At 39.7% G+C, this 54868-nt stretch overlaps 1 protein-coding gene and 1 long non-coding RNA gene across 5 annotated transcripts; both read left to right on the top strand.

Annotated features, from left to right (window-relative positions):
* The first annotated feature begins 3198 nt into the window (after positions 1 to 3198).
* On the top strand, positions 3199 to 53521 carry mapk14b (mitogen-activated protein kinase 14b). Of its 4 annotated transcripts, none has more exons than XM_010866355.5 (12): positions 3199 to 3613; positions 29040 to 29169; positions 35474 to 35532; positions 35908 to 36019; positions 36107 to 36136; positions 36258 to 36305; positions 36555 to 36669; positions 43510 to 43581; positions 46226 to 46305; positions 50135 to 50213; positions 50305 to 50478; positions 50689 to 53521. In XM_010866355.5, exons 1-12 carry the CDS (start codon positions 3495 to 3497, stop codon positions 50754 to 50756), a joined length of 1086 nt encoding a protein of 361 aa, XP_010864657.1. In that variant the 5' UTR covers positions 3199 to 3494; the 3' UTR covers positions 50757 to 53521. The 4 variants fall into 4 exon arrangements, with proteins under 4 accessions (XP_010864657.1, XP_010864659.1, XP_034143179.1 ...); XM_010866357.5 differs by lacking the exon at positions 46226 to 46305 and adding an exon at positions 44047 to 44126; XM_029113997.2 differs by having other exon boundaries at positions 3593 to 3657.
* On the top strand, positions 15221 to 18775 carry LOC117592914. Its single transcript, XR_004574648.1, has 3 exons — positions 15221 to 15458; positions 18224 to 18226; positions 18708 to 18775. It is a non-coding gene; the product is annotated as an uncharacterized LOC117592914 (long non-coding RNA).
* Positions 53522 to 54868: the final 1347 nt, after the last annotated feature.

Genomic DNA, 54868 nt, shown 5'->3' with positions numbered 1-54868 from the left:
CTGTACGTGCTCATACTTTTCACTTTTCAGTTGGCAAACATTTCTAAAAATCCTTTTTTGTATTGGTCTTAAGTAATATTCAAATTTTCTGAGATACTGAATTTGGGATTTTCATTAGTTGTCAGTTATAATCATCACAATTAAATGAAATAAACATGTGAAATATATCAGTCTGTGTTGTTATGGAACTTTTTAACTAAGGTGCATTTGAGAAATGTCTGTCTTTCCATTTGCTGGTATGTAAATCTTTACTTTGATTGTGACACACATGTCTGTATAATATCAGAGGATTATTAGGTATTTGGGCCATGTCCTCCTACCTAGATAAAGAAGGGTGTCAGTCTTTTGTTCCTCAAGAATGTGGTCCTTTGGGGAAGTAAGACCAGTTGGCCCCTTTAGGTAAATACTACAGTAAACATTATGGCAGGAAGGATAAAGTGGGGGGACAGCCCTCCCTTTGGGTAAAACTTATGTGACACAAGACAGATGGCTAACAACTTACCACACCCCTTTTTGTATGTGATATATACTGTTGAATGAGTTATATTGAGTTAGAGACTTCTCGGACGATTATGTTTGTAAGCGGTTGATGCGTCTCTCTTCTTTGCAAATAAATAATTAATAAACTGCTAATTGTGCCTAGAGAACTTCGTCTCTGTACTTACCATCACAATGTGCAATGAATGAATATAATATACAAGTTTCACTTTTTGAATGAAATTACTGAAATAGATCAACTTTTTGATGATATTCTAATTATATGACCAGCACCTGTAGTGCTACTTGTTTAGGTTTATACTTGTAGGCTAAAAGACTGATAGACAGATCTGTAGACTATTTGAAATGATGATTACTTATACTGTATCCTCATCCTTTCAAAAAGACTTCATTAAAATATTGTATGGTTTTGTTATATAAAAAACCCAAAAACAGGACATACATAATGATAAAATTGACAGATTTGACCAAATAAAAATGGAATGGAGTGAATTTGTAGTGGCAATTATTTTTCCTGAGGTTTTCAGCAGAGCGAAGGGAAAGACGTGGAGCGGTGAAGCGAGCATAACCTTCACATGAGAGTGATGAGTGGGATTTCTATCAGCTCTCTGCTCACATACTCTGACAGGTATCACTTAATATAATATTTCTTACAATCTTCAAACATGAATTGCATTTGTATTCAACATGTGCCTTGCACAAACATGTGTGTTTGTATTCAGTGTGTGACTGTCAAACCTCTGATGGACAAAAAAAAACGGTGGGCAGGGTCAGATGTGGGCGGATTCAAACGTTTGACTCCACCCACATTGATCCTCACCCCGAATAGCACACTGCAGTCAGGGGTACTTGGATAAAACGCAGTAATCTAACCCGAGCTACCCCATACGCACTTCTAAGAGTCACCCTCAACAGCTGTATCGCATTTGACCGAGTCCGAAATACCATCTGGAGGCGATCAGTCCTCGAAGTCCATTCTGCTCATGACTTCCGAAGGAATTCGGTTGACTCCCACTCCCGCGAAGACCTGCCGAAGGTAGCGCATCCCCAAAGGACTCCCAGGCTCTCCTCCACTCAAAGCCCACATGACAATTGCTCCGCGTTTTCTTCACTAAACCCACAACTCTGGAAAACAAAAGTGTTGATCAACGCTGCCCTCTCAAGATTCTAACCATGGTCATCCACGTGAAAGGCTGTCTTTAACCACAACCCCACAGAGCTGACAATTTGCCGGTTGTCAGTATAGCATATTGACATTATATAATGTTGTCATGAGTTAACATCACGTCAAGTTTGAATATTTCGTTAGACACCATTAATCATCGTGTTAAACTGAGTAACGTTTCTTATGAATTTTGGCCAGCGAAGTGAGACTATCCTGAAGAAATGCAAAGACATAATTGAAAATCTACCAGAAATACTCGCAATATAAAAGTAATCTAGTGATGGTCGTTCTTCTAGCAGCAAGATATTATGCTAGCAGCGCTAACTCAGATTTTCTTTTTCAAAATAAAAGCCATCATTGAACTATATAAGTTAATATAGTTAACAGTCCATCCAAGTATTTGGGCAATGCCCAGTGACATTGATCAACCAATGGTGTGTTAGTTACCCATCCAAAAAGTTTTGTTTGGCAGGCCTTCCTTATCATGTTGGAGATAGAAATCCAGAAATAAATGAATGAAGAAATACATCCTAAAATAAAAGTGTAAGTATTAGATAATTGATATGTAATTAAATAAATACTTTTTTAAATGAATTACCTTTTAATTAATTTTAGCATTCGTGTATTTCTTGGCACATTTATGTATTTAAAGGTTTTGAATTCATCTATCTATATAATTATTTTTAAATATCTGTGTGCATATATTTAGTATTTATTTATTTCTGATTATGTCAGGTTTTGTCTTCCATAAATTGTTACAGAAGAACTGAATAATGCAAATTCACCTATTTACTAACTGGCTTGCTTTAGATTAACAAGTTATGTTCAAAGCATCAAACACAACCGAACACGCTGACAAATGAATACGCTTCCATACAATTACTATACAATTTGTGGTGGAATATTGCAGGTACGTAAAAATAAAAACATTTCTGGGGCCTTTCCCTTCCGAGCGGCACGCCTGGCTTCAATTTTAGGCTCGTAGATATACTAATGGACTTCAGAGGGCTTTACGGCTACAGTGTATGCACATAACTTTTACCTATCCATAAATGGTAATACCTTGACAGACAATTTTCTAGCTGCTGGTGTCCCTGCAACCGGGACGAACTTTGGCGACTTTCTACCGTTCATACTGTATAGAACCTCACTGGTTATAGCTAATTATAGTAGCAAGTCTTTCCAACAGAGATGGTAAAGAAACCTAGACTTATCCAGACAGGTTCTCAATGGTCTGATTATTACCCCCGCATCATCCTCGGTCACCCATCCGTGAAGAGTAACCAAGCATGGATCAAAAGGTTATATCTGCATGATTAGTGTTGTTTCGGTTCCTCTACTGTCTCCGGGAAACCTCAATATATAAAGTTACAATAACGTCTGTGATATATTAAACATATTGCGGCAACACCCAAATCAATTGGTTAGTTTGCCCAAAAGAACGCCCATGTATTTAGCGGGTTTTCCCCGTCGTCGAAACCCATGTCACGCGAGATGTGTGAAAGGGAACGTGAACTATGAGGCGGAGACAAGAGTTGAGTTTAGTTCACGTTCTCTCTCAGTAGAAAGTAGAGCGAGATTAGCATATTCGTTAAACTAAATCCACCGTTGCTCGCTGACCGACAATGCTCTGACCCTGTTATCCTAAAACGTGCTCATATATGTAGGGCACGGGATAGAGTTTGCGCGGTTACACACTGGAATGCAATATACCCAATTCAATATTGGTGGGGTAAACAGTAGTTGATGTATTGATTTTTAGTTTCCAGAGCCACCACAATCACGCTAAGGAGACGAGTTACGATTAGTTAAGTCTCTGCATTTTGCAGATATGTCTCACAAGGAGAGACCCACTTTCTACAGACAGGAGCTTAACAAGACGATATGGGAGGTCCCGGAGCGGTACCAGAGCCTATCCCCGGTTGGATCGGGAGCCTACGGATCTGTCTGGTAAATACCGTGGCAGCATAAGAACAAGGTTTTCAATAATTGCGGTAATTAGTGCTGAACAAATGTTAGAAGATCTTGAAATATTACGTGTAGGTTCTGGGACGATGTAACTATTGCTCAGTTTACTGTTATGATAGCCTGTGCATGCTGGGAAGTAATCTGCAATGTTTCTCGACTGTTCACGCTACCTAGCTAGCTAGGTTTCTGTTAATGAGAATGTAACCAGGTTTGGTGTGTATGCACAGTTGGAGTCGTTTAACAATGTAGTAGACGTTAGATGATCCTTTATAGTGTAGAGAATAAACATTTTTGTTTGCCCTGGATGCTTTTCCGTTTGGACCACATGTCGCAAACAAAAATAGATTCGCTACTGCCTCTTCCTCGAGTAAACAAAAAGGCACCATCCAAATTGTTTTCAAGGAAGTGTTTACGTTCCAGACTATAGTGAATTATTGGTGAGAACGCTGTGCCCGGTTCTGTCAGTGAGTGCACGCACGTACGTGCTTTTTCGTCGCCTACGCTACCATCACATAATAAACAACGCTTCATTACTTGATTGTAAGATTGTAGAATCATAAGGTGTAATTCTGGCGACTGTCTGTAATCAAAATATTGCATTAAATATTGTGGTCCAAACGGCGTGCGATATATTTCCTGTTGCTGTCGATTAAAATGCAAGCAATTTAATAATATGCAATCCGATGTGACCCAGTTGCACCATATGATGTGTCTTAAACGTGATTAAATAACGTGTACTCTAAATGTGACTGAAACAGAACCTATAGTTACACCCGATCCCCGACTCCTTCCCTGTTAGTAGCCCATCCGTGCCAGGAGGCAGCGTGACAGATGGAAAGTCACGTGGTTCCAGGGCAAAAGTGGCCCAGCAACCCCACTCCGTAGTGTAGTGAGTGTTTGTATTCTATAGGCATTTGATGCCCTGCGGGTGGTGAGTCGAGAATGATGTCATCCTTTCCTGTGGTTACACAGATGAGTCATAGCCGCGAGGTTAGGTAGCCTAGTGTCCTCAGCTCTGATTTGGTATAGTCATTCTGCTGTAGCCTACTGAATGTCCTTTTGATAGGTCGTCATTATATTGTAATTACACTGAACAAAAATATACACCCAACATTTAAAGGGTTGCTCCGGTATTTCAAGAGCTGAATAAAGATCCCATGTTATCCACAAATTAGTTTACATTGCTGTTAGTAAGCATCTCGTCATTGGCAAGATTATCCACCCAGCAGGTGGATATTAACAATCTGATAAAATAGCACAATCTTTAAAAAAAAGCGTACTTTGTGCTGGGACAATAATATGCCTTTCTAAAATAACAGTGCAATGCCCCATATGCTACCATTCAAATGCATATTTTTTTGTCCATTTATCAAATTAATCAGAGATACAGTGTAGACATTATTAAGGTTGAAAATGACTATTGTAGCTGGAAAGAGGTCAAATACATAAGGACAAATACATTATGGCGCTTTTCCACTGTATGGTACAGACTCAACTCTACTCGCTTTGGGAGCTTTTCCAACGCATAGTACCAGCTCAACTCGGCTCTACACGCCTTGCTTCGGTTTGTTTTCCACTGAAGATAGTACCCTGTACCCGCCCATAGTGACATCACAGGAAAACTCAAAATTCACCCAAAATAGTCTTGTTTGTGCTCCGTTTGTACCATTAAAAGTTTGTTTAATATCTTAAACATTAAATTTTGGGTGATGACATCACTCATTCCCCCAACATACTCAAAATAGGCTAAATCGACTCAAAATAGGCTAAATCGTTTGTGCTCCAATTGTGCTGGTTTGTTCTTTGAAAATGTTTGTTTGTGCTGCTATAATTTTTCCCGACTGTGTAAGAGGAGCCAGCCAAGAAGAGCGAATGTCTCTTACTGAGTGAGTGACTAACTGACTTGTTAAATAGCGTAGTGGTTAGAGGCACGGACTTCCAAGCAAAAGGAGCCGAGTTTGAGCCTCGTCACAGTCTAAACAAATTATGCATTAGGATTTGTTCAGGATAGACAAAAACTTTGCTGACAACAACCTGCAGTAGCTATGTTATTGTAAGCCTAGTATAAAACTGTTTACGGTTATATTGTGACTATTTCTGGTGGATTTTCGAAGCAAGCACCCGTGTATGCTTTTTGGGGTGATATAGGCTAGATCACAACCCCTAGGACAGTAAAAGGGGAGGGGTTTCCATGATTCCCTCATCTTTTCACTTCACGAAAAAGTAAGTTATCATCACTTATATTGATAGTTATTGTATCAATGTCATTCACAAATGAAAGAAAAATGAGCGTTGTTGTGGCATGAAATGAAGTAGCTTTGGCAGTGTAAAATTCGTCTTCAGTCTCGCTAGTCTCGCAATTACTCAATTCCTATGATTATTCTAAGTAGTGAGTTAGTAGATACTAGTAGGCCTATTACTGGGCAATAAGCTGTTAAAACGGCCAGTGGCAAAAGCCACATAGATGTTATTTGTGGTGGACGTAAACTTAATAAGTTACGTCAGTCAGTTTAACACAATGCTTAATGGTGTCTAGTGAAATATTCAAACTTGGCGGGTTGTTAATGTGTGACAAAATGATTTAATGTCAAACCGCTATACCAACACTCAACATACATTTAGCTTTGTAGCATAGTAGTTAAATAAATAGCCTTTCACCTGGGAGACCCAGGTTCGAATCCAGTGAGGGCAACAACATTTATCCCTTCTAATAGCAGGCTGGCCGAACTAGGCTTTTCTTGTTTAGATATTAAACAATATTTTCTAGGTCATTCTGAGGACACTCAGCCCCCCAACATGCTCCAAATTCACTCAAAGTAGTCTCTTTTGTGTTTAATAAAGCTGCCAGTTGAGGACTGTGTCTGTTTCTCTAACTAGTCACTCTAATGTATTTGTCCTATTGCTCAGTTGTGCACCCATGCCTCCCACTCCTCTCTATTCTGGTTAGAGCCAATTTGCGCAATTTGTGGCAACAATTGTAAGGCACTCTCGACAAAGTACCTGTTTTTGGTCAACATCAGCCTGTCTGTAGCTGAAATATTTCCATGTAATTGACGATGCATTTCTTTTTGCAACCAAATTCTCAATTTCGGTCTTTTTTGCCTGTTCCTCGCTCATCATTTCGGTCACACGCAAGCGGAGCCTGCATGGCAACGAAGTGCAGAAACGAACCTTGTTTAAAATAATAATAATAAACTGTGTATCCAATAACCCATAAATCTGAGTAAATTACCTTATATCATACAGTTATAATGCTGGTTTTCCATTTGAAAAAAATTAATATTGTAGACTGGTATATGTTTACCTTATTAAATCGCACGTTCTGCGATGTGACTGTTGCAGATGAGTACATCGCAATGTCGATGCTGAAATGATATATCGTGCAGCCCTAGTTAGCATCTAACCAGAAGTGCAAATAGAAGAGGGTAGGAAATATACAAGTATTAGGTATAGTGTATGTTACAAATGGAATGTGTAGATGTGTAATGAAGGAAAATACAGTTGTTGCTGTTAATGGGCCACTGTACGTCTATGTAGAGTGGAGAGAACAGGTATTTGATACACTGCCGATTTTGTAGGTTTTCCTACTTACAAAGCATGTAGAGGTCTGTAATTTTTATCATAGGTACACTTCAACTGTGAGAGACGGAATCTAAAACAAAAATCCAGAAAATCACATTGTATGATTTTTAAATGATTAATTAGCATTTTATTGCATGATATAAGTATTTGATCACCAACCAACCAGTAAGAATTCCGGCTCTCACAGACCTGTTAGTTTTTCTTTAAGAAGCACTCCTGTTCTCCACTCATTACCTGTATTAACTGCACCTGTTTGAATTTGTTACCTGTATAAAAGACACCTGTCCACACACTCAATCAAACAGACTCCAACCTCTCCACAATGGCCAAGACCAGAGAGCTGTGTAAGGATATCAGGGATAAAATTGTAAACCTGCACAAGGCTGGGATGGGCTACAGGACAATAGACAAGCAGCTTGGTGAGAAGGCAACAACTGTTGGCGCAATTATTAGAAAATGGAAGAAGTTCAAGATGACAGTCAACTCCCTCGGTCTGGGGCTCCATGCAAGATCTCACCTTGTGGGGCATCAATGATCATGAGGAAGGTGAGGGATCAGCCCAGAACTACACGGCAGGACCTGGTCAATGACCTAAAGAGAGCTGGGACCACAGTCTCAAAGAAAACCATTAGTAACACACTATGCCGTCATGGATTAAAATCCTGCAGCGCACGCAAGGTCCCCCTGCCCAAGCCAGCGCATGTCCAGGCCCATCTGAAGTTTGCCAATGACCATCTGGATGATCCAGAGGAGAATGGGAGAAGGTCATTTGGTCTGATTAGACAAAAATAGAGCTTTTTGGTCTAAACTCCACTCGCCATGTTTGGAGGAAGAAGAAGGATGAGTACAACCCCAAGAACACCATCACAACTTTGAAGCATGGAGGTGGAAACATCATTCTTTGGGTAGGCTTTTCTGCAAAGGGGACAGGACGACTGCACTATATTGAGGGGAGGATGGATGGGGCCATGTATCGTGAGATCTTGGCCAACAACCTCCTTCCCTCAGTAAGAGCATTGAAGATGGGTAGTGGCTTGGTCTTCCAGCATGACAACGACCCGAAACACACAGCCAGTGCAACCAAGGAGTGGCTCCGTAAGAAGCATCTCAAAGTCCTGGAGTGGCCTAGCCAGTCTGTCAGACCTTAACCCAATAGAAAATATTTGGAGGGAGCTGTAAGTCCTTATTGCCCAGCGACAGCCCTGAAGGTCTTTATGGAGGAGTGGGCCAAAATCCCTGCTGCAGTGTGTGCAAACCTGGTCAAGAACTACAGGATGTATGTTCTCTGTAATTGCAAACAAAGGTTTCTGTACCAAATATTAATTTCTGCTTTTCTGATGTATCAAATAATTACGTCATGCAATAAAATGCAAATGAATTACTTAAAAATCATACAATGTGATTTTCTGGATTTTTGTTTTACACAGTTGAAGAGTACCTATGATAAAAATTACAGGCTTCTACCTGTTTTGTAAGTGGGAAAATCGGCAGTGTATCAAATACTTGTTCTCCCCAGTGTATATATTCCATTAAAAAAACATCTGATTCCTGGTACAATAGTCATTTACAATGCTAACAATGTCTACACTATTTTGCTGTTATGTTAATGGACAAAAAAACCTGCTTTACTTTCGAAAATAAGAACATTTAAATTTGAGCCCAAGCTTTTGAACAGTAGTGTATTTCTCAAGTTTTGAGTGAGCAAGCAATTGGCATCCTGACTGAACTAATGTCCACCAGAGCTGTTGTCAGATATTTACATGTTCATTTCTGTAGCATGAGCCACCTCCAACATTGTTTCAAAGAATTTGGCAGTGCATTCAACCAGTCTCAAAACTGCAGACCACATGTAACCACTCCAGCTAAGGAGATCCACACCTTTGGAAAGCTTTTGGCTAACCACTCAGCTGATGAAACTGTGGGTTTGCTCAACCAAAGAATTTCAGAGGCTGTCTCAGGAAAACGTATGTGTTTGTGTTGTACATGAGGGTTTGCGATTGCAAACAATCAGTGGTCAAATGCTCATCTTCGATGGCCAGTGGCATGCTGCAGAAGTGTGCTCTTCATGGATGAATCCATTCTCCCAAATCATTTTTTTTAATCAATGGCTGATGCACATTTTATTTTGTGAATTGAAATAACCCTGTTCCTCACCTAGCTGAAGAAGTGTACTGTCAGTTGTTTCTGTGTCTTTCTTGCAACTCGATCTAGCTTAGAGGAGCTAGTCTGCTAACTTCCTGTTCTGTTGACAAACTCTAGCTGTGCTGAAGATGATGGAAGAAAACCTGTTGAAGACTGCCAGAGACTAGGGAATTGTAAGAAGAAACTAATCCAAATAGACTCAAGGCTGTAATTGCTGCCAAAGGGGCCTCTACCAAATATGCAATCACTTATTTTCTATAATATAATTTATTTATTTTTCTCGTTGTCATGACGGGACATTGTGTTCAGATCAGTGGCAGACACTTCCAATTAGGCCTAAATCCTTTTTGATTTCATTCTGTATGACTGTAAACTGTGGGAATGTCCAGGGGGTTGAATACTTTTAATAGCCATTTTAGGTAATATCAGCTACCTGTATGGAGCACTGAAACCTACTTGTATGATGGGAGAGTAGCAAGCTATTAATATACTAGACAGACCAGTGTTCCAAATGACTTTGTATTCCCTAGGTGATGGAATAGGGTGCTAGTTGGAAGCTACCAGTTGCATTGGCTATTGATTCATTAGTCCGTTTTTGTGTAGCTGGTTGAAGTCAGTCAGTCACTTAGGCTTGTGGCTGCACATTCTGTGCTGTTATGCTACTCCGAATAGCAGATCTAACATCACCTGGAACATCTTTTGACATATCAGGAGCCACTTCAACATGATAAGGCACAATCAATCTTGTCATACTGTGCCAACATCTCTCAAATTCTCCAGTGCTTGAATGTTTCATTTGTGTCTGTACAGCATGCAATTGCATGAGTTGCTGATAATGTATTTCATGACATTGTTGGATTTCACCTGCTGTGTTGTTACCTGTCTTGTATAAACCAGTTACCGCACATGAAGTTCCCCCTCAGTAATTGTTTTTTTTATATGGGATTTAAATCGTATGTCAGTACAAAGAAAAACAACCAGTTACGCCAGCCTTCCAACCAGTCAGAGTTTACAGTTCCTTCTGCCAAGCTGTTCCTCTCTTTCCAGGCCTCAGTGTGAACTCTGCCTGATAAAGAACTGTAAAAACACCTCAATTTGTACCTCATTGTTTACTGTTTGTGAGAGTCCTTCTCGCATCAGGGAACTGTTCCTAGAATGGCTCCTTAGAATGTGGAAGCCACCTAAGAGTTCCATGCTAGTGAATGCAAAGACATTGTAGAAACTTGCTTTCTTTTTCTTTGGAATTTGAAGGGAAAACAGGACCTAGCTCAGCACCTAGGTCAGCGTTAGGTTGGTTGTATCAGAACTGATGTATAGGAAAATGTTTGGCTGGAAATATCTGAATAGCAGTCATTGCAACAAATAGCTAATTCACTGATACACAGCAGATCTGAGTGTTTGCATGCCTGCCCGTGCGTGTGGTGACTCAGATGGGGCCAGTCAGAGGTTCAAAACACTCACTCAACCTCTGCTCTCAAATCTTCATGCTCTTTGTTCTGCAACAGGGTGTGGACGTGATATGCTGAGAAATCACTAGAGTGGAGCAGAGCCTTTGTGTGAGTGGCTGAGTTTACTATGTGTTGTTGTGATGTACTGTATGTGGGCTCAGAGCTCCAGTGCCATCACATGACAAAGCTGAGTCACTGTTTGACACATCCTCCCTGTTACTTAATACCATAAATTTAGAGGTGAAGTAAAAGTCATGCATTTAATTTTGATGCCACATCAAGATTAATGAAGTAAGAGCTGCCTTCTAGGTACTCTTGACTATTGTGCCTTTTTACATATTTTCCCTTTAAAATGCATGTCAAACGAGTGGCCTTGGGCAATTTATACTCTGACCCCAGCGTACATGTAGGAGTTGGCATTGGATAAAATCTGTCCATTGACCTTTGACTCACCAAACTAATCAAAGAAATAAAGTTGCCCACCCCCCAAAAGAAAAAAACAACAACAATGATGACAACTTTGAAACAAATAATACAACTCTGCAGAAGATCTACTCCACAGAAAATGTAAAAAAACACATCAGCTTTTGTCTTTCTTACTCAATTGTTATGATTCTTAAGGTTGCTGGTAGTGTAGTGGTTATCAGATTCTTAATCCAAGGAGATGAACCTCTATAGTAACAACTGATCTATTATGTGGTAGGGTTAAAGTTGCCTCAGATATCTCACCAACAGATATTTCTTTGAGACAACATGAACAAATCTGAAATTCTCTCAACATGAGCACACTGTCTTTTGGTGTACAGTGGGGTGTTGTCTTTGGCAAGTTTCAGAGCTGTCAATGAGACTGCCGAATGGACCCAATATGGAAAAGTGTTCATGTTGTCATAAATTGCATTAATTTATGTTCTAGCGATAGATACAGTTTAGTTCGTAACATTTTACTGTGCATCGCCATGTTTTAGAACTACCATTTAAACTATGACTTGCCTAGTAAGTATCCCCTAGTTCTTTTCAAACTGAAGGGGACGGGGGTGTTTTGCTGCAGTTTTAACATTGTTGCTAAAAAGGCACTGTAATCCACACAAATTCTGTTTAATATTTCTTTGTGACAAATTAATAAAAATTGTTTGTTTTTTTTACTTTTCCCAATGTTGTGTACTACAGCAATTACAGTTTGATTTTACAATATATCCTTAGTACAACGATTGCACGATATTGGAAATAACTGACATTGCGATATTTGGTTTTCCGCGATATATATTGCGATTTGAAAAAAATACAGGATGTCTTCAGAAATAGCTTTGGCTATCAACCTGATGGTATTTGGAAAAATATATATTGTAGACTGATATGTTTACCTTACTAAATCGCACGTTCTGCGTACATCGCAATGTTGATACTGAGACAATATATCGTGCAGCCCTACAGTTAGTACATAATAGACCTCAATTATTAATTCAATACCATTTATTCAACATCTTTGGCCTACATTATTGTTCTTAATTTCAATGCAAAAGTCACATGCACATTATGTTTCTGACATTTTGAGACAGTGTAAACAGTTTGTGAGGAAAACACAAAGAAATTGTTACTAAAGAGTCTGTTTCAATTAAAAACAATTGTAAATCCTTTATAACATATAAAAACATCAAAAAAGGCACTCTAAATATAGCCTCAGGTCTACTCACCAACATGTCTAATATCATATATTATAATAGGTCTAATGAAATAGTCATTATTAATCTTAGTGTACTTATATTGGTCAGACTGATTTGAATAATGAAGCACAACACAAACAGTAGGCCTAATCGAATTACGTTTCTTTGTATTACTTTTGTGATAGAGGTCAATTATGCATTGCATTTTTTGGTGCAGTCCAGTTAGTTTCAGTTTCTACTGAAAATATTGTTTTGCAATATGCCTAAATCATGGAGCACACTCTATGTCCGGACTGCCTCTGCAAGTACTCGTTTATTATGTATTTAAGTGCCATTTTGGATGGAAGCAGTCATAGTCATGGAGGTAAACATCTCAGACACAGTTGTCAACATAATCATTTGCGAAATGTTTTTTTTTTAGTTTGGCCTGTAAATTTGAGCCAGGTCCAAAAAGTCCTATTACATCACATGCCTCGATTTTAAAAATCAATAAAACAAAGGACCTTTCCATAGATCTTGTTTCTGTTTTATAACACAGCAGAGACTACAGCTTGCGAATTGTGGGGGGTGAGACTGAGTGAACCATGCCTTGTACGAGTGAAGAGGGGAAAAGGAACCTAATATAATCAACAACTGGTGATTTGGGGAATATAAAACATCCATAGCCAGTATATCTTTAGAAATCTTATAAATGCTGAATGAAAATGTGTTTGTTGTGTGTGTTGTTTGATTCAGTCAGGTTCCATCTCCAAAAACTTTAGGCTACCATGAGATTACTGTCGGAAAAGCGATTTCACAAATTCCTTTAATTTAAAAAAATTATAATTTGGTAATAAAGACTGTAATAGTAATTTTATATAGTAGTTTTAATTAGAACAGGTTATCCATGATTTCTGATAATGTATTCTGCTTTGTTTGCACTGTTTAAAATAATCTGGAAAGTATATAATTTGGGCTACACCAGCATGTATTTGTCACAGAGTGCTCTCCCATTCCTCCTCTACCTGATTTATTTTCATTGATTATTATTATTATTAGAAATATTTTTTGGGGAAAGCGTAGATTATATCAATAATGATGATTGTGTTAACATTATATTGCAGATAATTACTTACTCAGAAATTACATTTAAATTGACGCAACTGTTCTGCACAAATAGTCATACTTTTAATAAATTGTATTGTGAATGAAAATTATATTGACCTATTGTATTTTGTAGCAACATGTGATAGGCAATATTATAGACATCTGTTCTTTCAACAATACATTTAAAGTAATACAAAATTACTCTCCCTTCCACAATTCTTAAAAAATATATATTTTAAATAATGTACAGCATGCTGCAGTAGTAGGGTTGGGTATAATTTCAATTTCATCGATTCTGAATCCAGTTCTTATCGATTCCCAGTTCCAATTCCAAAATGTTTGGGAGAGAAGAAATATAACATATTTCAGTAAGGGAAATGTGCACATTTAGGCTATAATCAGTCAACTGTCAACAGTGACAGGATTCAGAAAGGTTTATTTTTCCCTTCATTTATAAAACATAAATATTATTTCTTATAAGGAATGATCACGACTGTGATAAGTAGGCTTTCTACTTTTAAAGAAAGAAATTACAAGCAAGCTGGGTAGATTACATTAATTTCCCCACAGACCAGTTGGTAGGTTATATATAATAATAATTATGATATATATTATAGAAAACTAGCTAGCTTAGTGTCCATGTACATTAGTATAGTATGCTCACGTTAGCTAGCTAGCTAGCTAGCTAACGTTAGCTTGCCAACAGTCAGTACCCTCCACGTTGGCTAGCTCGCTGTGGTTGCTATTGATGTCTAAGTGACAATAAGTTTGTGTTAAATTTGAGGATTACTATTTAAATATAATCAGGAATCAGGAAAATAATAAGGAATGATATTCTAATAGTATTATTGAGGAAGATTGACAGCCCTACTCTGTTTTGTGTACCTGAGCGAGACGTTAGCTGCAGTGATGGACGAAGTACACAGACTGTGTACTTGAGTAAAAGTTGAGATACCAAGTGTAAAATATTACTCCAGTAAAAGTGAAAGTGCTCCCTTTAAACGTCGACTTGAGTAAAAGTATAAAAGTACTTGGCTTCAAATGTAGTATCAAAAGTAAAAGTAATTTGGTGTGATGTAGTTCCAATGTCTTTTGTCCTTTATACACTCAATCAAGTCATTTAAGGTAACTAACACACTAACACCACTCTGAAAATACAACGTTTTCTATTTGTGATATCTGGTACTGACATCTTTAGAAATTATCATAAGCACATCATACTACATGGAAAGCACATGATTAGGAATAAATAGGGTGGGGAGAAACCACATTAAACTGTATTTCTTTAACAATTTATTGTTTGAAGTAATGTAGAAATCTTACTCCTTTATCACATGGCACATTGCTCCTTTACTATATCACAGTTGTGCAATAACTTGCAAAAACTTATCTACTCAAGTTTACAAAGGATGTCTTTTTTTCAATTTACTAAACATGACTCCTTACAACAACATGCTGTGTGTCCACTCTAAAAACAAATGTTAGTGTTTGCATAAATCACACAAAAAACTGAAACTAACACACCACCAGATTTCCCTGATGACTTACGTAGTATGTAGAACTACTAACTAGTAGTGATGTGCTATAACAGAAGAATAACAGAAATAGTACTGTTAACTGTATGACCTATCTAAAGCTAAAATATGTTTTGTTTAGTTTGAGAAGGAGCTGATTTTAAAAATTTCTGGCATTCAATCTTGCCCTTCTTGGGCTGAAAATCAGTCCAGCAGTGCTAAAGAGACGTTCGCATGCAGCAGAAGCTGGTAAGGCAGTGTTGATTTTAAGAGACAATTTGCAAACCGCAGGATAAGATTGCAGTATCTCTTTGTTGTCTACTTTAGAGGCAAGGTACCCTTCTAGCTGTTTAACACTTTCCTGCCCATGAGTTGTCTTCATGCTTGAAAAGAAGTCATCGTTGTCTGAGGCACTTGATCCATTGGGTGACTGATGTGAATGTTCTTCTTCCAGATTGTCCTTGATGTAGGCAAGTCCTAATATACAACATATATTGGGACAGATGCCAGAAATCATGTTATATAAACGATTAAAGCGCTTCTGTAGTCCCTCTAGGACTGCATCCACCAAAGGTTTGCAGTACCTGGAATTAGAGGTGGGGGAGAGAAACTGATACAGTACAATTTCACAACATTTACAGCGTGCATTTACACTCACCTAAAGGATTATTAGGAACACCATACTAATACTGTGTTTGACCCCCTTTCGCCTTCAGAACTGCCTTTATTCTACGTAGCATTGATTCAACAAGGTGCTGAAAGCATTCTTTAGAAATGTTGGCCCATATTGATAGGATAGCATCTTGCAGTTGATGGAGATTTGTGGGATGCACATCCAGGGCACGAAGCTCCCGTTCCACCACATCCCAAAGATGCTCTATTGGGTTGAGATCTGGTGACTGTGGGGGCCATTTCAGTACAGTGAACTCATTGTCATGTTCAAGAAATCAATTTGAAATGATTCGAGCTTTGTGACATGGCGCATTATCATGCTGGAAGTAGCCATCAGAGGATGGGTACATGGTGGTCATAAAGGGATGGACATGGTCAGAAACACTGCTCAGGTAGGCCGTGGCATTTAAACGATGACCAATTGGCACTAAGGGCCCTAAAGTGTGCCAAGAAAACATCCCCCACACCATTACACCACCACCACCAGCCTGCACAGTGGTAACAAGGCATGATGGATCCATGTTCTCATTCTGTTTAGGCCAAATTCTGACTCTACCATCTGAATGTCTCAACAGAAATCGAGACTCATCAGACCAGGCAACATTCTTCCAGTCTTCAACTGTCCAATTTTGGTGAAGTCTTGCAAATTGTAGCCTCTTCTTCCTATTTGTAGTGGAGATGAGTGGTACCCGGTGGGGTCTTCTGCTGTTGTAGCCCATCCGCCTCAAGGTTGTGCGTGTTGTGGCTTTACAAATGCTTTGCTGCATACCTCGGTTGTAACGACTGGTTATTTCAGTCAAAGTTGCTCTTCTATCAGCTTGAATCAGTCGGCCCATTCTCCTCTGACCTCTAGCATCAACAAGGCATTTTCGCCCACAGGAATGCTGCATAATGGATGTTTTTCCCTTTTCACACCATTCTTTGTAAACCCTAGAAATGGTTGTGTGTGTGAACATCCCAGTAACTGAGCAGATTGTGAAATACTCAGACCGGCCCGCCTGGCACCAACAACCATGCCATAATCAAAATTGCTTCAATCACCTTTCTTTCCCATTCTGACATTCAGTTTGGAGTTCAGGAGATTGTCTTGACCAGGACCACACCCCTAAATGCATTGAAGCAACTGCCATGGGATTGGTTGATTAGATAATTGCATTAATGAGAAATTGAACAGGTGTTCCTATTAATCCTTTAGGTGAGTGTATACTGAGACAATGACAATAACAACAAGCATCCCAATACTTAATTGTTAAATATTATTTGACGGTCTATTGTGTTCTTGGTCAATATGTGTTCATAAAGGCCTCTTTTTAATCATTTTACTAATGGCACACATTAACTTCCTACACGTATGCTATATGAAGTTTTAATGGAGTTAAATTGTGTATGATAAGGAATACACCTTAATAACATGGGGGGTGGGGTAATCTCTACCTGGAATTTATGTGGATTCGTTCAAGCTTATTGATGAGGAGCGTCAGAGTTGGCAGAAGCCATCCCATCTGAACATCCGTCTCAGCCTGAAGAATGTTGAGGGCTTTGGTGAGAGGACCCATGGTTCTGGCAAATTCCTCCAGAAAGGAAATTTCAACTGAACTCAACCTAACAAACATAAAGAACACTTAAGTCTTGTTTGTGTGTGTGTGTGTGTCTGTCTGTCTGTCTGTGAGAGAGAGAGAGTGTGTGTGTGTGTCTGTGTGTGTGTCTGTGAGAGAGAGAGTGAGTGATTGTGTGTGTGTGTGTGTGTGTGTTGATTGGTGACGCTGCTCGGACTATAATTGTCCTCCATTTCCCCTTACTTAAAGCAACTGAATTGTTAAACAAAATTACATATTGGAATGAAAGGTATATTAAAAAAAAGTTACACTTACATTGGCAACTTCAGTGCAGTGCATACAGTTCTCAGGGCCCCTTCTCCTTCATCTTTGATTATTCTCACGATTCTTTCAACAGAGAGAAACAATGAGTTCCATCGTGTGTCATTTGGCCGGATCAGTTGTATTTTGCATGTTTCTTCTATGATGTCTGAAGCAGTGGAGGATCGAGATGTCTTGTTCCATAAGCCACTGCATTTCGCAAAAGCTGATCGTGACAGTCTTTTATAGGTGTCATTGGAATTGGCCTTGGCTGCATCAACTGTGGCAACAAGGTTTAATAGGTGACATGCACAGCGATGATGCTTTGGAAGCTGAAACTGTAAGCCATCATCTTCCATTAAGATCGGTGTTACCTCAATGAAGTCAACATCAACACCTTCCTCTTCCTGTTCACCATCACTGCAAGCATCTTCTTCAGTCTCACTGGAGGCACAGCTATTGTTCTCATCTTGTTGTTGTTCTCCATATTCTCTAAATGCCTTTATGAAATTGGACCCATTGTCTGTGGTGGTTATAACAATTTTTTTCTCTATGCCAAATTCGGAATGGATGTCATTCAATGCACTGCCCAACACATCAAAAGTGTGTGGCCCTTTAATCCGCCGGCAAGCAAGTGCCACAGAGCACCTCTTCAATGAATCTGGATCCACCCAGTGGGCAGTGACCCCGAGAAATCCTCTCCTTGCACTCCAACAGTCAGTCGTTGTGGCAATGAATTCAATGGAGGACATTGCTTGTTTAAGATTTCTCTTCATTTCTTGGGCACTCTCTTCTATTTTCCAGCGCAATGTAGTTCTGGACATCACACGTGAATTAGGCTGTAGCTCTTGCACTAAAGCATGAAACGCAGGCTGTTCTACCACAGTAAATGGTTGAAGACTCTGAACTACAAAATGTATGACTACATTGTCTATCTTTGTTTGATTCACAATCTTCGTTTCTCCTAATTTCAGTTGTCTGGAAGTGGAGGGAACCGGGTTTTCAGCTTTTCTTTTTCGAGGGGCTGTCAGGGCATTGTATCTTTCCAAGTGACTTGAATGCTTTCTCTGGTAAGAAAGGGGGAAAAACACATCATGAACATCATATCTTCACAGCAATATATCTCAATTTCATAAATGAAGTGCACATTTCATGTTTTTTTGCATGTACCAAGTAGGCTGCTAAAAAGACTGAGTAACTAGCTAGCCTACATCAATCGCAGCCTACTATTCAAGTATCAATCATACTTGCATGTAAACCTTGTCAAATAGAAGCCTAAATGTCAGAAAAATGCATCGGCCTAAATGCATTTTCATCATTTTACATTACATTTATTTTCTATTATTTCTTTAGACACACTACACATTCTATGAACGAGCTTGACAAGTAAATGGCATTTTTAAGGGGTAACGTTACGCTATTTCTAGCCAAGTGCCTTGGTGTTAATGAGGTTTGCTAACGTTACTAGCTGCAGTTTCCTAGCTTAACCTTGCACAATGCAACTGATGCCCACGTTTATTATTTACACAATGTATGAGCGTATTATATCCAGTTTGGGTAAAACGACAGGTAACTGTTATATTAGCCTTTAATTAATTTCAATTTCAATAAAAAATTACTTACCTCTATGTGTTTCTTTAGATTGGACGGCGAATTCTTGAAAGAAGAAATTGTATGCTTCTGAGGCAGACAGAGAAGGCACTTAAAAATGAACGATTCGTTCTTACTTTCCACTACTTCAAATAGTTCGCTTAAATATGGCCATGGATGCGCAATTTCAATGTCTGGCGCTTTTTCCATTATTGCGTTGGCTATGAACGTGACAGGTAGGCAGCAGCCATAGACCGTAAAGCGCAGTCGCAGCCAGCAGCAGCGCGCGCCCAAACTGCACGAAAAATGATGTGTTCTGATTGGTATACGTGCGGAGCACGTGCACTTATTTGGACCTGTCACGGGTCACGCATGTATGTTGTGGAAAGGAACGTAGAAAGAAACGACAGGTCTTAGGAAAGTAGTGGAGTAAAAAGTAAGGTTTTCCACTTCGAAATGTAGTTGAGTCAAAGTAAAAAGTCTCACAAAACAATGATACTCAAGTAAAGTACAGATACGCTAAAAAGTTACTTAAGTACGGTAACGAATTACTTGTACTTCGTTACTGTCCACCACTGGTTAGCTGTATCTGGAAGTTATTGTGGATGGAATTGGGAGACAGCAACACATCGAACGCATTCCTTCAAATTCTCGCCGCGTTGAAGTAAATGCTTCATTATATTGGAAGTGCTTCCTCCCTTGCACTAAATATTTTTAATACAGGTCTTACATTTTGCTGTGTCATTAACATGTTTATGAAGCTAAGCCAAACTTTCAAGTGTTTGCTGTTTTCAGCCATGGTCCAGGAGGTAAACAAAAGGGTCTCTTCTCAGTTCTCACGTGTTTGCTTTGTTGACATACTTCGTTAAATTATGTTACATTAGGTCCGCCGTCCATGTAGCAGGTGCTGGCAAATGAGTGCAACTTCTATAGACTGTAAAATGCGTGACTGAAATGCAAACGGTTGGAACCGAAGCAGAATCAAAATGCGTGCCTCTTGGAATCAAGGTTTTTGGAAATTTGGAGCTGGTTCTTGATACCCAAACCTACACAGTAGGTTACTATAATCTGTAACAAAAATGTAAAGATTCACTTTTTAGTGTTATCTTACCATGTTGTTCTATAAATGAATAATATTTCTGAATAAAATATCTACTCTTTATAAATGTTCCTCTCTATTTCTACCTAACTATCCATAAACAGCTTTCCATAAAAACATTTTAATCTCATTAAAAAAATATATGCGGCAGGCTACAATTTTTCAGCAGAGGATTACGTCACTGTAAGGCAGGGTTGGACTGGGGCCGAAACGCAGACCGACCTGTGTACAGTTGCTTAATACAAATAGGCTACATAATAATAATAAAGTGCAGTGCTATCGATGACTGTTAACAAAAATTAATCTAATACAGTATTTAAACATGAATATGGCACCAGAAGCCCGTCCTACCTTAGACAATCAGCAGGTTGCGTTCTGTGTGCTTTGCTCTGCAACTCTGTCAATTACACCATCACCATCAAGGGCCATCAGAATCTCCTTTTCTGTAGCCATCATCATTAAGCTCTCCAGGTGATCTTGGGACATGGTGCTTTTCAGTCTGTGCTTGATCAGTTTCAAGGTTGAGAAACCTCTCATGCCACTTGTGTGATATAGAGTGAGGAGGAATTTAAATGCCAAGCCAATCACACTGTAGGCACCTGTGAAAAGGTTGTACTTTGTCAGGATTGCATAACAACAGAAAGTACAGTTTTTGCAGGATTTGCAGATTCTGCTTAACAGGCTCATCTCTTCCTCAGTTTGTTCACCACTGTCAACCTCTTCACCATATTCAGATATTTGAGTAAATCTTACACTGTATTAATCTAGAGATGACATCTTCAGTCTTTTCCACTGCGTTGCTTAGGTCTTTAATTCAGATTGAAGTATTTCAGCTGTGGCTCGTTCATCAAATCTGACGAGGCATTTACTGACTTTCCCAGTGCTGTTGTTGGTAGCCCTTTTTGCCTTATTTCATGGACGCTTTTTGGATCCATACAGGCGAAGTCTTTCCAAAGGTTTTCATTAGCCTCACAGCGGCGGTGGATGCTCTCTACCATTATTACATTACGTACTTTGATTTTGTAATCAGTGGCAGGAACTGGTCAAATATCATCCATTGAGATCTCACCCTGCATGTTTGTTTTCTTCCTGACGCGTTTTTCAGGGAGAAAATCATGGACCTCAGGCTCAGAGTCAGCCTGTTTTTGAAGCTCTGCAATGGCCCACTCCACAAAGCTGTCAGCCGCTTGCTTTACACCCTCAAAGTCCCTATCACACTCCTGTCTTGGGTACCTAGAACCAGCGAATGGGTAGTTAGGATGTCCATGCCATTGGTTTGCAGGTACTTAAAGAGGGATGTTGTCAGCTGAAATATTCTCAGGAAAACCTGGACAGTGAGAATGTTTCCTCAAGTACGAGACCAATCTGTAAAACCTTTTGATTTAACTCGCACAGTGGGCTTAACCTCTTTGTCATTTCCAATCTTCTCGAGTTAAAATTAGGTCTAGAAACAATGCATTCCCAAATGACCCAAACACTTTTTGCAGGGCCACATCTTTGGCCCACCAGCATGTTTCACATATTGGTGACAGGCATCTGTGGCAAGGGTCATCACTCCCTCCTTCCCAAATGTTCATCCACCTGTATCTGTCTTGAACTAATACTGCCACATCATTTCATGCAGAAAAGAGGGTAGCAGATGGAATGACAATGGCAGTAGTGTCAATTAAAACTAGATTCAAAATGTGTGCATGGCACCAGACATGACCTTGAGTCGTTGAGTGTGCTGAAAGAAGAGTGGAGAATCCCTGGTACTTTCCCTGCATGTTAGCAGCTCCATCAGTCGTATTGGCAAAACCTTTTTCAATATTCAATTTGTTGTCCGGGACCTGTTTAAGCAGATTCCCCAGATGAATCCTGACAGTCCACCACAGCAAGCAGTCTCTCATGGACAACATCTGAAACGTAGCGAACAAAAACAGTACACTGGTCTTTGGATGTGATGTCTTGAGTAGTGTCTATCTGGACTGAAAACATCCTGGCTTCCCTAACCTCTTTTGCCACTTGTTCCTTTATCATATGGCTGATGGTTTCAATAACTGATTCAACTGTTCTCTTGGAGAGAAAGGTAACTAGTGACCTTCTTCCACCTTTTCCCCCAGATTCATGAAGCCTTTTACTTTTTGAGATGCAAGCAGTTACGTGTTCATTTAGACAGACATATTTGCTTAAAAGAAAAATCTGTTCAAGGACGTTGCCATGATCAATGCCTGATTCTCCAAGCTGTAAGCAGCTTCAGATTTGCCTCTGTAATTCAGGCCGTGCTTTCCAATCACCTTAACGACATTAACCACCCTCTCCAAGACCTATCGCCTTTTTCTCACTTGTTGCCGATGCTCACACATTTGTTGATTGCAGAGTAGAGATTTTATGTCTGCCTTGCTGGCTTGGAGAAAGTACACATCCACACAATCGGGGTGAGGTTCTTTCATGCTCCTTTATCCTTTGGTGCGACCAGGTTTTCATGCAATGCTTAATGAATGCATTCTCATTTCCAGGCTTTGAAAATGCAAGGCAGACTGTACAATATATATAGGGAGTGTGCGTTTTTGCAATATGTCAGCCATTTTCTGCTTGAAATACTTGGTTGTTGTGGGTGAACATTTAAAATACATCTCTAGGTCTTTAGATTGAGGGCGTTTGAAATAATCATATCTATCTTGTTCCTTGACCCTGCCTCCACTTTCTCCCTTACTTTGTCATTTCCTTAATCTGTTTCTGCATCTGCTTTTTGATGTTGCAAAAGAACAATAATCAGTTAATTATAATCAATAATGAAAATCAATTCAACAAACTAATTTCCATTTAATAACCCTGGTAACAGTCTATTGTGTACAGTTGCATTGCTGCACCTGTCAAAGTCTCTCCACTGGACCCTGTCACCACAGCAGCCTCCATCTCTTGCCCAGTGTCACCTGTGGCTGCTTTAATACACAGAACAGAACAAATGAGTCATTTGCATTTGATCCACATAGCACATTTATTATTTAAAGACAAAAAACATGTTGTGCATATTTAGATTCATGTCTTTTTCTCTTGGCCATTTATTTTCCTTCATTTAAAATATAAAGTGGGGAGAACAAGTATTTGATACACAGCCGATTTTGTAGGTTTTCCCACTTACAAAGCATGTAGACGTATCATAGGTACTCTTCAACTGTGAGAGACGGAATCTAAAACAATGGATGGGGCCATGTATCGCGAGATATTGGTCAACAACCTCCTTCCCTCAGTAAGGGCATTGGAGATTGGTCGTGGCTGGGTCTTCCAGCATGACAACGACCCGAAACACACAGCCAGGGCAACTAAGGAGTGGCTCCGTAAGAAGCATCTCAAGGTCCTGGAGTGGCCTAGCCAGTCTCCAGACCTTAACCCAATAGAAAATCTTTGGAGGGAGCTGAAAGTCCTTATTGCCCAGCGACAGCCCCGAAACCTGAAGGATCTGGAGAAGGTCTGCATGGAGATGTGGGCCAATATCCCTGCTGCAGTGTGTGCAAACCTGGTCAAGAACTACAGGAAACGTATGATCTCTGTAATTGCAAACAAAGGTTTCTGTACCACATATTAAGTTCTGCTTTTCTGATGTATCAAATAATTATGTCATGCAATAAAATGCTAATTAATTACTTAAAAATCATACAATGTGATTTTCTGGATATTTGTTTTAGATTCCGTCACTCACAGTTAAAGAGTAACCTGCAAAATTGGCAGTGTATCAAATACCTGTTCTCCCCACTGTATAGTCAATATATTGGCTAACAGTAATATAAAATGTATAGAATATGTTGTGGATATTTGAATTTTCAAATTGTCGAAATTGCAGCGGCTTGCACCTGACGCCTCTGGTACTGCTGCATCTTTGGGCTACAGACTCTCTCCCTCGCTTTTGGTGGTCTAAACATCTGTTCAATGTTTTTACATTTTGCAGCATTTGCTTGGAGTGCTCGTTGTCTTTTATCTCTTGATTTTTCTGCACTCTAATTCAGTGTTTCCAACTCCTCAGTAAGGAAAGTCGCTATTATCTGTCCTAAAAGTCGCTAAATGATGTCATTGCCTAATTTGCATAATTTCCCATCAGCATCATGAATGGATTTCTTTTTCTTTTTTAACATACAAAACTCTCATTGGAGAAAATAATATACATGCGTATTTACAAATGTTGTCCATGTACAAGAAATAATCACCTGAGCAAAAAAACAAAGATTAAATAAAAAAAGGGGGCGCTATTTAAGTCACAAATCAAAAGGCTAGAATTTTTTTTTACATTTAGAGCGACACACAAGGGGAGATATCAACATGGTCATGGATTAAGAGATATGCACCAACTGCACGTGATGGACGCTGCCTGTAGGAGAGGAATAATGTTGTAGGAGAGACAAAAAGTGAGTTAAAACACCCTAAATATGTTTAGAAGTACAAATTAACTTTCTTCTGTCGAATATTCTATTATTTATTTTTTTAAACCAACCCTCCTCCTTTGTACGGGCTTGGGACCGGCAAAAGATACACTCTGGCGGAGCGCATGCGCGATTCATTTTCAGTCTGGACGCGGAAGAGTTAACATCTCCTGCTCTGACTGCAGTTTGGAGGAACAGCTGTGCGAGGACTGGGCCGCCTGTGAGTGCTTTCCGATGGGGTGGGGCCCACGGCGGCACCTGCTGCTCGTTGAGAAGAGTAAGAACAAGTCTCCAATAACACCACAAAAAGTCACTAGATTTGTTGCTAGTCGCTTTTTTGAAAAGAAGTCGCTAAGGGGGTCTGAAAAGTCACTAAATCTAGCGACAAAGTCGCTAAGTTGGCAACACTGCTCTCATTGCTTCCACCCACTCCAACGAATTGGCCATACCCGGAAAACGATAGATTTCTGACCAATGGCGATCTGTAAACCTGACGGACCAGTGCACCATTCAAGTTTACATGGGGGATTTTCGATTGCTCCTGTTAACCAGTTGCTTGGTATTCAGGTTGTCCTTGAAGTGAGCGTGGCCGATAAAACTATTAGGCTATATACACTCACCTAAAGGATTATTAGGAACACCATAATAATACTGTGTTTGACCCCCTTTGGCCTTCAGAACTGCCTTAATTCTACGTGGCATTGATTCAACAAGGTGCTGAAAGCATTCTTCAGAAATGTTGGCCCATATTGATAGGATAGCATCTTGCATTTGATGGAGATTTGTGGGATGCACATCCAGGGCACGAAGCTCCCGTTCCACCACATCCCAAAGATGCTCTATTGGGTTGAGATCTGGTGACTTTGGGGGCCATTTCAGTACAGTGAACTCATTGTCATGTTCAAGAAACCAATTTGAAATGATTCGAGCTTTGTGACATGGCGCATTATCCTGCTGGAAGTAGCCATCAGAGGATGGGTACATGGTGGTCATAAAGGGATGAACATGGTCCGAAACAAGGCTCAGGTAGGCCGTGGCATTTAAACTATGCCCAATTGGCACTAAGGGGCCTAAAGTGTGCCAAGAAAACATCCCCCACACCATTACACCACCACCACCAGCCTGCACAGTGGTAACAAGGCATGATGGATCCATGTTCTCATTCTGTTTACGCCAAATTCTGACTCTACCATCTGAATGTCTCAACAGAAATTGAGACTCATCAGACCAGGCAACATTCTTCCAGTCTTCAACTATCCAATTTTGGTGAGCTCGTGCAAATTGTAGCCTCTTCTTCCTATTTGTAGTGGAGATGAGTGGTACCCGGTGGGGTCTTCTGCTGTTGTAGCCCATCCGCCTCAATGTTGTGCGTGTTGTGGCTTCACAAATGCTTTGCTGCATACCTCGGTTGTAACGAGTGGTTATTTCAGTCAAAGTTGCTCTTCTGTCAGCTTGAATCAGTCGGCCCATTCTCCTCTGACCTCTAGCATCAACAAGGCATTTTCGCCCACAGGACTGCCGCATACTGGATGTTTTTCCCTTTTCACACCATTCTTTGTAAACCCTAGAAATGGTTGTGTGTGTGAACATCCCAGTAACTGAGCAGATTGTGAAATACTCAGACCGGCCCATCTGGCACCAACAACCATGCCACGCTCAAAATTGCTTAGATCACCTTTCTTTCCCATTCTGACATTCAGTTTGGAGTTCAGGAGATTGTCTTGACCAGGACCACACCCCTAAATGCATTGAAGCAACTATATTAGGCGAGTCATATTTTATTTATCTATTTGACGCATAATTCTAAGAACCATGATAGGCAATAGGCCTGCCTGGTGTTATATCTTTTTCAAGTTTCAAGGTTTATTTGTCAAATGCACTGAACAACACTGCCATGACGAGTTGCACCGAATAACTTCTACAGGAATTGTTTAATAAATTAGGCAACTATTTGTTATATAGCTGTAACATGGCACTGCCTTCAAGATAGAACATTATATGGAATTTACCACAACATTTGAGCAGAAAAGGTGTGTTCGGAAGCATTCTGCCATAGGATGATTATTTGAATTTGATGCTGCCACATCTACTCCGTCAATACAGGTAGGCCATGTGATTCTGCTTGCTTTGCATCTCTGAAAATTGTGTTCATTGGTTGTCACTGACTGCTGATGTAATTTACTTTAAGCTAAGAGTGCAGGTTTATAATCACAGTTTATTTCTTTCATTTGCGTTTTGAAAATCCATCACTGGTGGCCATAATAATCACCAGTCGAGCGGTTAAATCTTATTTCTACGTGGTGTTTGCGATTGCAAATGTGCATTCGCATGCTGGGGGTTTCTGCAACATTTTGACAATGTTGGTTGTGGAGGAAATCATCAGACTTCTGCAGATTTAGTTTATGCACGAAAAGCAATGGATATCTTCATTTTTATATACAACAATGTCAATACTCTTTATGAGTATGAATAAAGGCATTTATTTTTCAACAATGTTTTGAAGCACTTAAAAACATCAGTAACACACAGCTATGTAAACTCTAACATTGATTGATCTCGCAAAAGGTGTTCAGTTTGTTATAGGCTATTCCTATTTGTTTTCCAATGCCTCTTAATATGAAAGTAATCTAATGGTAATTCAAAGTAATCAGACCACTGAGTTTGAGTAATCAAAAAGTTATGTTACTGATTACAAATATGGACAGGTAACTGTAACGGATTACATTTAAAAATTAACTTACCCAACCCTGGACATTAGTCATCGATTGTCCCACTAACGGTCATACTAATTGTCAATGGTCCAACAAAAAATCTGCTATATAAGCGTCTAACTAACCCAAGATGTGGTGAAACTTGTTTCATTTCAGTTCTAAAACATTTCTCTAATATATGGCTACTTATCATCATGCAATAAATGGTTGGAATGATCGATGACAATCGTTTTTGTTTTATCAACTAACAACAAATGACAATGCTCTAACACTGACACACATGCACATACACACAAGCATACACCTTGATCTTAGGAGGTGTTTTCAAACAAATCTTGTTTGCCAGACAATGACTCTTTGCTTTTTGTATTTTCTCATGAAAAAAGTATTTTCTGTCTAAATTATATGACCTTTACAGATTAGCAAGTGACCCATAATTGCAGTAATACAGGCTGGTATTGACCTCAATAACCGCTAAGTGTGTGTGTGTGTGTGTGTGTCTATCTCTGTGTGTGTGTTGTAGATTTGTAGGTAGTGTATTTACGGATGAATTGGTATACTGGTGTTGCTCAGTCAGACCCCTGGCTGCTGAAAGTGCTGCCCTACTTAAAACTTCCTGGAATAAAATATCTCACAGAAGCCTTAATGCGCCAGCTCCAGTTACCTAGGCAACGTAGTAGGAAGACCCATTGTTTTTCCCTAGATCAGTTGGAGAGTGGGTTTTGGAGGGGGATAGCTATGGGGAGGGGGTGGTATGCGTGGGTGGGAGAATGGGGGAAGTCAAGGGGATTTCGAGAAAAACAGCAGGGTGGGGGATTTTGGCTGTGATAAAGTACTGTTTTTCAAATCCCTAATAATTGTCTGAAAAGAAACATCTGAGGCAATAGTTGTTCTTGTTGTTGTTGTTTCTGTCTGGAAAGTGGTTGTGGCATTAGTGTGCGTATGTGTGAGTGAGTGAGATTGTTTCTCTGTTAATTAATGTACTGTACGTCTGGAATCTGTCAGGGAGCTTTACTGTGTTTGAAAAGAAAACACTGGGAAAGAGCGAGCTTAATTCAGATGGCTTCATCATATAGTGTACCAGAAATGTTAGCACTGAAATTTTAAATGAGGATAACAGACATACCATAAATATTCAGCTTATTAGTCAGAAATGTGGCAATTTTATGGTATTTCTGAATTTGCTCCATACCTATATCACTTTTTGTAGTGCAAAACTGTTTTCATCCAGTTGTGTTCAAAAGTAGCTGCATAAACCAGTATTATATCAGACAACATAATTTGTGGCGTTACATGCAGAGGAAAGAAAGGTTACTGTATTAGAATTGCAGAATGCCCAAGATTGGAACAACTATGTTTAATGAACCACGTTTTCAAAGCTAATGATTGAAACTCATTAGCCCAAGTACTCTTTCACACATAACATAATCATTGTTTATTTGACTTTCTGGTTGAATGTAGCATAAGCACACAGTAAGAAAATAATTTAGTTGATGTAGAATTATTGATGTAATGTCATATGTGTTATAACAGAAATGTCATGGTTTATCAGCAATGTAATACATTTGGTATGAATGTTGTAATTATAAAAGTGTAAGGTATCTTATGGTGTTTTGTTTCTGTGTGTGTGTGTGAACTGTCATTGTGCAGCTCATCATATGACGTTAAGACAGGGCTGAAGATAGCGGTGAAGAAACTGTCAAGGCCGTTCCAGTCTGTGATCCATGCTAAAAGGACTTACAGAGAACTACGGCTCCTCAAACACATGCAACACGAGAATGTAAGTTAACACATGGCATGCATGTTTTTAATGTCTTACTGATTATGAAGGAAGCCCTAACTTTATTTTCTTAAAAAATCTAAAATGTCCCTTACCCTAACCTAACCCTTATCCCAAAAACCTCAATTGTAACCTAAACTTAACTCCCAACCACTAACCATTCTTAACCCTACATGACAGTAGGGCTTAGCGGTGTTAACATTTCTGGTTACGGTGATTGGCTGGGACAATTAACTAAGTTACCAATATAACCAGGGCGTTGGGGGGCTGATGAACTTCAGAATGACTCGCCTGAGTTGCATGAGTTGTCCATATGATCTACCTCCACTCTGGGGCAAGTTGACCTGAGTTAGAGTTACTAATTCCAGCTGTGGCACTGTCTGGGTATTACTGAAGGCAGATAATTTTGATATTTATCTGAAAAGCAGATGGAGTGTGTTTGTTTTCACATGTTGTTGTGAAGGGAGTCAAGTAACGATGTCTCTAAGAACAGTGTGTAACATATTCCTCCAGCTGCCTTTGTAAACATGTATCTCTCCAACAGATCAACGACACCCATACAACTATTCTAGTAATTCTAATTCTACTGTCACATCCCCTCTCAGATGTTGAGTCACGACTGGAAATTACATCAGAGGAAGTAAAGGAGTTCCTTCACATCTTAGCATCCCACACTGCTCACTGATTTCAGTCTCACTATTGTAAAGCACTGCAAACACTTCATTAAGGCTGTCCTCTGTGTTGGTTGACCAAGTGTTGACAGTTCTTTCAACCAATTGATTGGTCGACAATTAAACTATGTTTCCATATAATAATAGTCACATTTAAAAAACATCAAGTATATGTCCTCATGTTTTAAATGCACACTGAAACAAAATAAATCACTCAAGGAGCGATATTATTGTAACAAAGATCAAGATAAGACTCTTCAGAGATTCTGCTGAAGGCTCTCTACATTATGTTTGCTGAAAATAAATGATGTCAAAGTTTTATTGGATGGATATAATGAGATTTTTCCATTCTGCACCTTGCTTCGACTTTTGAGGTTAGTGCTTGATGCCAACTGGGTAGGCATCCTTCGTAAGATATTCCTCAGAATGCATTATTTAACCTTATTGAAACCTGTGCAATCTTCCATTGACATAACGAGTTTGAAAATGATACATGAAATTTAATTTCCTTTTATTTTTCTGTCTGTAGTAGTTAGATAAACTGTATGGCTAGCCACATACAGTATGTAAATGACCTGGTGGACCAAGGAAGACCTCTACAGTTGATGACCCTTAAAAAACTGTCAGGATCAGGAAAACACTAGCATGATGGCAAATGGAAATGTTGAGAATATAGGAACTGATGTACTACCTCATATGTGACATATGGCAGGGCATACAATGTTTCAGGCACTCAAGGCTGCCATTGGAACTGGCTCACATGTCTTCATTGATTTAAATGCTGACAGATGCATAAGAATGATTTCGGAACGTGCTCAGTTCCAATGAAATGCCTTTAATCTCCTGGAAAGGTGTCTAATAATGCAGGATGCACTGTGTTCAGTGTGTTTATGTTCCAGTTGTTCTAGTTTTTTATGTTCTGTTTGAATCCACTGTGTTTATTGATTCCTCCTCTTTCTTGTTTGCTCCTCGTTACCCGTCTATTTAGTTTCCCCAGTTCCCTGTGCTTGATGTCGGTCATGGTTTTATAGGTAAAGTTAAAGTCAAGTCTCGTCAGTGTTGTTTCCTGTTTGTTTTCGTGTCTGTGCATAAAATATACATTGTGCACATCCATCTGCGCCTGTGTTCTGCACACTCCACAAGACTTTACATAGGACCAGGACCAAGAAATGTTTAGGCCCAACAACTGGAAAGTTCTTGAACCCACATAGTCATTGTATAATAATTATTTTTTGTCACTTTCCAGATTCCTCCTTATACACAGTAAAGTTGCCTAAACAGTAAATACTGTGACAGAGATATCTAAATAAATCCAGTCAAAATTATGTTTGGTAAATTATTTCACAACTAAAATGTTTTGTTTGGGGAACTAACTCACCCGTGGTTACTACAGATATGCTTGTTATGCAATGCTGTGCCTGTTGTTTGAAGTGAGAAGATGTTTTCACGTTGATCTTCATTAACCCGTTTCCCTTCAGGATTTGCTAAACGAGTCAGTGGGGTTGACGCTGAACACACTAGGTCAACACTATTGTGTTGTGGTCAACTTTAGACTATGTGAAAACAATTGAAAAAGAAATGTACTTAATTTTGCATAACCGTTTACAGGAAATATACTGCAAGAGTTCCCTATTGCTGCACCAAAAGCAAATACCTGTATACTACAGTTGTGTTAGAGTCTTATATTTGCTTGGGCTTGGCATTATTTTATTTATTTCTAACGCTTGCTCATTCACAGTAATGACCTGGTCACTGGAGAAGGTAGAGGATGAATAAGCCAGTTGGCAGTTGGGAATGAACTTGCAATATGATGTTATGATGATGCTTTAGTACAGATCTTGATATGTTTTATGAATCCTTAAGTGATTAGATGTAGATTTGATGTTAAAAATAATTTTGATCAGTCATGGAAATAAAAGAGCTAAAAACAAATTGGCTCCACATTTAAGATTGGAGGGGGAAAATATTTGGTGCTGGAACAGCCAACTAGCACAAAAACAATACAATATGTTCAACATTACATTATACAAAATATTTTGTAAAAAAATATTTAAATCCTGATATGTAACTGTTTCCACCGTTCCTAATTACTGGTAAGAAGTGCCAGTCCAGATTGATGTGCAAACCTTTATTTTATTATTTCATTTTTTAAACCATATTCTATACTACTGTTCAAGAAAACGGGTATAATCACCATCAATACATGAACAGCACAAACACACACACACACACACACTCGTTTCTTTACTATCAAGATGAGGACTGTCACTTTTTAGTACCAATTTAAAGTAACTGTTTTACCTAACCCCTAACCCTAAACATAACTTAAAATGAATTCTTAACCTAACCCTAACATTAACCTCAATAACTTTTATACCTGAACGTAGCATGACCCTAACTCCTTACCCTGAATCTAAGCCAAATTTTAGCCCTTATTCCATCCCTAAACTTAAAGGGATAGTTTGGCCTGGATTAATATTTTGGTTAAAGTCCACTTATCCTGATTTGTCCTTGAAGGAACATAGTCATTCAAAACAGTCCAATATTCAGCTCTGTCCCAGTCTGTAATTAGCATTATTCGCATTGTCCAAATTCATGAATGGAAACTATGCATTCCACTTTAGAAAAGTTGTATTGCAAGCGGGAACACTAATTAAATACTTCAAACTACATTCGGTAATCTGACGCGCTAGCATTGATTTTTTTAAAACAGTATACTGACAAAACAGCTGGTGGAATTTGGTGACTTCAAACGGGCACTAGCGAACTATTTCCTATAGCCACCACACACAGCTTCTTTGGCATTTGTTATGGGGGTGGGTGGGACCTTCAATCTTAACAAACTACATGAAGATAGGTAGCTTCACCGGCTGGCCCATTTTCGTTGGTGGACTTCATCATTGTGTTTATCATTGTTGCGGTCATGTTTTGTTTTCAAAGAAAGGTACAAGGGATGTGGGAGAGGAGATCTGAAGATTCACTCATTTTCATATCGTAATTCAGAGTTGTGTAAACTATTTCTAATTGCAATAAATTACAATTAAGTTGTAGAAACATTGGAGCAATTATTAGCTAATAACTAGGTGTTTGTCTTGCTAACTTAGACATACATTTTATGTTACATTTTTAGTCTACCTGATTGATTTTTCTTTTAGGCCTGATAATATAAAGTACTTTGAATTGCCTGTGTGTATGCTATACAAAATAAAGGTACTTTTTTGAGAGCTAGCCGTTGGGTCCCTCGGGCCTAGAAAGTCTTTTCCAGTTTTTTTGGGGGGACCTCAAAGACCCGAAGTGTTATGAGGGGGGTGAAATCCGGATGGTTAACCACACCATCTTGGAACAAGTTCAGCTTCAGGGACTGGGTCATTCATGTTCTCCAACATTGGCATCAATAGTTCCCATTCGTTGCAATAAAATGATTCTGTTTCAGTTGGCATTAGATTGCATGATCCACAACTACACCACCAATCTCTGGGTATTCTGGGCAAGGGTTGGGGATTAACTGGTTCACTATTGCCCCCCTCCTCAGCTGCTGTCCGAGCCTCTAGTTTGGTCAATTCATTCTCTGTGTATTCTGGTTCAAACAAGTAAGGCTCTATCCCCCGAGAAAAGTATTCTTCTTGGTCGTATTCAGAATCAGACATGATACATATGTATTTTACATATAGCTAGTGAATGCTAACTTCGGTTTAGTGTGACATATACACTTTGTCTTCCCGAAAGAACCTGCGGATTGATACCATGTCAGGTTCTTTGAGGTAAACAACACCACTAGTCTTAGTTTGGAGAGGTTTTTTTTAAAAGTTATCCACCTGCAATGCAGCTTTTGTAAAGTGGGATGCACCATTTCCATTCATTCATTTGGACTAAGCTAATAACGGTGCTTACAGACTGGGACAGAGCTGAATAATGTATTATTTTGAAAAATAACTATGTGCCTTCAGGATCAACTCAGGGTAAGTGGACTTTTACCCAAATAGGAATCTGTGCTGAACTACCCCTTTAACCCCTCGGTCGGATAGAGCTGTTAGTCTGATAAAGTGAGGACCAGACAAATATCCTTTGCATAATTTTCCTTCTAAAACAGGAACACACAAAATAAAAACTTAACCTAGTTACTGTTGCAGCTGGCAATATATTCTTCTGAATCGGACAAGGCTCTTTTTAAACTAAAACGTTTTTTCTTTACTCTGAATGGAGGGAACTCAATTGTCTGATGTCAGTTCATCTGAGTACATACCACCTGACATGGTGAAATTCAAGTGTCAAACCTCTCTGTGAACTGAGGAACAGTTGAACATGTTGATCCACCTGACATAGCGTTTGACCCTAATATTTAGTTATCCTATGACTAGATTTCGCTGCTGTTGCCTGGCTACAGGCAGGTTATGTTTTTTGGAAAGCTTTGGGCAGCCAATCACTGTTTGTTTTGGCTACAGTCCACCAATCGCAGCCTTGTGTGGGTGGTGTGGAGTTGTTTTGTCATGACACATACTCACCGATCTCAGTCAGTTTCTGTATGGGGGGGTGACACTCAGTCTGGCACCAAGGTCTGCCTCCTCCCTAAGCCAGCTCTCAGCCCATGTAACCACCCAAAATGATAGCTATCTGTCTCTCTCTGTGTTTTATGGTACGATTTCCTGTTCAGAGGTCAGTCATCACATATATACACACACATTTAAAAGGTTTTATTTGAGTCAGAAATAAAATGTACATTCATATAAGTATTCAAACCTTCAAGAATGTTATTGTGCATCAGTAATCACAAATGGCGCTGTCTCTGCACTGCAGGGCAGCAGTGACTCGCTGAGATGGAGCAGTACCTCGCTATCCTCATTATTTTGTCCTATTTAGGCCTGCTGTTTGAAGGCCACACACAGCATGTCTGTGTACATGGCCTGGGCTCCCGAACATCAGCACAGCAAGCCCTCAGCCTGAGACTTCTACAAACATACATCCAACTTTATTTTTCTATCCTGGTGGGGACCAGAACGTTGATTCCATATTTTCTCTGTACCCTAGCCCTAGACTTTATCTTAACCTTAAATTAACCTTACCTTATACAACATTAAGCTCACAACTTTTACACCTATACTTAACCCTAAAACGAATCCCCATTCTGACTCTAACCACTCATTTTTAACCCAAATCTTACTCCAATGCTGTGAGGACCCAGCATCAGCTTTTTTGGACCCAACATCAGGATTTTGCAGTGAGGACCCACAAACCCAGCATCAGCTTCCTAGGTCACAGAGCCATTATGGCCAAGCTGTGAGAGTTTTGACTGCCACCACAAATCCATAATCTTTGTGTGATGAAACGCTTGTTCTTGGTTATCAAAGCAAACTATACCTGCTTTTGAACAGGGTGGTAGCACCGTCTCACTCTTAATACATTTCAATCTTTCTTTGTGGAAACCTTTCCCCTTTGTTTGCACACCAAGGACATTGTCTCATTCACCCTCATGGATTTCAAGATTTGAAAGAAGAGTGCATGTTTTGTTTGTAAATGTTTTTTTTGTGATGCAATATTTTAGGGGCGTTGTAGTGTGCATGTTTTATGTCTGTGGTGGGACTAGTGTCTGTCTCGTTTAGATTGTTGTTTGACCTTTGACCTCTTCTTTCTGTCAGGTAATTGGTCTGTTGGATGTGTTCACACCCGCCACCAGCCTAGAAGAGTTTAACGACGTGTGAGTAATAGCTTTCTATGTTTCTGTTGCGCTCTATGTCTTAATCTTTCTAGCTGTTAAATATGAGCTTAAGATGAATTTTATTTTTAATTTTATATGATTTTCTTTGAAACAAGCTTATTTCTGGATGTTTATATTTAATGTTTTTGGCTGAGTGATTCGTCTAACCAAGGCACTAACAGGGTTATCACATGCACTTGCTCATTATTCGTTACAACCATGGCAACAAGCATTTAACTGTCTCCCTAGCTTCCAATGTGTGTACACAAACGCACAAAACACACACACTACATATCCCTCTATCTGTCCAGTGAAACTTGTCATTGCTGCTACGGTTATAACCTGGATTCCTTTTTTGTTGGTTTTGATATACAGGTATCTGGTGACCCACCTGATGGGGGCAGACCTCAACAACATTGTCAAGTGTCAGAAACTGACGGATGACCACGTTCAGTTTCTCATATATCAGATTCTCAGGGGGCTCAAGGTGATTTTGTGTGGTATTTTGTGTTTCCTTATGTGCAGTGATTTGTACCATAGGCATGCAATTTAAATTGTCTGTTTTTTCTTTCAGTATATCCATTCAGCAGACATCATCCACAGAGTAAGTGGCATCATATATTCATCAGTATTTAAAGATGCAATGAATATGAAAACAGTGTTAGTATTGACACTACCTGGTTTATTCTCTCTCTCAATACCTGGCTTATTCCCTCCCTCCACAGGATCTAAAACCTAGTAACCTGGCTGTGAATGAGGACTGTGAGCTCAAGGTAGTAACTGAAGTATTGCATACTACTGCCTAGTTCACATACTGTAGATCATCAGTGTTAGCCATAGCATTGTCAGTTAACATTCAACCAGCCTGCAACCCACCCGCCCTTTTTTTAAAGAATGTTTTATGCCCCTAAACCCACGTGCACCTGTTGGAGCTTTGGTTTCTTGGCAGCGCAGACAAAGTAATTGAAATTATGTGTTGGATGGTCAGTCTACATTCAAGCAGTCACCTCTATTCCCTACAGATCCTGGATTTTGGTTTGGCGCGACATACGGATGATGAGATGACCGGTTATGTGGCGACCAGGTGGTACCGTGCCCCCGAGATCATGCTCAACTGGATGCACTACAACATGACAGGTATTAACATACTTTATGAAACAGGTTCTAAGACAGTGCCTTGCAAAAGTATTCAGATCCCTGACCAATTCGCCAGTCTTATTACTATATTACCCATGGTACGTTGACAATTCATTGTTATTTAATTTAAAACACTGACATTGGTGATATAGGTTTTATGTTGGTAAATATCTGTTTTAAACTTTAAAAACTAAAATATGTTGCTTGCATAAGTATATTACCACTGTGTTGTGGAAGCTCCCAAATTTAGTTAAGAAATGTCCCTAATGAGGGCACAATTTCCTTACCTTTGGCCTCCATCTGTGAACCACTACATGTGGTTTTTTTAATAGATAATTACCCCAGAGTTGAATGATCATTGGTCAGGCTTTGAACCTGAAGGCAAATCAAGGACACATTTATACAAATACAAAATAATATCAGTGTCTCAATATCCCAGTGAGCACAGATCATCTCACAAACCAAACACTGCTAAGAAAAGACTATCCCTCAAAACTTAAATAACAAAAAGGAGAATTGTTTGAAGTGAACAATCACTTTGAAGGAACTACAGTGTTTAGGGGCTAGGAGGGGAGTAATGGTGCACCAGTCAACCATATCAAGAGCTGTACATAAAACAAACTTGTATAAGGGGTGGCAAGAAAGAAACCGCTCCATCTGAAAGTATGTCTGGTGTTTGCCAGAATATATTAGTGACCCAATTTGCAATGTGTAATAAGGTTATATGATCAGATGACGCTAAGATAGATCTTTGTTGCCAAAAGTCCAAGTGCAATGTCTGGTGCAAATGTAACACTATACAAGCCTCAAGATAAATCATCCCTGAAGTGATGTATGGTGGTAGCAGCATCATGCTGTGGGGATGCTTGTCCACACTTGGGACTAGTCTTGTTAAAATTCATGGATAAATGGATGAAGAAAAATACATTGAAAGAATACATTGACTTCAAGAGTACATTACTAAGTCTGCTAAAAAACTTTAACTTGTGAGGAAATACTCTTTAGCAGGACAATAATCCCAAGCACAATGCCAGAGCAACATTGCAAAATAACTCTGTGCATAGCTGGTGCATACTTACGCTAAACAACTTGGAGGTTGAATACTTATGCAAGCAACATGTATCAGTTTTATTTTCTTAGATATATTTCCCAACATTATTGATATCAACTTGCAATAATAGATTTTGAGATTGTGTTTAAGAGTAAATAACACACCAACATTCTTTTTTTATTTAACATTTGTAATTCAGTAACATTAGAGAATAGGTAAGGGACTCTGAATACTTTTGCAAGGCACTCTATTTGCAAGCTGATTTGCTTAAATAGGGTTCCAAGCTGTTGAACATTCCTTAATCTTTAAACTGAAATACCCTAATCACTCACTGAGGTAGAGCATGACTTCAAGGTATCAATAAGCCACCAACAAGAACAAAACAAAAAATATGGCAAACAATGTATCTTCCCTCAAAACTATAACCATTATTAACCTCCATGAAGGTTATCATATAATTCAAAGACATTGAACAGTCCCTCACACTAGAGCTCCAAATTAGGGTCAATATTGCGATAAAGACAAGTAATATTCAAATCGCCAGCTTCCTTCCTTTTTATTAGAATGTTAATACAACAGAAACATGCTGGACTTAATTTATTCACTTCACCTACAGAGGGGGCTCTCTAACTCGGATGGCATGCACATGATGACTTAATTATGAACATCATTTTGGTGCCCAAGAAGGGCGCATCTTCAGTGGTATGGAATAGGTGAGGGAATAGGCTCTGTGCACAAGCGTATGGACGAACTTCCGCTTTAGCCAGATGTTGGCATATCATTTTCCGGTTTACTTAAGGCGATCACCCGCGTCGTGTGATGGTAGTTCTATCGATCGACACTCTTAAATAAGGAAGTACAGAGACGAAATTCTCTAAGCACAAGTTAACCATTTTAATATTATTTGCAAATAAGAGAGACGTCAAACGCTTACCAACATAATCGTCCGAGGAGTTTCTGACTCCATACATGCATAATCCGTATTTATTACACTGAAAAGGGGTGTGGTAAGTTGTTGCCCATCTGTCTTGTGTCACAAAGGCTTTACCCAAAGGGCGGGCTGTCCCCCACCTTATCCTTCCTGCCATAGGTGACTTCTTCAATTCTAAGAGTTCTTACAGCATCTGGACAGACAATAGATGCCCCCTAGGCAAATACCAGATCCCCCACATTCCTTTTCTAATTTGAATAAGGGGCTCTCAGTTGGGCCCCATGAGGACTCCCACCCGTAGGAGGGACCATAAGGGGCCGGTGCGGAGAGGATCGGGCGGCAGTCGAAGGCGGGGGCCTAGACAACCCGATCCCTAGACACGGAAACTAGCTCTAGGGACGTGGAACGTCACCTCGCTGGCGGGGAAGGAGCCTGAGATCGTGCGTGAGGTTGAGAGGTTCCGACTAGAGGTAGTCGGGATCACCTCTACGCACGGCTTGGGCTCTGGAACCACACTCCTTGAGAGAGGATGGACTCTTCACCACTCTGGAGTTGCCCATGGTGAGAGGCGGCGGGCTGGTGTGGGTTTGCTTATAACTCCCCAGCTCTGCCGCCATGTGTTGGAGTTTACCCCGGTGAACGAGACGGTCGTTTCCCTGCGCCTACGGGTCGGAGATAGGTCTCTCACTGTTGTTTGTGCCTACGGGCCGAACGGCAGTGCAGAGTACCTGACCTTCTTGGAGTCTCTGGGAGGGGTGCTGGAAAGTGCTCCGACTGGGACTCTATCATTCTACTGGGGGACTTCAACGCTCACGTGGGCAACAACAGTGACACCTGGAGGGGCGTGATTGGGAGGAACGGCCCCCCTGATCTGAACCCGAGTGGTGTTCAGTTATTGGACTTCTGTGCTGAATGAAGCTTAAAATTCCATAGCCTCAAAAAAGCACCAAAACAGGTCTCCTCTTTTATTTTACAATGAAACTGAAAAATAACAACTGGCATAGGAAGTAAACATCTGGTCCTATATGGTATTAATTGCACTTAAACCTGCGTTACGTGGAAGTATATAAAAAAATCGACATTCTCCTGATTAAAATGATGCCCCACTTGTACCTTGAAACTTAAATGAGTCACGTACATTATATTTTTTTTTTTTCCGTACAACAGCATCACTCATCTTGTTGTGAGTTTAGGTGTTTACTAATGCGGATGAGTATTAGTAAGTAAACCGGAAACTGCAATACCGACTTCTCGACAAAAGCGGAATTTCCTCACTACGCTGGTGCACAGAGTCTATTGTCCTACATACACAAATGCATGGATAAAAAGAGTTATAACTTCAAGGTTATTGTCTTCAAACCAAGGGCAAAACAGTCAGTCAGAACTTCAGGGGGACTAGGTAGGCGGGGGTCTGGTGGTTCTCAATTATAATAAAAAATACACTTTTAATGCACTTTCAAATATATTTTTGCTAATTTAACCACAGATAATACAGTGAGATAAACGCCTTTGACACTCCCTGCCAATATCAGTTGATCTATTCATGCCATGATGGTCTTGTGTAGAACAGCACATACTCTAAAATTATTGGACCTTTTGTGAATTACCACAAAAAAAAGGCTATAGAAAATTGCATTGCTGTTAAGGTGCTTGAACCTGCACCAAATATACCAAAATCTAATGTTTAATTGAGAACTTTCATTAAAAAGAAAACAAATGCTGAAATGATTTTCTCAAATACATGCGTTACCAGTATTAGAACACCCATACATTATTTAGAACTAGTGATGCAACAGTATATTGAGCAGATATCTGTATTGGCTGGTTATATGCCATATTAGATGACCCTTCACTGAAACTACGGGGCCTAGCCCAAACTCTGAAACACAGCCCCAGACCACTATCCCTCCTCCACCAAACGTTACAGTAGGAACTATGCATTCCGGTAGGTAGCGTTCTCCTACCGTTCGTCCATCACACTGCCAGATAGTAAAGCATCACTCCAGAGAACAAGTTTCCACTGCTCCTGAGTCCAGGTAATTTCAAGAACTGACTTATGGCAAAGGTGGCATCCTATTTGCAGTGCCACGTTTAAAGTCACTGAGCTCATCAGTACAACCGATTGTATAGCCAATGTTTGTCCATGGAGATTGCTTGGCTATGTGCTGGATTTTATTCACCTGTGAGCAATGGGTGTGACTGAAATACCTATATAGTATATATTTATCAAAGTCCCTTAGTCAGATTGTTCTGAAAAAGAAAGGACAGAAAGAGAGAGAGCGAAGTGAGTCAGAGGAGCGAAAGAAAATGACAGAAAAGTAAGATGAGTGTTGCTCAGGGAGGCAACGAAACAACAGAGATCAAAAAGGAAACATTAGTGGTTACGTGATAGACTGTAACTGTAATTTTGATCCATGTCACAAAAAGCATTACAAAAGTATAATCCAAAATAAATATAAACATATTGGCATTAAATGGAGACAAGAGTTTAGAAGACTGTGCAATAAATAATCAATGAGTGTCTGGTATTACCTATAGAGGCAATGCTTCTAAAATGCCTTTGCACTAGATTTGAGATTTAATCAATTAAAAAAATTATGTATGCGCTGCCAATAAATACAATGGGCACATTTACATAGGCTGAAACACCAGACTCTTCTAGCGAAAAGCGTTCAGATTCCCATTGCAGTAGCCTACAAAACTTTTTGTAGCTAGTTTGCAGTCTGTCCATGCAATCATTTGTTTTTATGTTTTCAAAATGATTTTGCTTTTAGTGTTGATTAAGTACCGTGTCTAAAAAGCCAATACCTGTGATTAGCCCTGTTTGAGATTTGACAAGCGTTCCTCTACTGTAGAGTCTAAACAGGGGCATATCCTAAAAAAAACTTACAAGTTCAGTACAATGAAATGCAGTTAGCATATAACCAGAACTGCAAATAGAAGAGAAAATGTGTAAGTATTTAGTATATTGTATGCACAAGTAGAATTATAGATGTGCAATGAAGGCAAAAGCAAGCGCAAATAGAAGATCCGAACCCCAATTTGCTGTGCGTGTCTGGTACTCTAAAAAGTTGGCTGGGGTTGGCAGGTCTGCTGTACCACCAGTACAACATTTCCTGTTCTGTACACATGGTCTTCATTAATTAATGTTGTACCAGTCCAATATGACTGTCTGTTGAAATAAATCCATGTGTTGTAAGAACTTATTGTTTTAAAATTTTATGAATCTATTTTGATGGGTTTTCTCATAACTTTTTGTATAAGAATATTGAAAGAATATTGAAATTAATATTGATATCACAATATTCATGATCAATATCGCAATATCACATTTTGTCAATATCGTGCAATCCTAGTTCACTATGATGCATCATGTAACCTAGCTGTAAATGCCATTTTGGTTGTTTTGCAAAATGAATCAGTCATGCATTCCACCTGACAACCTTGCCATCACAGTGGTGGTTTGACTGCAACCGTTGTCTGAGATGGTCTATGGACAATGTATGAAACGTTGTTTTGCTGATGATTACACCTAAAACATATGGCATCGATCGGCAGGCTCATCCTGGATAAGATGCCAGAATGATTAAAAAGGTTCTATTGTAAAGTGCATGTTGCCAAAACAGATTGGATGTGTTTTAAAACTCAGAAAAAGAATATCTGCTGAACCAGTCTGTACTTTCTGCAAAAATATCTCATCTGTATATATTTGAAATGCAGCGTTGGTCAGATTTTCCATTGGAATTGGTTTTAGATGTGTCTATAATTTAAGAAATACAGTGGGGAGAAATATTTGATACACTGCTGATTTTGCAGGTTTTCCCACTTACAAAGCATGTAGAAGTCTGTATTTTTATCATAGGTACTCTTCAACTGTGAGTGACGGAATCTAAAACATCTTGAACTTCTTCCATTTTCTAATAATTGCGCCAACAGTTGTTGCCTTCTCACCAAGCTGCTTGCCTTTTGTCCTGTAGCCCATCCCAGCCTTGTGCAGGTCTACAATTTTATCCCTGATGTCCTTACACAGCTCTCTGGTCTTCGCCATTGTGGAGAGTTTGGAGTCTGATTGAGTGTGTGGACAGGTGTCTTTTATACAGGTAACGAGTTCAAACAGGTGTATTTAATACAAGTAATGAGTGGAGAACAGGAGGGCTTCTTAAAGAAATACTAACAGGTCTGTGAAAGCCGGAATTCTTACTGGTTGGTAGGTGATCAAATACTTATGTCATGCAATAAAATGCTAATTATTTAAAAATCATACAATGTGATTTTCTGGATTCTGTCTCTCACAGTTGAAGTGTACCTATAATAAAAATTACAGACCTCTACATGCTTTTTAAGTAGAAAAACCTGCAAATTCGGCAGTGTATCAAATACTTGTTCTCAGCACTGTAACTGTGCTTTATTTGGATAATTACAAATGCACTGATGTGGTCAAATTGCATGATAGAATATAACGTGTTAAGAAGTGTTGCCTGAATTGATAATGGAAAAACTGTCATATCTAATAAAGTTTATTCTCACAATTTAATGAACATATTTTTTTAACATGTATTTTCCACATTAACTAAGCTGCATTTGACAAGCAGTCCCCTCATTCCACCACCCAGCATTCTGCATATGCATGGTCATGGCCGTCTGTAAATATCCAAACATTCAAATGTTTGATCTTAATAAATCTCAAACTTTCCGTGAAAATTGTTGTACACATGATTTACACACAGATTTTTGCTTATGCCTGATTGATCAAAAACCAATGGTTTTTCTTGAGACAATTCTTTATTTTGGTTACAAATGGCTACAAGAAATGTCTGTGGATGTGACAGTGTGGTTGTTGATTTTGTTGTTGTTATAGTTGACATTTGGTCAGTGGGCTGCATCATGGCGGAGCTGCTTACCGGACGGACATTATTCCCTGGAACTGACCGTATCCTTTTACTGTCGTTATGGTCATGGCTTGGTTATGCCAAATTTCATGCAGATCTTCTATTCTCTATACCAGCGTTGGTTGACTAGATATCTAATACTTGATCACATTGTGTCTTAGTTTATTTCTAAAAATACCTGGCAGATTTTTTTGGGTTTCATTCCTGTTGATTCTAGTATAAAAAAATAACAATACAATTTGAATTAAACCAAAACAACAATAATAGAAGTTATCTTTCATCCCAAAGCTTTTCGAGACGAAAAATCATCAATTGGGGTCTAGTTTGTGCCATCTGTTGCTCGACACTGCGCTATACCCTGTCCTACTTACATCCCAAACTCTAGGACTAACTTTCTGGAAACACTGAACAACATTTTACAGCTCTCCCTTTTAGAGTACCTCTTCTCTCCCCCTTTTTTCCATTCGTCCATCCCTCGGTTTTTCCTTTATTTTGGTGTGCTGTAGACATTGATCAGTTGAAGCTTATAATGCACCTCATGGGAACCCCGGAACCCGAGCTCTTGATGAAAATCTCCTCAGAGTCTGTGAGTGTTCTGCCATGTTCTGTTCTGCTTCAGCCCGCCCTCTGCAAACCTACCTGGGTTGTGCCTCAATCTTTCTATGACAACCTTCTAATTTAGCTACTACAACACTCTCTTCCTGCCGTACCCATGTACACTACCATTCAAAAGTTTGGGTCACTTAGAAATGTCCTTATTTTCCATGAAAACATACATGAAATGAGTTTAAATAGCAAATAAAGTCACTGAGTTTAGAAATAATGATTTTGAATTTAAATAATAATTGTGTCCTTCAAACTTTGCTTTCGTCAATGAATCCTCCATTTGCAGCAATTACAGCCTTGCTGACCTTTGGTAAGGTAATCTGAAGAGATATCACCCCATTCTTCCGGAAGCACCTCCCACAAGTAGGATTGGCTCAATGGGCACTTCTTCAGTACCATACGGTCAAGCTGCTCACACCTACAGCTCAATAGGTTAAGGTCCTGTGACTGTGCTGGCCTCTCCATTAATACACAGAATACTGGCTGACTGCTTCTTCCCTAAATAGTACTTGCATCAAGCACTTCTCCAGCATCTTTTCATTTGGTCTGTGTCTCACAAAGGTTCTTATTTGTGATCTAAACACCTCAAACTTAGATTTGTTTGTCATAACACTATTTCCAATCTTGCTATGTCTAGTGTTTGTTCTTTTGCCCATCTTAATCTTTTCTTTTTATCTGAGATTTGGCATTTTCATTGCAACTCTACCTAGAAGGCCAGTACTTCGGAGTCGCCTCTTCACTGTTGACATTGAGACAGCTGCCAGTTGAGGACCTGTGAGGCATCTGTTTCTTGAACTAGACATTAATATATTTGTCCTCTTGCTCAGTTGTGCACCGGGGCCTCCCACTCATCTTTATATTTTGGTTAGAGCCAGTTTGTGCTGTTCTGTGAAGGTAGTAGTACACAGCGTTGTACAAGATCTTACGATCTTACAGTTTTCTGCTGTGCTAACATAATTGATCTGTTAGCCTTTAAAATTATTAACTTGGATTAGCATACCATACCATACCATCTTCTTCCGCTTATCCGGGGCCGGGTCGCGGGGGCAGCAGTCTAAGCAGGGATGCCCAGACTTCCCTCTCCCCAGACACTTCCTCCAGCTCTTCCGGGGGGACACCGAGGCGTTCCCAGGCCAGCCGGGAGACATAGTCCCTCCAGCGTGTCCTAGGTCTTCCCCGGGGTCTCCTCCCGGTGGGACGGGACCGGAACACCTTCCCAGGAAGGCGTTCCGGAGGCATCCGAAAAAGATGCCCAAGCCACCTCAGCTGACCCCTCTCGATGTGGAGGAGCAGAGGCTCTACTCTGAGCTCCTCCCGGGTGACCGAGCTTCTCACCCTATCTCTAAGGGATCGCCCGGCCACCCTGCGGAGAAAGCTCATTTCGGCCGCCTGTATCCGGGATCTTGTCCTTTCGGTCATGACCCAAAGCTCATGACCATAGGTGAGAGTAGGAACGTAGGATTAGCAGACAACATTAAAACAATGAACTGATCGTTGCTGATAATGGGCCTCTGTATGCCAATGTTGATATTTCATAAAAAATCTGAAATTTCACGCTACAATTGTCATTTACAATATTAACAGTGTCTACACTTTATTTCTAATTTGATGTTTTAATGGACAAGAATTGCTTTTCTTTCAAAAACACTGACACTTCTAAGTGACCCCTAAATTTGGAGTGGTAGTGTATGGCCACTCACTGTCACTATAACTCAATACCACAGCTTCATGTTTAACTTCCAACTACCCAGATGCACTGTCTTCACACAAAATACTTTCAATCTCAAAGCAACCAAACCTTTCCATGAAATGCAAAGGGAAATATTTAGTTGTCATCCAAGAGGACTGCCTTGTAATGTGTCCCTCTTTGTCGATCTGTTTATATGACATTTCGCTGCAAGTTGTCTTCAGAAACATGTTGCGTCTCTATTCAAAATTCCCCCTCCCCAGGATGGCCTTTTCTCCCTACCCACAACAAAAACTATTAAAATAGATTTTTGAGGGACACTTTGACCTCTCTGTGACCTTCTAACCTGTGTGACCCCACAACCTATCACCCTTGACACTGAGCTGCTGTAGATATAAACCAGCTGCAGCAGATCATGAGGCTGACAGGGACACCCCCGGCCACTCTCATTAGCAGGATGCCCAGCCACGAGGTGAGACACTTCCATTCCAGGTTCCCCTTGCCACTGCAAGCCGTTCCACAAGCCCCACTCAGAAACTGGGTGTCACCCGGAAACTGGGTGGAGCCAGAGAGCGACACCTGATGGCTACTAATGAGAGACCTTTTCTGACCTTTTCTGTGTTTGATCGGAGAAGACAGGGTATTGTTTAAAACAAAACAAAATTTCTAGTAGTTATTTTTACATTATATCACTAGCCTTCCACATAACGTTTGCCCCTATAGCGTGCCTCACTGGACCCATCATGCTTTTCTCTGCACCTGTCTTTTGGTCTGACAACGTATTTCTGAAATAATCTCACACATTCCTTAAGTGATTTGCATGGCCTAATTCCTAATTACTGTCGTTGGCCTTTTCCTTCTGTTGTGATATGATGTGTTGTGTTTGGTTGTTGTGAGCAGTTTTACTCCTCCAACTTCAAGTTTGAGACTGACAGGATTCCTCAGATGTACTCTATTCCAATCCTAACTGGATGTTCGAGACAATTTATCAAGTCTCAGTGTATGAATGCCATTCTCTGATCAAGTCCCCTGAGATTATAGTATTATTGTTACTGTTATGTAGAAGGACAAACTGATACTTAACAAGTATCATACAGAGGAAAAAAAGTATCCCCTGCTGATTATGTACATTTGCCCACTGACAAAGAAACTATCAGTCTATAGTTTTAATGGTTGGTTTATTTGAACAGTGAGAGACAGAATTACAAAAAATCCAGAAAAACGCATGTCAAAAATGTTATACATTTATTAGAATTTTAATAAGTGAAATAAGTATTTGATCCCCTCTCAATCAGAAAGATTTCTGGCTCCCAGGTGTCTTTTATACAGGTAACGAGCTGAGATTAGGAGCACACAGCTTGTTACCTGTATAAAAGACACCTGTCCCACAAAAGCAATCAATCAATCAGATTACAAACTATCCACCATGGCCAAGACCAAAGAGCTGTCCAAGGATGTCAGGGACAAGATTGTAGACCTACACAAGGCTGGAATGGGCTACAAGACCATCGCCAGGCATCTTGGTGAGAAGGTGACAACAGTTGGTGCGATTATTCACAAATGGAAGAAACACAAAAGAACTGTCAATCTCTTTCAGTCTTGGGCTCCATGCAAGATCTCACCTTGTGGAGTTACAATGATCATGAGAATGGTGAGGAATCAGCCAAGAACTACATGGGAGGATCTCAAGGCAGCTGGGACCATAGGAGGAGGAATGCTGCCTATGACTCCAAGAACACCATCCCCACCGTCAAACATGGAGGTGGAAACATTATTTGGGGGTGTTTTTCTGCTAAGGCGAGAGGACAACTTCACTGCATTAAAGGGATGATGGGCGGGGCCATGTACTGTCAAATCTTGGGTGAGAACCTTCTTCCCTCAGCCAAGGCATTGAAAATGGATTGTAGATTGGTATTCCAGGATGACAATGACCCAAAACACATGGCCAAGACAACAAAGGAGTGGCTCAAGAAGAAGCACATTAAGGTCCTGGAGTGGCCTAGCCAGTCTCCAGACCTTAATCCCATAGAAAATCTGTGGAGGGAGCTGAAGGTTCGAGTTGCTAAACATCAGCCTCAAAACCTTAATGACTTGGAGAAGATCTGCAAAGAGGAGTGGGACAAAATCCCTCCTGAGATGTGTGCAAACCTGGTGGCCAACTACAAGAAACGTCTGAGCTCTGTGATTGTCAACAAGGGTTTTGCCACCAAGTACTAAGTCATGTTTTGCAGAGGGGTCGAATACTTATTTCACTCATTAAAATGCAAATCAATTCATGACATGTGTTTTTCTGGATTTCTTTTTTTGTTAATCTGTCTCTCACTGTTCAAATAAACCTACCATTAAAATTATAGACTGATCACTTCTTTGTCAGTGGGCAAACATACAAAATAAGCAAGGGATCAAATACTTTTTTCCCTCACTGTAAAATATCATCAAATATCATCAAAAAGTTGATTTATTTCAGTAATTCCATTCCAAAAGTGAAACTTGTATATTATATTCATTCATTACACACAGACTGATATATTTCAAATGTTTATTTCTTTTAATTGTGATGATTATAACTGACAACTAATGAAAATCCCAAATTCAGTATCTTAGAAAATTAGAATATTACTTAAGACCAATACAAAAAAATGATTTTTAGAAATGTGGGCCAACTGAAAAGTATAAACATGAAAAGTATGAACATGTACAGCACTCAATACTTAGTTGGGGCTCCTTTTACCTGAATTACTGCAGCAATGCGGCGTGGCATGGAGTCGATCAGTCTGTGGCACTGCTCAGGTGTTATGAGAGCCCAGGTTGCTCTGATAGTGGCCTTCAGCTATTGTTGTTGGGTCTGGCATATCGCGTCTTTCTCTGCACAATACCCCATAGATTTTCTATAGGGTTAAACCAGGTACTGGTAGCTTTGGCACTGTGTGCATTTGCCAAGTCCTGTTGGAAAATGAAATCTGCATCTCCATAAAGTTGATCAACAGCAGGAAGCATGAAGTGCTCTAAAACTTCCTGGTAGACGGCTGCGTTGACCTTGGACCTCAGAAAACACAGTGGACCAACACCAGCAGTTGACATGGCACCCCAAATCATCACCGACTGTGGAAACTTTACACTGGACTTCAAGCAATGTGGATTCTGTGCCCCTCCTCTCTTCCTCCAGATTCTGGGACCTTGAATTCCAAAGGAAATGCAAAATGTACTTTCATCAGAGAACATAACTCTGAAGCAGTCCAGTCCTTTTTGTCTTTTGCCCAGGCGAGACGCTTCTGATGCTGTGTCTTGTTCAAGAGTGGCTTGACACAAAGAATGAGACCGCTGAAATCCATGTCTTGCATACGTCTGTGCGTGGTGGTTCTTGAAGCACTGACTCCAGCTGCAGTCCACTCTTTGTGAATCTTCCCCACATTTTTGAATGGGTTTTGTTTCACAATCCTCTCCAGGGTACGGTTATCCCTATTGCTTGTACACTTTTTTTCTACCACATCTTTTCCTTCCCTTTGCCTCTCTATTAATGTGCTTGGACACAGAGCTCTGTAAACAGCCAGCCTCTTTAGCTATGACCTTTTGTGTCTTGCCCTCCTTGTGCAAGGTGTCAATGGTCATCTTTAGGACAGCTGTCAAGTCAGCAGTCTTCCCCATGATTGTGTAGCCTACAGAACTAGACTGAGAGACCATTTAAAGGCCTTTGCAGGTGTTTTGGGTTAATTAGCTGATTAGAGTGTGGCACCAGGTGTCTTCAATATTGAACCTTTTCATAATATTCTAATTTTCTGAGATACTGAATTTGGGTTTTTCATTAGTTGTCAGGTATAATTATCAAAATTAAAAGAAATAAACACTTGAAATATATCAGTCTGTGTGGAATGAATGTATACATTATACAAGTTTCACTTTTTGAATGGAATTACTGAAATAAATCAACTTTTTGATGATATTCTAATCTTATGACCAGCACCTGTATATACTGCCCGCAGTGCCCATATTATTAAGTTATAGGGTTCACAATATGAAGGAGGAGCTTATGTCACAATTATGAAGGGCCTATCATTTAAATGTAAAAGGGTAAGGGTTTAGTTAGGGGTTATGGTTTTAGGTAGGGACAGTCTCTAACCCTGGTAAATTCAGAATTTAAGTCTGCCATCAACATAAGTGAATTCCGTCACATGATGCATGCCTTATGGACTGATCTGCCTCCTGAACAAGATTCATGGCAAAAAAACGACCTGCTGGTTTTGTGTTCAGCTACATCCAGTGCAGTGTGTGTTGAGCTGTTCTGTGTGTAATCTATTTAACAGGCCAGAAACTACATCAACTCTCTTCCCTCAATGCCCAAAAGGAACTTTGCTGATGTGTTTATTGGCGCCAACCCACTAGGTAATTATTGGGGTATTTTGTTTATTGTAAAACACAAACGCTTACTTGCATAAATACACAGTTTATACTCTCTCTTCCCACTTGCTTCAAGCGGTGGATCTGTTAGAGAAGATGTTGGTTCTGGACACTGATAAGCGGATTACAGCGTCCGCGGCACTGGCACACCCCTACTTCGCCCAGTACCATGACCCAGATGACGAGCCCGAGGCAGAACCATATGACCAGAGCTTCGAGAGCCGTGAGCTGGAGATAGAGGAGTGGAAAAGTAGGTGGACTGGTGGAAGGTGTTCTTGACTGGAAGGAGGATTCAGATAAATAATTTAGGATTAACATACCGTTTGACAGCAGAGGGCAGTCTAGATGTACGGTCGCTAGTTCGAATCCCTCAGCGTCACAGGCTCAACATAGACTACCATGGGCAGCATGGTATTTTCCTTGACACATCTGATTTTTTTTTTCTCTAAACCTCTTTCAGGGTTGACATATGAGGAGGTTTGCAGTTTCGAACCCCCGCCATTCGATGGAGATGAGATGGAATCCTGAGGGGACCAGAGTGATGTAATCTCAGATCCCACCCTCCTATGGAACTGTATTGAGGAAGAGCCATCTACACACTCATCTAGGGCCAGCTATACATTTCCTCTCCTAATCATTTAGGTTAGGATCACACTGTTAGGTGTATGCTGATCCTAGATCAGAACGTTTAGGCAACATCCTCCCAGAGCACGCAAGCCTGTGTCAGGACTATCAACTCTGACTTTTTCACCAACAAACAGGAAACCACAAAATTCAAGTGCCTGCTGTCATTTATTTAGCATTCAAGGTTAGCATTCAAGGGCCATAGGGACCTTACTGTACCCTCTGCCACCCTCCCTTTCACTGTATCATATTTTATCATCTTAGTTTGGGTCTCTTGACAAAACCGGGATAATTGTCAAATTTTTTAATTGTAAAAAAAATTCACTGAAAAGGTGCTCCGATATTAGCCTTTAATAAGGCAAAAAATAAGAAGAAACCACTGCTACATTCAGTTATTTCAGATTTTAGCTTTTTAGTTCATTTTACAAATGAGTTGGAAACCCAACAGTGGCAGTGAACTTGGCTAACAAACATTCTGTCTCTGCAGTCAAACTCTGATTTCAACTATGTTGATTTCATGTGTAAATAAGCCAGCACACTTGTAAATAAATGAACTTGTGCATCAATAGTAACACTGCCAAGAGGTCAGTGTTATAATACAGCACCAAGCCCCATTCACCAAACCCTCATTGCTTTAAAATGTGCCACTAGCAAGGGGGAGAACAGCTTTCAGTGGTTGAGTTTGTATTTGTTCATCCTTCTCTTTCTAGCTTGTTTTATTTATATTTTTTGTATGTTTCCACAATTTTTCACTCTTCATCCCTATTTTTATATTGTTGCCTCGTGGAAAATGTATTTTGTGTTCCTGTGTTTAGTCAAGATGCTTAATAAGATGGTTTACTTAGGCCACCTAGTGGTTAGAGAGTGCGGCCAGTAACATATTACACTATGTTATACAATTCTTGTTCCTGGATAGTTAGTGTTAGTTTTTAATTGCTTATGCCTAAAAAGTATAGATAATGGCTATTATTCCCCATAAACACTGCTTTTGTGACCAAGACAGTGATATTTTGAAATGTGCCTATTTCCAATTAGAAAACAGGTGAAACATGCGCCCTGCTGTTCCAATTACGCTCGCATGTTCTTCTTGAATTTATCAGGAATAGATGAGATTAGATTCAACTTTATTATCATTGAACAATACAAGGACAGTATAACGAAATGCAGTACGCATCTAACCAGAAATGCAAATAGAGGGCAGAAAATGTATTATATATTAAGTATATGTATGTTACAAGTAGAATGTGTCAATGTGCAATGAAGGCAAATGCAGTACAAATGGCAATACTAAATGTGCATCAAAGATATGGACTTTGAGGGCCATCCTACAGCCCATTGTGCTGTAGTTCTTCACCAGTCTCAACCAGCTCCACATAGTTTTCAGCCTTATGATTGCCCAGGAAGTCCTGAACCACTGTGACAAAGCTGTTCCAAGCTGCTTTCTCCTTACTAGTGAGCTTCTTGGGGAATTCATTGCACTCTAGGATCTTCTTTATCTGTGGTCTGACAAGGACACTGGCTTTGACCTTTGCCTCAGACAGCTTAGGGAAGAAGTCTTGAAGATACTTGAAGGCTGTCGACTCCTTATCTAGAGCTCTGACAAATTGTTTTTTAAGGCTCAGTTTCATGTGCCGTGGTGGCCTCACTACCTTCCAGTGGCTCCCAATTGACATTGTTCTTCCCCACAGAACTCTGTCCGCTGTGGCCAGTCCTGCCTGTGGTAATGCGCCTTGGTGTCCTTGCTGTCCCAAAGACAAAGATAGCAGGGAAACTTGGTAAAACTGCCCTGGAGACCCATCAGGAATGCCACCAGTTTTAAGTATCCTATGACCTCCCAGCCTTACTCATCAGACTTCATGGCATCCAGCAAGGTCTTGATGCTGTTGTAATCCTCTTTGAGGTGCACCGAGTGAGCCGGGAAGATGCGTCTTAGCAGATGCTTCCACAGCGTAATTTTTTGCTCTCATCTTGGCCACAGACATAGCAAAATGTGGCTGCCGGATGATTGCAGCCTCTTGATGCCATCTCAGAAAAATGCAGATATCCACTTAGGCAGCTGGAAGGTCCCTGTATTTATACTACTATTTATATTACTGGAAAGTTATAGAAGTTACTCCCAAGTATCCTCAACACTGAATCAATCTAGAATGTTCTGAAAAATAGGTAAATTACAAAACGTCACTGTCCTGGTCACAAAGTCTGACCAAAAATAGCAATTTTCGAAACTTTTGAAACATAAGCAATTAGGAAATAACACTTACTACTCGGGAACAAAAAAAAATTGTTATACAGTGTTATTGGTTTGAATTCCCATGCCAACAATATGAAAAATCTGTCATCATTCCTTTGAGCAAGGTGCTTAACCCTACTAGCTCCTGTGAGCTGCTCTGAATAAGACTTAATGCAAAAATGTTAAATGTATGTGAGAGTCCTTAAGTGAGCGTACCCTCTCTTGTGAGGTCTCGGTTCCTCCATTATATCTGTATGCTCACGCAACATAGGGAACAGTTGGCCAGAGTAAGTAGATCATGAAAAATGTACACTCAAGTTTAAAAGGGAGAAAAAGGTGTTTTCTTTACTTTGGCAGTGTTATTATGAAGGTAAAACAGCCACACAACTTTAGTAGGCGTAAAAAAGATTAGCAAAATTGTAAAAAAAAAAAAAGATTAGCAAACATGTAATTGGTTTTGTAGTTGTATTTTTTTTTTTGCATACTTGTAACTAACATGATATTTGGAATCAGGCAACTCATTAATTACACTTGCCAATGTTGAATACGGACGCACAGAATGTTTCTAGACCTGTGACAAAATACATTTTACAATCTGTGGTGGTACGTTTTACAGCATTTGCAATCGAAGATAACCATGAGGACTTGATTGGCAGGGCATAGCTTTTTCTAACCAATGAACTGAGTCAGTGTTGAGCGTGTCACATTTTCACAATTTTCACCTGAGTAGATTCTGGAACACATCACTCATAGTGATGCAAAGAAGGAATATGGCTAAGCACGGTCAGCTTCTCCTAGTTCAGTTTTTGATAGGATAACCAACCTTTTAGGTGATTTTCCCACCTAGCAAATGAAACTAACTACCGCAGACTGTGATTTGCAAGTTTAAATAATTTTGTCACAGGTCTGGCAGAATTTTTGTGACAAAACTATGTGCATCAGTATTTAACATTGGCAAGTGTAATTAAATTAGTTGCATGTTTCAAAATATCTAGTTACAAGTATGCAAATCTTTTAACAACTACAAAATGTATTACTGTGGTAGAATGTTTGCAAATCTTATTTACAAGTTTGCAAATCTTTTTTACGCATACAAAATGCATTTCACTGTTTTACCTTCATAAGTTATCTAAAAGACCATTTAAAATCTTCCAGCCCCAACCCACAAGGTGCATGATGATATCAGAATGAGGATTCCCTAACATCTATGATTTTTACTAGTACTTTCCAGTTTGGAGAGAAAGTATGTTCTACTAGGTAGCTATGGGCTTAACTTACGTCAGTGGTTCTAGAAATCTATAGAAAGTTCTGATAAATCACTGGATTCCCAGCCCTGGATATTCACAATGTAATACGAATTCTAATATTTTGTTACAACCCGTTTCCAAAAAGGTTGGGATGCTGCATAAAATACAAATAGAAATAGAATGCAATGATGTGCAAATCATGTATCCCTATATTTAAAATAGTAAATATACAATTTAAAATAGTAAATATACAATTTAAAATAGTATACAGACAACATATCAAATGTTGAAACTAAGAAATGTTGTTGCATGCCCGTTTTGAATTTGATGCTAGCAACTCCTGTCAAAAAGGGACAGAGGCATGTTTACCACTGTGTGGTAAAAACCTCTTATTTTAACACTGCAAGCATTTGGGAACTTAGGAGACCAATTGCTGTAGTTTAGAAAGTGACATGTTGTCTCATTTTTGCTTTATATAGGATTGCAGCTAACAGTTTGGGTCTCCTTTGCTATATTTTTCATTTCATAATTTGCCAAAT

This window comes from Esox lucius, chromosome 17 (genome assembly GCF_011004845.1).
Source record: "Esox lucius isolate fEsoLuc1 chromosome 17, fEsoLuc1.pri, whole genome shotgun sequence".
NCBI classification, from domain to species: Eukaryota; Metazoa; Chordata; class Actinopteri; order Esociformes; family Esocidae; genus Esox; species Esox lucius.
The sequence above is the reverse complement of the archived record's forward strand: the minus strand, read 5'-3'. Positions and strand labels throughout refer to the sequence as shown.

Coding starts and splice junctions, on each gene's coding strand:
- mapk14b (XM_010866355.5), top strand. CDS start 3,495: ATGTCTCACAAGGAGAGACCCACTTTCTACAGACAGGAGCTTAACAAG. Junction 35,533..35,907: donor CTAGAAGAGTTTAACGACGT/GTGAGTAATAGC, acceptor TTTGATATACAG/GTATCTGGTGACCCACCTGA. Junction 46,306..50,134: donor GCAGGATGCCCAGCCACGAG/GTGAGACACTTC, acceptor TCTATTTAACAG/GCCAGAAACTACATCAACTC.